The 71644-nt window shown below is 47.1% G+C and overlaps 2 protein-coding genes and 1 non-coding gene across 5 annotated transcripts; all 3 read right to left on the reverse strand.

Moving 5' to 3' along the window:
- Window positions 1-3382: 3382 nt before the first annotated feature.
- Window positions 3383-14794, reverse strand: LOC119976743 (zinc-binding protein A33-like). Its single transcript, XM_038817478.1, has 6 exons — window positions 14224-14794; window positions 14038-14133; window positions 12674-12907; window positions 9187-9209; window positions 8970-9085; window positions 3383-4322 (listed from the first exon to the last, which is right to left on the reverse strand). Exons 1-6 carry the CDS (start codon window positions 14635-14637, stop codon window positions 3775-3777), a joined length of 1431 nt encoding a protein of 476 aa, XP_038673406.1. The 5' UTR covers window positions 14638-14794; the 3' UTR covers window positions 3383-3774.
- Window positions 14795-18215: 3421 nt separating this feature from the next.
- On the reverse strand, window positions 18216-18379 carry LOC119976953. The gene has a single exon (XR_005463106.1). It is a non-coding gene; the product is annotated as a U1 spliceosomal RNA (small nuclear RNA).
- Window positions 18380-26075: 7696 nt separating this feature from the next.
- On the reverse strand, window positions 26076-36215 carry LOC119976151. Of its 3 annotated transcripts, XM_038816367.1 has the most exons (4): window positions 35807-36215; window positions 33223-33328; window positions 31181-31319; window positions 26076-27009 (listed from the first exon to the last, which is right to left on the reverse strand). In XM_038816367.1, exons 1-4 carry the CDS (start codon window positions 36035-36037, stop codon window positions 26991-26993), a joined length of 495 nt encoding a protein of 164 aa, XP_038672295.1. In that variant the 5' UTR covers window positions 36038-36215; the 3' UTR covers window positions 26076-26990. The 3 variants fall into 3 exon arrangements, with proteins under 3 accessions (XP_038672295.1, XP_038672296.1, XP_038672294.1); XM_038816368.1 differs by lacking the exon at window positions 33223-33328; XM_038816366.1 differs by lacking the exons at window positions 26076-27009; window positions 33223-33328 and adding an exon at window positions 29002-31005.
- Between the last annotated feature and the right edge of the window lie 35429 nt (window positions 36216-71644).

Raw genomic sequence — 71644 nt, forward strand, 5'->3', positions numbered from 1 at the left:
GGGGGGGGGGGGGGGGGATCTTATAGAAACATATAAAATTATGAAGGGAATAGATAGGATAGATGCGGGCAGGTTGTTTCCACTGGCGAGTGAAAGCAGAACTAGGGGGAATAGCCTCAAAATAAGGGGAAGTAGATTTAGGATTGAGTTTAGGAGGAACTTCCTCACCCAAAGGATTGCGAATCTATGGAATTCCTTGCCCAGTGAAGCAGTTGAGGCTCCTTCATGAAATGTTTTTAAGATAAAGACAGATAGTGTTTTGGTGTTCAAGCCGGAAAGTGGAGCTGAGTCTACAAAAAATCAGCCATGATCTCATTGAATGGCGGAGCAGGCTCGAGGGGCCTGATGGCCTACTCCTGCTCCTAGTTCTTATGTTCCTTTGCCTCGTCTGTCCCCCACCTTCAGGTGCGTCTTTTGAGGAAGCACAACGTCCGCCTTGAAACCTCTTAAATGCATGAAAATGCAAGGGGAGGAATTCTCCGCAAGGCCCGACACCGTCGTGAAACCCGGAGAGTTTCACGACGGCGTCGGAGGCCGCTCCTTGCCCCCTATTCTCTCCCCCCCCCCCCCCCCCCCCGGGGGGGGGGGGGGGGGGGGGGGGGGCTAGGAGCAGCTGGTCGTAAATGTCGGCCGGCGGGCCTTGTTGCTGGCGTCAAGGCCCGGCGCACCGAGAATGATGCGGCGGCGGCGCCTAATGATGTCAGCCGCGCATGCACAGGTTGGTCGGCACCAACCGGGATCGAACCCTGGTCCTCAGTGTTGTGAGGCAGCAGTGCTAACCACTGTGCCGCCCCTGTTTGAACCCTTCCTGATGGACTCAGCAAAAACACACAAACTGACTCCAGATTTGATTGGAAAGCTTTCTGATTCCTACCCATTGATTGAAACTGCACGACTCATGCTTGTATAGAGCAATTATATCCAACTGTGGATTCCCTCTCCAAACCCGATTTTGGAGAGCCTATCCATCATGTAGGTGTGCAATATTCTACCAAAGGCCTTCTCCTGGTGCAGGCTGATAACTGGGTTATCCACACCACCATCCCGCACATAGGCAATTGTATCTCTGAGTGGTGTGAAATTATCAGCGATCCTCCTGCCAGGTACAGAGTAGTTCTGGTCAGGGTGGATCACTGACTCCATAGCAGACCTGACCCGATTGGCGATGACCTAGGACAAAATGTTATAGTTCACATTTAACAGTGAACTGGGTCTCCAATTTTAATTTCCTCCCCTTCCACTTATAGGGTGACGATGACTTTCCTCATGGATTCTGACATCCTGACAGCCAGGAGCATCCTCTCACAGAGTTCTAGCAGGTCTGGCTTGATCAGTCCCACAGAACCAAATACAACTCAGCCGGTATGCCATCGCCTCTGGCTGGTTTAATCTTCTTGAAGGTCTTTAGTCAACTCATCCAGAGTTAGCGGGTTGCCCAGACTCTCCCACATACTGTCGTCTAAGGCTTTTGTGTTAGAGGATAGGAAAGGCCGTGAGGCCGTGCTGTCTGTTGGTTACACGTCATAGAATCTGGCATAAAAGGATTTGCTGATCCTCAAAATGTCAGATAGCGATGATGTTACCAAGCCATACTCTTTCTGCCTCTGTACACAGGGCTCTCTCTCATCCTGCTCCATGGAGCGGACTCTGGATCAGAAAATGATCATGGAGGCTGCCGCAGCAAAGACTGAGGCTTGCTGGGCTCTTCACCTCTTAGATATCCTCATTGGCATCAACCTTACCCCCCCCCCCCCCCACCAATGGCAGTAGGAGTAGATTCAGCGTATTTTCCTTGATTCGGGACATTTACCTCCTCTCCTCTCTCACCTTTAGAATACATTTGAGCATAAAGAACATTTTGATGTTTGCCTTGAGTGCTTCCCACCAGTGTGCACGAGACTCAATTAGGGGTTTCACTATTCTCCAATGTTTGTAATCTCTTTTGAGTTCCTCTATATTTTCTGGAATCAGCGAACTCACATTCAGTTTCCAAATCCCCCAGCCAACCCTCTGGTCTTCCTGTAAGAGTGTCCTCCTTCACAAGTCAGAATCCAGAATCAAGTCTGGCTTGATCAATACCAACTTTAAACAAATGGAGGAAAGTTACTGCACAAATTCACATTTATCCATTGATGCATGTTTAATACAATGAATAAAATATTTATTAAAACAAGAAAAAGTGAACTATTTTCCATCAAAGAAGTTGGAAAGATCTCAATACAACAAGAAATGGATTAAGGTTCCCATTATTCTTTTGGCCCCGCAATATCTTTACAGACACATAAACCAGTGAAGAGTTACCACTAGCTTGACAAAAAGGCTTCTCACTTGGAACTGGCATAGTTGCAAATGGTTTTTTTCTGATGACTTCCTGAGCTTCCACTTGATGCTTCTCACCCAACTTTAATTTTCATTGTTTTTTCAACTACAGAGCTAACAAATGGTTTCCCTAAACTCAGACTTCCAGTGCACCTCTGCTAAACTGAACACTTTTACTGAGTCCTATAACTGATTATTCAGTTGACTACTGTCCCACGAGCCGTGTAGCTTTTCATCTCAGAGAGCTTAAAAGCCCTGTCTTTTCTCACTGACAAACATTGAACACTCTCTCTCAACTTCTTCCTCTTCTGAGTCCGCGTTACTGGATCACCGTTGCTAAGCAAGAGTAAAGCTGCTCTATGTTATTTCTTCCAGTCACTAAACCCATATCTTCAAATTCAGTGGTTGTAACACCTCATTAAAAATAAATTTAGAGTACCCAATTATTTTTTTTCCAATTCAGGGGCAATTTAGCGTGGCCAATCCACCTAATCTGCGTATCTTTGGGTTGTGGGGGTGAAACAACGCAGACATAGGGAGAATGTGCAAACTCCACACAGACCGGGACTGGGATTGAACCCGGGTCCTCAGCGCCGTAGGCTAACCACTGTGCCACCGTGCCGCCTAAAAATGCATTCAGACAAACAAACCCAAAAGACTGGAAACCTTTTAGTCTCAAGTCTTTCCAGACTCCCTGGCACCAAGGTTCACAAGCAAAACCTAAAAGACACTGAAACCATTTTTACCTTCTTAACACACAAATAAATAGATCAAAATTTTACTTTGAAATATCATGCATTGTTCGTAACCCCTTTTATTCCTCTCATATATTATGTTAAGCTTGCCACATCTCGGTGGCCTCCTTTGTCATTACATAGAAAATAGTAGCAGGAGGAAGCTTTCGGCTCTTCGAACTTGCTCCGCCATTCACCATGATCAAGGCTGATCATCCTGCCTTCCCCTCCTCTTATCAGTCCTTTTGTCTTCTATCTCCTTTCATCTTGACCTTCCAAAGGGGGGGGGGGGGGGGAGACGGGGGGGGGGGGGGGGGGGAGGGGGGGGGGGGGGGCTGTGCTGTATTTATTGGTGCATTTCTGCTTGTATTTCATTGCTCACTGTCATTGTGGCCTGTTGATTATCCATATTCTCCACCCTTTTGAGCTTCATTTTACAGGAGCCTCAAGAACAGTTGTCATGAGGTTTATTGGATTGATTCCAGGGACGAAGGACCTGTCTTATGAAGAGAGATTGAGCAGTTTTGGCCTAAACTCATTGGAGTTGAGAAGAATGAGAAGAGATCTAATTGAGGTATATAAGATGCTGAAGGGGATTGACAGGGTTGACGTAGAGTGGTGTTTCCCCCTGTTGGACATTCTCGAACGAGAGGTCATAGTTTTAGGCTGAGGGGTGGCAGAATCAAAACAGAAATGAGAAAGAATTACTTCACTCATAGAGTCATGAATTAATCCTGCAGATTGTCAGGGGAGCTGAGTTTTTCCCACCATGCTTCTGTCCTGGACAGAAGATGGGGAGGAGTTTCTCAGTGAAAGTGTGAGTGAAAGTGTGGAGGTGGGACATGTTGTCTGCATTGTAAAATGACACCTGTCCACCCTCATAGTCCAGATACACTCCGATCTTATTGATGTTCACTGTTGGGAAGAGCCGGGTCCGTGAGGGCGATGTCCCAGCAACATAGTCGCAATCAGGTAGCAGCCATATAGCCCAGTATCCGGTCTCAGGTCTGAGGCAGATCCCGCCTTTCCTATTGACAGATTCTCGTGCCAATCCAATAAACCACTCTGTCTTCTCGGCCACCTTCACCTCCCAGTAGTGCCTCCCCGATGTGAATCCTGCTGATCCCAGGATGAAGGCAGAGTGATCAAACCTCTCCGGGGTGTTAGTGAGCATTTGCCGTTTGTCTCCGAGTCGCACACTGATCCAGTCCTCAGACACGGTGAGCTGGGGATGAGCTGTGTTCGGATCCAAAGTCAGAGAGGCTGGAACTGCGGACAATTTACAGTAATACAGTGAGTATCACAGAAGAATCATAAAATCCCTACAGTGCAGAATAGGCCATTTGATCCATCAAGTCTGCACTGCCCTCTGAAAGAACACTCTACTTAGGCCCACTCTTCCACCCTATCCCTGTAACCCGACCTAACCTACACATCTTTGGACACAAAAGGAGAGATCTAGGGGATGGGGAGGTGGATTGGGAGCTGCATGATTTTAGGTTCTCGGGCGTGGGTGGGATTGTAAGGATCCTTTCTGTTTGTTCCTGTTTATTCTCTTCATTCCCCTTTCTTTTATTTTTGCTGTTACATTTATGATCCTTGGGTGTTTAATGGATTGTAACTTTCAGGCAAAGCAGCTTGTACCTTTAATGCAGACTGAAAGATCCAGAAGGCTGTGCTGTTTTAGGCTGGTGATTGTGGAGAGGCTGACCTCAGAGATGACTTGGTTTGATTGATTTGGGTGGTGGCCAATGAATTGGCCCAAAGGGCTGTGCTCTGCCCAGTAATAGGTGGTGATTGGGTCTGATCCCGCGGGAATGTTTCAGAGATTCAAGGGTGGAGTTTTGCTTTCAGTTTGGCTCCTGGCTGCTCAGAGGAAGGATCGTTGTCCCCTCCCCTCTCTGTTTCTCTCCAGAAAGACTGGACTGGCAGGAAGCCTGGATGAATTTATATATAAGAAAAAAATTACAGGCTGTACAAGCAGGGGAGAACTGACCAACTCTCTCTGCAGAAAAGGCAGTTGTAAACCAACCATCACTCTCAAGAAAAGGCAGAGGCCTGGAAATACACCACAAACTGAAAGCAGAGTTTAATGTGAAGGGGCCTCTCTGGGAAAAGTTGTGAATTATGCATTTCTAAACTACTGAGAAGATCATTACAGGCTACAAACCAAGCACTTTAGTTTGCAAGCGAGCTGTGAATAAAGGATGCTAAATAACCACGATTGGAAGAAAATACGCTTATCCTTATTATTTTCCCCTCTTCCCCCTCTGTGTTTGTCTCATAGAATCATAGAATTTACAGTGCAGAAGGAGGCCATTTGTCCCATCGAGTCTACACCAGCTCTTGGAAAGAGCACCCTACCTAAGCCCACACTTCCACCCTATCCCCGTAACCCAGTAACCCCACCTAACCTTTTTGGACTCTAAGGGCAATTTTTTATCATGGTCAATCTACCTAACCTGCACATCCTTGGACTCTGGGAGTAACTGGAGGAAACCCACGCACATGGGGAGAATGTGCAGACTCTGCACAGTCAGTGACCCAAGCCGGGAATCGAACCTGGGACCTTGGAGCTGTGAAGCAACTGTGCTAACCACTGTGCTACTGTGCTGCCCATACCGTGCTGTCTGTCTTGTGTTTGTGTGTGTAAAGAGTGGGACAGTAAAATGGGGGTAATAGGTTAGCTTACTTATTACACAGTTGTAATTATTGCATATTTCATCATTATCCTTGTTATAAATGGACAGAAATTGTGTTTCAACATAAAAACCTGGTGACAGTAATTATTGGGAAGCTGAGGACCAGACTTTAGGTATTTTGTAAGATTATTGGTTAATTTACTTGTGTTGTAATTCCAGGATGAATGGGGCTGGGATTGACCGCTCACTTGCCCTATGTGTCATAACACGACACAGATCAGGTCAGCCATAACCTTATTAAGTGGCGGAGCATGTTCAAGGGGTAGAATAGTCCATTTGTTTGTATGTTCGCTCACTCGGGATCTCTTTACATTTCTCTGTGACCTCTTCACAGCTGACATTCCCACCTAGCTCACTATAATCAGCAAACCTAGATACATTGGCCTCCGTCTCCTTGTCTAAACCACTAATATAGGTTGTGAATGGCTGAGGCCCAAGTACATATCCTTGAGACACTCTACTAGTTACAGCCAGCCAAGTGCCCCATTTATCGCCACTCTTCTAGTCACAAAATCACTCATTGACCATTACCCTTCACTACCTACATCTCATAGAACCATAAATGTTTACAGCATGGAAACTGGCCATTCGGCCCAGCTTGTCCATGCCGCCCAGTTTCTGGATCAATCAGTTTCTGAACCAATTTTTGGATCCAACTTGCCCATGAGTCCCATGGCCTTTTACCTTTGTGACCAGTTGATCGTATGGGACTTGTCAAGCCCGGCCAAAAATCTATACAGACTGCATGAAGAACACTCCACTCAACAACCCTCCTTGGTACCTCCTCCCAGTTTCAATATAGTTAGTCAGGCATGACCTTCCTTATGAAATCCATGCTGACTGGTTACAGTGTGGACTTTGTACATTCAGTAGAGTTGGCTGGCAGCTTCCCATGCTTCGTCATAGGAACATAGGACTTAGGAGCAGAAGTTAGCAATTCAGTCCTTTGAACCTCCACTGAACTGCTTCCATTGCCACCCCATTTTCTTCAAATAAGTAGACCAAAACTGGACACAATTCTCCAGTTGTGGTCCCACCAGCATCTTATACCATTGCAACAATACTTCTTTATTTTTAAAGTTCAGTCCTTTTGCAATAAATGCTATAATTTAATTTGCCTTTTTTATTACATAGTGTACCGGAATACCTATTTTCTGTGATTCAAGAACAAAGACATTCAGATCCCTCTGCCCAGATGCATTTTGCAATCTGCTTTCCATTCAGATAATAACTTGCTTTTCTATTCTTTTGACCAAAATGAATAACCTCACACTTATCCACATTAAACTCCACCTGCCAAATTTTGGCCCATACTCGTAGCCTATCTATATCCATCTGTAAACTCTTTATCTGCTTTTCACTGCCTGTTTTCCCAACTATTTTAGTATCATCCGCAAATTTTGCTATGTTACACTCTGTCGCTGCCTGCAGATCATTTATATGGATTGTAAACAGTTGAACCCGAGGACTGACCCCTGTGGCACCCGCTAATTATAGTTTGTCAGACTGAGAAGGAACCATTTATCCCAACCCTCTGCTTTCTATCAGTCAGCCAATCCTCAATCCAATCTTACCCCCAGTCCCCTGCGATCACACCTCCTGGATCAATCTTTTATGCGGCACCTTGTCAAACGCCTTCTGGAAGCCTAGATATACCACATACTCAGGTTTTGTATTATCAACCTTGCTAATTACATCCTCATGGAACTCAAGCACATTTGACAAGCATAATTTACCCTTCATAAAACCATGCTGACAATGGTGAATTGAGTGTCTTTCCAAATGTTGAGTCATGTCCTCTTTAATGATTGATTCCAGCAACTTCCCCACCACAGAGATCAAGCTAACCGGTCTATAGTTTCCTACTTTTTGCCTCTCTCCCTTTTTGAATAGGGGTGTCATATTAACATGTTTCCAATCCACCAAGACCTTTCGAGAATCCAGGGAATTTTGAAATTCCATAGCCAATGCATCCACTATCTCTGCTGGCAACTTCTTTAATACCCTAGGGTGCAGGCCATCAGGTCCTGGAAACTTATCTGCATTTAGTCCCAGTAGTTTATTCAACACTTGCTCCCTAGTGATGGTTGTTGCACCAAGTTCCTCTGCATTAACTGCAGTTTTTGGAAATTTGTTATTATCCTCTACCGTGAAGACAGAGGCAAAATATTGGTTCAGTGCCTCCGCCATCGCGGTATTCCCCATTATTACCTCACCAGTGTCATCCTCTAAAGGGCCAACATTTACTGCAGCTATTCTCTTCCTCTTTATATACTTATAGAAGCTCTTGTTTTCAGTGCTTATGTTTTCTGCTAGTTTTCTTTTGCAGTTCATTGATCCAGAGACAGTCACGCGCAAGCAAAGCACTGGACAGAGTAGATTGGTAGAAACTGTCCCCATTTGTGGAAGGATCGAGAATCAGAGGGCTCAGGTTTAAGGTCATTGGCAAGAGGAGCGACATGGGGGGGGGGGGGGGGGGAACCTCACGGTACCTTTGGGGCCTCACGGTAGCATGGTGGTTAGCATCAATGCTTCACAGCTCCAGGGTCCCAGGTTCGATTCCCGGCTGGGTCACTGTCTGTGTGGAGTCTGCACGTCCTCCCCGTGTGTGCGTGGGTTTCCTCCGGGTGCTCCGGTTTCCTCCCACAGTCCAAAGATGTGCGGGTTAGGTGGATTGGCCATGCTAAATTGCCCGTAGTGTAAGGTTAATAGGGGGATTGTTGGGTTACGGGTATACGGGTTACGTGGGTTTAAGTGGGGTGATCATTGTTCGGCACAACATCGAGGGCCGAAGGGCCTGTTCTGTGCTGTACTGTTCTATGTTCTATGTTCTATGAACCTATTCACACAGCGAGTGGTTAGAATTTGGAATGTACAGCCTGAGAATTGGTGGGGACAGGATCAATCGAAGCATTGAAAGAGGAAATTGAATTGTTATCTGAAACGGATGAGTGCGCAGGGCTATGAGGAGAAGACAGGGGAGTGGCATTAGGTGAAATGCTCCTTTAGAGGGCCAGCGCAGACACGATGGACCAAATGGCCTCCTTCCATGCACTAACCATTCTAGGACTCTATGCTGTAGATTCTATGAGATTGGAGAGCCATCCCTGGAGTAACAAATGGCATTGCCCACATTCAATCTGTGGTCAGTAAAATCAGGTTGTGCTCTTCTCATCTGGATTCAAATTCCGCAAAAGGAATCTAAAAGCTATACCGGGGTTAATGGTGTCCATCATTGATCTCCATGCTGCATACTGTAAAGGGCCTTTGAACTTTCCAACTGGCAGGGCCGCATCTGCCACTGACTGTATTTTGAATTTCTCATCGGTTCTGTAAGAATTAAACAGTTGTTGCAAAAATAAATTGACCACAAAAACCTTGCTACCTTGCTTTTAACTTAAAACAGAATTTCAGTAAAATGAATGTCCTACCTCCTCTTCTGACAGGCCTCCTCCTAAAATAAACAAAATACAAAATTGTGTTCAGGGAGACTGACCACCCACGTCCAGATGGCAGACATCAAGCTCACACTGTCACACGTTGCTGGGAATCTACGTACTACTGCTGGGTCAAACAGATGAAAAGACTATCTAACTGTTCCTTTTGAAATGAATCAATGAGTTGTACTTGGGTTTGGGGGGAGGTGGGGGTGAGAGCAATATTAATATTTATTAATACAAAAGCGAGGGAGTTATGTTAAACTTTTATAAAACACTGGCTAGGCCTCAGCTGGTGAGCTGCATTCAATCCTGGGCACAGCTTAGAAAGGCTGCAGGACAGCCTCATGGAGCCGGGGTCCCAGGTTCGATCCCGGCTCTGGGTCACTGTCCGTGTGGGGTTTGCATATTCTCCCCGTGTTTGCGTGGGTTTCGCACCCACAACCCAAAGATGTGCAGGTTAGGTGGATTGGCCACGCTAAATTGCCCCTTAATTGGAAAAAATGAATTGGGTAGTCTAAATTGATTTAAAAAAAAGAAAGGCTGCAGGACACATTTACTAGATGTTGTCACAGATGAGGAACTTCAGATACGTGTCTGTCTCCCTTCAAGGAGGCACGGTAAAATTTAGCATATGTTCAAAATTCTGAGGGGGTTTCACAGAGTAAATGGAATCATCACAAAACAGAGGAGGCTGTTCAACCCTTTGAGTCCATGCTAGCCCTCTGTAGTATAATCCAGTCAGTCCCATTACCCCTCCCGGCAGCCCTGCCAGTTACTTTGTCTTAAGTGCCCATCCAGCGTGACAGAATCTATGCAGTGCAAAAGGAGGCTATTCGGCCCATTGTGTCTGCACTGGCTCTCTGAAACAGCATTCCACCTAATCCCACACCACTGCCTTGTCCCCGTAACCTTGCAAATTCTTTATTTTCAGACAGCAACCTTTTGAATGCCTTGATCGAGTCTGCCTCCACCACCCTCTCAGGGAATTTGTTCCAGACTCTGACTGCTCCCTGTATGAAAAGTTTCTTCCACTCATCACTTCTGCTCCTTTTAAAATATCTTTTTTTAAATTCCCATTAAGGGGCAATTTAGTGTGGCCAATCCACCTACCCTGCACATCTTTGGGTTGTGGGGTAAGACCCACACAGACACAGGGAGAATGTGCAAAATCCACACGGACAGTAACCCGGGGCCGGGATCGAACCTGGGTCCTTGGCGCCGTGAGGCAGCAGTGCCAACCACTACACCACCATGCCACCCCTCTTCTGCTCCTTTTGCCCATTATTTTCAATCTGGGCCCTCTTATTCTTGATGATCCTTTTGAACGGGAATAATTTCTCACTAATTACCCTGACCCTACCCTTCAGGATCTTGAACACCTCCATCAAGTCTGTCCTCAGCCTTCTTGTCTCCCAGGAAAACAGTCAACCTCTCTAATCTATCGTTATAGCTACAGCTTTCTATCCCTGGAATCATTCTTGTCAATCTCTTCTGTACTCTCCACAATGCCTCCACATCCTTTCTCAGGTACTATGCCCAGAACTGGAGGCAGTGGTCCAGATGAGGCCTACAAGTTCAACATGACCTCCTTACTCTTGTACTCAATACCCCTATTAATCAAACTGAGTTTGGCATATGCTGTATTACTTGCTGTCTCAACATGCCCTACCATCTTCAATGACTTCTATACATCGAATTTCCTTTTTAAATTGCTCGCCGAACCAATGTCCACTCTCCTAGTAGTTCCAGATCATTAATACTCAGTGTAAAATTGTTCTTATTATTTCATAGAATTTACAGTGCAGAAGGAGGCCATTCAGCCCATCGAGTCTGCACCGGCTCTTGGAAAGAGCATCCCAAGGTCAACACCTCCACCCTATCCCCATAACCCAGTAACCCCACCCAACACTAAGGGCAATTTTGGACACTAAGGGCAATTTATCGTGGCCAATCCGCCTAACCTGCACATCTTTGGACTGTGGGAGGAAACCGGAGCACCCGGAGGAAACCCACACACACACGCAGACTCCGCACAGACATTGACCCAAGCCGGAATTGAACCTGGGACCCTGGAGCTGTGAAGCGATTGTGCTATCCACAATGCTACCGTGCTGCCCCTAACTCGCCCTGCATCTCTTGCCCACAACGTTATTTATGTAATTAAAGAGAGGACTGCTTCCACTGGCCTGACCAGAAAGTATAGATCTATGGCAACTAGCAAGGAAAAGAGGGAAGAATTTATTTAGTAGTGAGTTGTGATGATGTGGAATGCACTACCCAAAGAGTGGCAAAAGCAGATTCACTTGTACATTTTAAAAAAGAATTTGGATGAGTTCAAAATGAAAAAAATGCGCGGGCTTTGGGAAAAGAGTGGGGGTTCAAGAAGGGGTATAGCATGGGACTAATTGAAAAGCCAGGAAAAGTTCATAGACTGTTTTCAGGGTAGTTTTAAAACAGCACGTTCAGGAGCCAACTATAGAGTTAATTTGAGTATAATTATAGTTAATTTTACTATAGAGTAAAATAACCTGGACTCCCACAGTCCAGGTTATACCAGAATTGCTCTTGTGCAACAGGGTAGGATTAATTAAAGACCTGATGATGATGAGCAGCGATCATAATATGATTGAATTTTACATTCAGTTTAAGGGAAAGAAGCGTGGACCCAAGACTTGAGTTTTAAACTTGAATAAGGGAAATTATCAGGGCATGAAAGTGGAGCTAGCTGGTGAACTGGAAAATTAGGTGAAGATATAGGTTAACAGGATGTTGAGCAGAATGTTGCCCCTCCCCATCAGGTGGATGAAAAAGCACCCAAATCCTACATCCGATAGTCCTGGCCTGGATTTAGCTCTCACACTTTGGTTTACAATGGGGAATAACAGTGAGGCTCATTATTATATTTAAAGTCCGAACCTACCTCTTGAGGGAGCAGACAGATTGGTCACCCTGCCCCTATGCTCATATCTGATGTGGGTGGGTTGGAGTTGGGGGGTGGGGAGCGGAATCATGATTCAGCGTTTTTAACAAATTTAGAGTATCCATTTTTTTTTCCAATTAAGGGGCAATTTGACATGGCCAATCTACCTAGCCTTGCACATCTGTGGGGGTGAGACCCATACAGACGCGGGTAGAGTGTGTTTTTTTAACACTCGAGTCTCCAAGCCGACCCAAATTTCCTATGAATTGAATAGCAATCTGGATTGCAAAGGGTTCCGGAGAATATAAATTTTAGGAAATACTGGAGTAATTTCCAAACTGTGTGTCAAGAGCAAGGCAACTGATACTTGGGAGTTTGCAAGTATTCCCCAGAATTTGCAAACAGTATGGGGACCATGAGTTCAGTCATAATCACACATTGACTGGGAATAAGAACAGTTTTGAGTTTTTCAGCAAATGTTGCATTTATTTCAAAGTTACTTCCGATTATTTTGCAATTGCCGCATTTCATGGAAGTAACCTGCATTATATTCCTCACCTTCAGAAACTTCACTCTGTCCCGTTGCTCCATCTGTTTTTGCAACTTGGAAAGCTCCTCCTCAATGGAATATAAATTCTCCTGAATTTTCTGCAGGTTTTTCTCCATTGTGCCCAGAATCCTCTCCTCCTCCTTCCTGAGATCTCTGAGTAAACGCTGCTCTTTCTCAGTGAGAATCAGGCGCATTTTGCTGAACTCGGATGTGATGTGGATCTTCAGACTGCTTGACTGCTCCTGGTCAATGAAATGTGTGGGGGAAAAAAATAATCAATTGAGCGGCAAGGTGGCACAGTGGCTGTGCATGGCACAGTGGCAGTTGTTGGGGGTGGCACAGTGGTTGTGGGTGGCACAGTGGTCGCGGGTGGCATGGTGGTACAGTGCCAGTGACCCAGGTTCAATTCCAGCCTTGGGTGACTTGTCTGTGTGGGGTTTGTACTTTCTCACCGTGTCATAGAACATAGAACATAGAACAGTACAGCACAGAACAGGCCCTTCGGCCCTCGATGTTGTGCCGAGCAATGATCACTTTACCCAAACCCACGTATCCACCCTATACCCGTAACCCAACAACTCCCCCCCTTAACCTTACTATTAGGACACTACGGGCAATTTAGCATGGCCAATCCACCTAACCCGCACATCTTTGGACTGTGGGAGGAAACCGGAGCACCCGGAGGAAACCCACGCACACACGGGGAGGACGTGCAGACTCCACACAGACAGTGACCCAGCCGGGAATCGAACCTGGGACCCTGGAGCTGTGAAGCATTTATGCTAAATACCATGCTACTGTGCTGCCGTGTCTGCGTTGTTTTCCTCCGGGTGCTCCAGTTTTCTCCCACAGTCCAAAGAATTGCCCTTAGTGTTGGGTGGGGTTAGTGTTATGGGGATAGGGTGATGGTGTGGGCTTGGGTAGGGTGCTCTTTCCAAGAGCCGGTGCAGACTCGATGTGCCGAATGTCCTCCTTCTGCACTGCAAATTCTATGATACTCTATAATACTATGTGCAGGTGAGATGGCCATGCTAAATTGCCCTTAATGTTCAAAAATGTAGGTGGGGTTGCGGGGATGGGGTGGGGGGAGTGCCTGGGGGTATGCTTCTTCAGAGGGTCGGTGCAGACTCAATGGGCCGAATGGCCTCCTGCGTTGTAGGGATTCTATGATTCTATGTCCCACATTGGAGGGAAACAAAACTCACCCAGATTCACCTGAGGAAGGAGCAGTTATCCGAAAGCTAGTGTTTGAAACAGACATGTTGGACTTTAACCTGGTGTTGTAAGACTTCTTACTGTGCTCACCCCAGTCCAACACCGGATCTCCACATCATGGCTACCAGAAAACGGGAGCAGTTGCACCCAAACTTACCCTAACTTCAGAAATCTTCCCTATCTGTTTCATTTCCGTATTCAGAAACATCGATTTCTTCTCTGAGAGAGATTCTAAAGCTGATTTCAGCTGATCCTGGGATAGGGAAAAGAGATACAGGATGAAAGGGTCAGACTATGATAACGCGATCAAATAATCTGGTAATAAAACCTGTCACCAAATTACCTTGTAGATTTCGACCGCTTCTTTAATGGGCATGAAGTTGTGCGCTTTGTGTTCCCGCGCATCCCTGCAAATCAAACAGATCAATTTCTTGTCGGTTTCACAGAACAGTTTCAGTTCTTCCTGATGTTCCTCGCAATGAAATTTACTGCCCCCCTCTCCTGGATTCAGGTTTAAATTCCGAGCTTTCTCCGCCAGACTGGCTAAATTCCTGTTGACGGTCAGCTTTCTGTCGGGAAACTCCTGCCTGCACTCCGGGCAGAGATTCCTCTGCCTCTGTTCCCAGCAGCCTGTGATACAGGAACGGCAGAAGTTGTGTCCGCACTCCAGGGAAACCGGATTGGTGAAGACATCCAGACAAATGGAGCAATTTATATCTTCGATCCAACTCTCGGGCTGCTGCTGTCTGCAGGCCATGTTCACCAGCAAGCGCCACTTCCTGATTTTAATCCCGGTTTCGGTTTCGGCGTCCCGATTTCCAGGTCAAATCAAGTGCAATATTCACGGAGTCCCACTTCCTCCTTCAAACCGAGTTCCACGCCCTCTTTCAAACCAGACCGCCAGGAGTCGCTGCTGCCGCGGGATATTTCTCAAGCAAACGTTTGTTAAAGATTGTTTTTCCTGAAAGGAAAGGAAACGCTCTTTGTAGCATTTGAAATCATTTATTTTCATCACAAAAGTTTTTTCAAGTGACCATGACCTAATTATCCTGGATTTCGTCATTTTTTAAAAATTGCTCCATCCTACGAATATCATACGGTCGATTAACTTAATGCAACGATTTGAAGCGCAAAATCCAGAAAGCGCACGGTGGGAGGCAGAAATATTTGCGTGTGGACGTTGCGGTACATTATGGGGCCAGTACTGCGGCACACATGGACACAGACACATCAAACGCAGACAGACACGCGCGCGGATAGACACATACAATTTATATTAATATAGGACCTTTAACCTTACACTGTGCTTAATTAATTGCGAAAAAAACAGACACAGAGATACAGATGCACACACATAGGACACACAGCACTGTGCGATCAGGATGTACATTTATATAGATAAAAGCAAATTACTGCGGATGCTGGAATCTGAAACAAAACAGAAAATACTGGGCAATGTCAGCAAGTCTGTCAGCATCTGTGGAGAGAGATGGGAGCTAAAGCTTCGAGTCTGGATGAGTCTTTGCCAAAGGTTAATGCCATTCACACTGACATCACAATGCAAAGATGCCTGGGCCGCAGGGTGGCACTGCTGATTCAGCGCCAGGAATCCGGGTGACTGTGTGGAGTTTGCACTTTCTCCCAGTGTCTGCGTGGGTTTCTTCCGAGTTTTCCGGTTTCCTCCCACAGTCCTAAATTGTGCAGGTTAGGTGAGGTTACGGGGATAGGGCAGGAGGCTGGTCCTAGCTAGGGTTCTCTTTCCGAGGATCGGTGCAGACTGGATGAGCTGAATGGCCTCTTTCTGCACAGTAGGAATTCTATGTGTCTGTGAGACGGCCACACTCAGACGCACAGAAATAATTCATACCGATATCTCTAAAAATCCACAAGCAAGATGAATCTCAGTAAGAAACCACATACTCTGCCCAGTCCTGTGATGGGGTTTGTGCTCTATATTTCAAACTGCATGGAAATTCCTGACAAGCGCAATGTTTAAAATGACCTCTCCCTAAAAGAAAAGCAGGAATTATTTAATAAGAATGAAAAAGTTGTCCTCCAGTCCCGGGACTAACGTCCCAATGGACAAGCCTCCAAGGGATCAGGTTGAGAGGGGCTTTCTAAAATGGGAGATCATAATCTTACAATAAGAGGAAGAAAATTTAAGACAGAGTTGAGGAAAAACTATTTCTCCCAAAGGGTTGTGAATCTGTGGAATTTGCTACCCCAGAGTGCGGTGGATGCAGGCACAGTGAGTAAATTTAAGGTGGAGATTTCTACACTGATTTCTATTTGGTAATGGGTTGAAGGGTTATGGAGAATGGGCAGGTCGGTGGAGTTGAGGCCAGGATGGCATCAGCCATGATCACATTGAGGGTGTTAGGCTCGGGAGGCTAAATTGCCTACTCCTGCTCCTAGATTATGTGTTTTAGGGAGGAGATGCTCTGGCTGGTTTCGCTAACCAGCACTTGGCCTGTAACATTGTAGGTAGCAGATGAGGAACATACCAGCCATGGTCGAATGGCGGAGCAGACTCGATGGACCAAATGGCCTAATTCTGCTCCTATATTTTATAAGAGACATCCCAATATGTCAGAGATTCAGGGTTGGAACCTGCAAACTGTTCATTCAGGATAGACCTGGCTGGGAACCCAATCCCAAAACCGTCTCCAGGGAGGGGACCTAATCCCCACTCTGGTTCAATGTGTGTGTTCCTTCTGTCTCAATCTGGTTTATAATAACTCTGGCTTGTTTGTATTTGGATGTTGCTGGGATTTTGTCCAACTGAACGTGAATCATTGACTTGTGTGTTATTCTGTTTAAAAATGTTCTTGTTTTCTTCTTTAATCAAATTTATTCTCTCTTCCACAAGGAATATTAAAACCTCCAATGTGAAGATCCAAAGATGGAGAGTTTGGGATCAGGACTCCTGACCAGAGGGGACAGTTCGGAGGGGTTAGTGGGTTACGGGCATAGGGTGGAAGTGAGGGCTTAAGTGCAGACTCAATGGGCCGAATGGCATCCTTCTGCACTGCATGTTCTATGTTCTCCAAGTCTGCACCCAATGGGCCCACTTGAGTTTGTGTCTGTTTCTTACCCCGAGATTTAATTTCCTCTCTGGGACCCGGTGTTTTGCTGGTTCTGGTGAATGCTGGACCGAGAGTCTGGAGTTTTAAACAGGTTTAAACCCTGGGGTTGAATTAGCTGGGCCTTGAAAATTATAACAAGCATGTTCAAACCCCCCTCCCCCCCCCCCCCCCCCTTCCCCCCCCCCCCCCCCCCCTCCCCACCTCCCTCCCCTCCCCCCAGGTAAGTGACAAACAGGATGAAATTAACAGTGTAAATGTGAAACTGTCTGAAGTTTTGTTATGATCCAGGAAGAATTCATGTGTTTCCGGTTGTGCGACCAATCTGAGGGTTAAATGAAATTCTCCACGGCCATTTCAATTTCCTGATGTCAGCCTTTTAATTTCCTGAGGTCTGGATTTCTCTTTCCAGCTTTCGCTCTTTTTATTTCTGGCCAAGTTCTGCACACATGAGTACGGCCTCAACCGGGACCTTGGATTCATGCCGCATTACAGTCACCCCCCACCAACTGTCCTAGTTTGAGACAATTCACACCTTTTTAACCCGCTCCCTCTGGACCAGTAAAGATTTAATTACCTGCAAAGGCTCGCATTCAAAGTATCGTCTTGCATTTTTGAGTTTGTCCATATATGTGTTTCTGGAACCGACCTCTTCATTCGCCTGAGGAAGGAGCAGTGCTCCGAAAGCTAGTGCTTCATAACAAACCTGTTGGACTTTAACCTGGTGTTGTAAGACTTCTCACTTTATTTCTGGAGACTGCTCTCCCCTTTTCTGTTCAATAAATAACCACAAGTGAATTAAAAGATTGTTCCTGAGACAGATCCACACCAGGGGAAGCGATTTACACAAGGGGCAGTAAAGGACATACACATGTGGGAGGGGACAGGAGCTTCAGAGGACATGAATTAGACAATCGGCTGTTTACTGGGAGGTTATGATGAGATGGGCTGTTCGCTTCGGACAGGGAATTGAAAGGGGGTGTTCACATGGGGACAGGTTGTTGTTTCAAACAGTGAGGGGCCGCTGCTGTATGTTTGCAAAGATGAATGTATATTATTTAATAGCTGGCTGGTGATGTGATTTTGCATTGATATAGAAAGATATAGTTGCGTTAAGAAGGAGTCCGTAGAATTTGCCAACCACAAAATATATACTGTAGTAAATATAAAGCAGGCAGGATGGCATAAGCAATGTAGAACTCTACAGTGGACAAGTACTTATGGAAGCATATTCTATTTTTGATTTGTAAATCAGGGGAGAGCGCGAACGCAGTCCCCCACTACCACAAATTTTGCAGTCGAGTATCCCGCATTTGGGGACATCGCAGGCGTCAGCACACCCGAAGTGCAATGGGCTAGCCTCGTCCTGGGCGAACCACCTTCTTGATCATGGTTTCACCCCTGCCAGGTAAGTATGCTTGAAAACTCTCACATCCTCCCAGCCCACATCAGCTACTACCCTTCACAGTCACACTAACTCCGTTATCAAACTCAGAACCTCGCCTTGTTCACAATCTATTTCCAATCTACAGGGCGTTTCTTTCTCATGTATTACGCTAAATACTTGAATATTCCTCTAACTGAAGAACAAAAGCTGTTTGCTTAAGAGAGTCTTTAGTCTTATTTACATATTACCCTTAAAAAGTAAGGAACCGCCCTCATGGACGGTTGTTCGCAATTCGAATAATCGCCAGCTGGTGGAGCTGTTCTCCTCGCTCTCACGCTAACTCACTCAACTGACAAGGCAAACGGGGGCGTCACGATGCATCTGCCAAGACTTTCTTGAATTAAAACAAATACCTTCACGGTTGGTTGCCGAGGCTATCATTTATTGCGCTTCCTTGACTAGCCCTTCGAGCAGCAAGTACTGTTGAGCAGTCCTCTTGAACTGCTGCTCTCCATGTGGCGTAGGTACACCCACTGTGCTGTCAGGGAGGAAGTTCCAGGATTCTTCAGTGTGAGACAGAGAAGGCTCAGGGCCTCGCCCTGTTCAGAACTTGCTGCTGTGGTAATTCCCAATAATTTTTTTAATGTACCTTCCTGAAAAATGCTGCTCTGATCAACGGTCCCCCATCATCATCTGCATATTTCCCTTCAAAGGAAACGAGCCCAGCCACTCCTCTTCAAACTGCAAACTGTTTTCCTGGACAGAATTAGCTGTGAAACACCCTTTAGAATTTAATTTGTTTGAAAAAATGGACTTTGCAAGTTTTGTACATGGAAGCCTAGCCTCATTTAATATTTCACCAATTTCCCCAGAAATTATTCCATCAGCACATTTAAGCTTTTAACGTGACTTCCTTTTTAAAAAAATATTTTTATTAAGATATTTGCAAGTTTTTATAATAATAACGATGACATAAACATGGTTATAATAAATATTTCCATCCCCATCCCAATCTTCACACACCCCAACCATACAACAATCAGGCCCTCCCCCCCCCCCCCCCCCGCTCTCACCCCCCACCCGGTCCCCCCCCCGCTCCCGCTCCCCACCCCATGCTCCCCCCACCCCCCCCCCGCTCCCCCTACCCCCCCCGCTCCCCCCCCGCTCCCCCCTCCCCCCCCGCTCCCCCCCCCACCCCCCCGCTCCCCCCCGCTCCCCGGAATACTACATCCGCTTACATTTAAATTTTCCCGAGAAAGGCGACGAGCGGCTGCCACCTCTGGGTGAACCCTACTATTGACCCTCTTAAGGCAAACTTTATCTTCTCGAGACTGAGAAACCCAGCCATGTTATTAATTCAGGCCTCTACACTCAGGGGCTTCGAGTCCCTCCACATTAATAAGATCTGTCTCCGGGCTACCAGGGAGGCAAAGGCCAAGACATCAGCCTCTTTCGCCCCCTGAACTCCCAGTTCTTCCGACACCCAGAATTCGCCACCTCTGGACTCGGCACCACCCGTGTTTTTAGCACCGTGGACATTGCCTGAGCAAAACCCTGCCAATACCCTCGAAGTTTCGGGCATGCCCAAAACATGTGGACATGATTTGCTGGACTTCCCGTGCACACCTGTCCTCTACCCCGAAAAACCTGTTCATCCTAGCCACTGCCATAAATCAGGGTCCAAACCAATGCTCCCTCCAGTCTCTTATACCTCCTCCACTGCCCCCAGATTCTCAGAGCCGTCACCACCACCGGACTTGTGGAGATCGGGCCGGCGAGAATGGAAGAGGTGCCGTTGTCAGTGCTCCCAAACTTGTGTCTTTTCATGACGCCGCCTCCATCCGCTCTCACACTGACCCCTCCCCCACTATCCACTTCTTAATCATGGCTATATTAGCCGCCCAGTAGTAATTGCAGAAGTTCGGCAGCGCCAACCAAACCTGCCCGACTGCGCTCCAGCAACACTTTCTTCACTCGTGGGGTTTTATTCGCCCACACAAAGTCCGAAACAACCTTATTCACCCGCTTGAAAAAGGCCCTTAGGATGAAGATGGGGAGGTACTGAAAGGCAAACAGAAATCTGGGGAGGACCGTCATTTTCACGGTCTGTACCCTCCCCACCAGTGATAGCGGGAGCATATCCCATCTCTTAAAGTCCCCTTTTTTAACATGGCCTCTGAAGAGAACTCACTGGAGGAAGGCTAGCTGAGAATGATGGAAATAATTATTTCATGCACAAATGTTGGACGGGGATAGGGCGGGTGAGTGGGCCTAGGTTGTGTGCCCTTTCGGAGGAGCAATGCAGACTCAATGGGCCGAATGTCCTCCTTCTGCACTCTTGCAATGCTATGGATTTAAGAAATCTGGGGCGTGTGCCTCAGCACGTCAGGAAACCTAACTTCCTCCATCTTGGTTGACTGTCCCAGCGAAGCTTTCTTGTGTTGAGTTTGAATCACCCCACATTGGTTCTGTCTGAAGACTCGCACATCCAGACGTAGGAACAGCTTCTTCCCCACAGCTACAAGACTCCTCAACGACTTCCCATCGGACTGATCTGTTCCCTGTAAGAACACTATTCACGATGCCCTATGCTGTTCTTGCTCCTGTATTTGCTTTGCTTGGCCCCTTGTTCCGCACTGTAACCAATCACTGTTTGTCGATGTACCATTTGTCAATGTTCTCTGTTGATTATTCTTTTGTCTACTATGTACGTACTGTGTATGTTCCCTCGGCCGCAAAAAAATACTTTTCACTCTATTTCGGTACATGTGACAATAAATCAAAACAATCAATCAATCAATCACCTTAACTCATCATAGAATTCCTACCATGTGGTAAGAGGCCAATTGGCCCATCAAGCCTGGACTAACCCTCCAAAAGAGCCACCCATCCAGGTCCATGCTCCCACCGTAATCCTGTAGCCCCACCTAACCTTTTAATAATAATAATCTTTATTGTCACAAGTATGCTTCTGTTAACACAGCAATGAAGTTACCATGAAAAGCCCCTAGTCGCCACAGTCAGTAAGGGGTAATTTAACATGGCAAATCCACCTAACCTGCACATCTTTGGACTGAGGGAGGAAACCAGAGCACCCGGAAGAAACCCATTCGGACACACGGAGAATGATCAAACGCCACATAGCCAGCCACCCAAGGCCAGAATCGAACTCGGGTCCCTGGCTCTGTGAAGCAGCAGTGCTAACCACTGTGCCGGCCTTAAATTAAAATAAGGTCCCTTGGGACAGGAAATACCTTGTCCAAACCCTGACGTTTTCATTTGAAAATAATCACATGGCCTCCAATAAATAAACAACTAACGAAGTAACAGTGTTGGCTCTGTTGCTCCTCTTTACCTCTCTGGTGCTTGAGGTGCACATCAAGTCCAGTTCACCCATCGCCCGTGTGCTCACTGACTTACCTTGTCTCGGTTGAGCAGCCCTGTGACTTTACATGTTCATCCTTGTTTTAAAATTCCTCCATGGCATCACTCCTCTCTATTGCAAAATCTATCTCACTCCTCAATGCAATGGGCCAAATGGCCTTTTCTGTGCTGAAAACCTCCATTACTGTGCCCTTCCAATTCTGGTCTCTTGCATCACTGATGTTCCACACTCCATCCCTTGCGGCTGAGCCTCATGCCAGATGAGTAATTGGCGTGATGTGATTTTCATCTGGAGGCCTTTGAAGGTGACAAGATAGGTAGTTGGTGCTCCCTCCTTACTTTTATAGTGGCCTACTGTATAAAGCCAAGAAAGCTCTGGTACACCTTCAAATCACAAAGTTAGGCTCCTGTTTGTTTATAATTTGTTAAACTTGGGGTGTAATTAGAACTTCGACAGTGATGTAAATGTGTTCCAGAATGCATGTATAGTAAATGCCATTGGTACAGTATGAGGTGAATATGATTTAAAGTCAGTGGCCTATAGCCCGTAATGATTTTCTTTGCAGTTCAGCAGTATATCTTACTCACAGCTTTTCCAGGAGAGCCCTCAGGCTTCACAACCGCCCTTTCTTTGTGTGATCAGATTCCGGTCTCTGCTTGCATCGCCTTTTCTGGAGAGAATTTTCAGATTCTGAATTTCTCAGAATGAACAGATCCAATCACTGCATGTTACCGTGCAGCGCACAGCCTTCTGGCCCGTTCATTGGCTGCCAGCCAAGTCAATCAAAGCGAGTCATTACTGGTGCTTTCCAGATTCTTCCTGCTTGAATTAAAGGGACATTGCTCCTACTTGATTTTTTTTTCTATATTTAAATTTTTTTCCCCATTGAGGGGCAATTTAGCGTGGCCAATTCACCTACCCTGCATATCTTTGGGTTATGGGGGTGATATCCATGCAGGCACGGGGTGAATGTGCAAACTTCACACAGTGATCAGGGGCGGGGATTGAACCCAGGTCCTCGGCCTTGTAAAGCAGTAGTGCTAACCACTGCACGACCGTACCACCCCAGCTTCTGCTTGAGTTGAAGATACAGGCTGCATTAAAAGTCACAACCCCATTAATTATCCATGGATCAAATGGTAATAGTAAAAATAAAAGAAAGGGGAAATCAGGGGAAAAACGGGGTTTAAACAAGTAACTGTAAGGAGGACCCTTACAGTTGCTTTACAAACTTTACAGACATAGGTATGCTCATCCAGAGGCCATATGGCAGAGAATTAACAGTGACTCGCCCAGCTTTTATATACCCCCAGGTCTTTCACTGAAACACTCCACTCCTCCCAAATTGTAGCTCATCTAACCAGCTCTCAGATACCACCTACTGGAATCCACCTTCCCAAGGTATGGGACATACCAAGATTAATGTTTGTGCCATTGCGGGAGAAATGTCCAGTCATGTCCCCCTCCTCCCTCTGTCTCGCTCCCTCATGTCTCTCCCTCTTATCATAGACGTCACTGACAATGAAATGCAGAAAAGCTGCAATTTCAAAACTTCAGCAGCCGGTTGCCTGCAATCCCTGGGGGACAGCTAGGTTTGCATCAGGATTATTATTTCGGCAGCTGGACTAAGTAAAGCAGGCCACACTGAGAGCTCGAGTGATCAGCTTAAATTGGTTTTCAGTGTAATTCTTAGCACAATAAGGATTGCTTAGCAAGTGCTGTCCACTTGCACCATGGCTCACTTACGCATGCCAGGAGTTACAGCTATCCACACACACAGCTCCCTCCTTTGCAGACAGAAGGAGCATGCCCACGCATTGTGCCTTTTACATAAGGTTTGGAGTAGAGTTAGACCATTCGACCCATCGAGTATGGTCCGCCATTCAATCATGGCTGATATGTTTCTCATCCCCATTCACCTGCGTTCTCCTCATAACCCCTGATCCCCTTATTAATCAAGAACCTATCTACTGCTGACTAAAAACACTTGAGTGAATTGGCCTGCATAGCCTTCTGCAGCAAAGAGTTCCACAAGTTCACCACCCTCTGGCTGAAGAAATTCCTCCTCATCTCTGTTTTCTTTTTTTTTTATAAATTTAGATTACCCAATTATTTTTTCTATTAAGGGGCAATTTAGCATGGCCAATCCACCTACTCTGCACATTTTTGGGTTGTGGGGGCGAAACCCACGCAGACACAGGGAGAATGTGCAAACTCCACACGGACAGTGACCCAGAGCCGGGATTGAACCTGGGACCTCAGCGCCGTGAGGCGGTTGTGCTAACCACTAGGCCACCGTGCTGCCCTACTCCTCATCTCTGTTTTAAAGGATCGTCCCTTCAATCCGAGGCTGTGCCCTCAGGTTCTAGTTTCTCCTACTCGTGGAAACATCCTCTCCAAGTCAACTCTATCCAGACCTTTCAGTATTTTATAAGTTTCAATGAGATCTCCCCCCCCACATTCTTCTAAACTCCATTGAGTACTGACCCAGAGTCTTCAACCGCTCCTCGTATGACAAGCTCTTCATTCCAGGGATCATTCTTGTGAGCCACTTCTGGACCCCCCTTCAAGACCAGCACATCCTTCCTTAGATGCAGGGCCCAAAACTGCTCACAATATTCCAAATGGGGTCTGACCAGAGCCTTGTACAGCCTCAGAAGCACAACCCTGCTCTTGTATACTAGCCCTCTCGACATGAATCCTAACATTGTATTTGCCTTCCTTACTGTCAACTGAACCTGCACGTTAACCGTTAGAGAATTCTGAACTAGAACTCCCAAGTCCCTTTATGCTTCAGATTTCCGAAGCCGTTCCCATTTAGAAAATAGGCCTCGGTTCATCCTACCAAGGTGCAAAACTTCACACTTTTCCACACTGTACTCCATCTGGCACTTCATTGCCCACTCTCCTAGCCTGTACAAGTCCTTCTGCAGCCTGCCTGCTTCCTCAACACTAACTGTCCCTCTACCTATTTTTGTATCATCTGCAAACTTAGCAACAATTCCCTCAGTTCCTTCATCCCGATCGTTAATGTATATCGTGAATAGTTGTGGTCCCAACACTGACCCCTACGGAACACCACTCATCACAGTTGCCATCCTCAAAAAGATCCCTTTATCCCCACTCTCAGCCTTCTGCCTGTCCGCTATTCATGTCAGTACCTTATGCCCAACAGCTTGGGCTCTTTTAGTATTTAGTAGCCTCCTGTACGGCACCCTCTCAAAGGCCTTCTGGAAATCCACATAGATTGCATCAACTCTCCTTTGTCTAACTTTCATTGCCTCTTTAAAGAATTCTAACAAATTTGTCAGACATGACCTCCCCTTGATGAAGCCGTGCTGATTCAGCCTTATTTCACCATGCATTTCAAATAAACAAAAGCTTGGGAGCAAGCCATTCCCTGGTACATTCCCCATGGCAAAGCCTTGACCAGTGTGGACCTGCCTAATTTAAATTTGAACAAAGGCTTGGAAGTGAACAGTTCACTGGTGCATTCTCTATGGCAATGGCACTACCAGAGTCCACTTGCCTGCCAATTAGCACTCTCTTCTCATAATACAGTATAAATTGTTGTTCCCTTTACTGTTAGCATCCTTGCAAAACGTCCTGATGAGTGTAAGATGAAAAGTTTCAACGGCGAGTCTCTTTTTGTTTTACATAGATTTACATAGAATTTACAGTGCAGAAGGAGGCCATTCGGCCCATCGAGTCTGCACCGGCTCCTGGAAAGAGCACCCTACCCAAGGTTAACACCTCCACCCTATCCCCATAACCCAGTAACCCTACCCAACATTAAGGGCAATTTTGGACACTAAGGGCAATTTATCATGGCCAATCCACCTAACCCGCACATCTTTGGACTGTGGGAGGAAACCGGAGCACCCGGAGGAAACCCACGCACACACGGGGAGGATGAGCAGACTCCGCACATACAGTGACCCAAGCCGGAATCGAACCTGGGACCCTGGAGCTGTGAAGCGATTGTGCTATCCACAATGCTACCGTGCTGCCCCTTTTTGTTTCAGCAACACTCAGATTTCTGTGCTACCAAATTACTATTTTACAAATATTTAGGGCGGGATTCTCCGCCTGCACCCATCCAGCTTTTGGAAACTCCCACTGGAGGTCAAGGGACATTTACATGGTCCACGTCCCACCCACGGCGATCTTGCGGCGGGTGGGGCGGAAGAATCCAGCCCCTATATAGAGTGTTCATTCCAGAAACGAGGAACATACCGGTGGCTCAATATAACAGGCAGCCCGACTCTATGGGCTTGGTCAGACAGGATTTGAGGAGGCTTCTGTCAGATGGGGAGATAGTTGAAGACGAGTAATTTTTGTAATTTCCCAAAAATATACTTTATTCATAAAAAAAACATAGAAGTACAGAACATGATTGTTCAAAGTTGACATTACATCAGAAGAAGAAAACGGTTCAGTTTCCTCCAATACTCACTACATTACAGTTAATATTAAACATGACAAATCTTTGTCTACCCGAGCGGACTAACTCCATGGCCAAAATTCCACAGCTCCTCCGTTCTGATGGTATGTTACGGTCCTGCCAAATTAAATGGAGATTTAAATGGCTCGCCTTACCAGCTGGGGGTAGACACACCGCAGCAGTTAAAACCTGATTGATCCCCCATAGAGTCATAAAGGTTTACAGCACAGAAAGAGGCCCTTCGGCCCATCGCGCCATGGCAGTGACAATACTAGTCCGCATCCCAATCATGGTGCTCACAGGAACGACGCTCAGCTTTATAAATGACTGGGTGTGTTCCCTTAAAATCGGTCGTTGTTTCGATGCATCAGCCCAGTAGCTTCTCAAAACTCTTCCCTCTGTGATTCTCTCACTTTAAAGCCTTGGCCTTTCCATGGCCTTCAGCATTAAATAGCATCTCTGGATGACCAGTCCAGTGATGTTACAGCTACACCACTTGTCTTTTGTACATTTTCATCAACCTAGACCATTAAAAAAAAAAATTTAGAGTACCCAATTATTTTGTTACTATTAAGGGGCAATTAATCGTGACCAATCCACCTATCTGCCCATCTTTGGGTTGTGGAGACCCACTAGATAAAGGGGAGAATGTGCAAACTCCGCATGAACAGTGACCCGAGACCGGGATCGAACCCGGGTTCTCAACACTGTAGTGCTAACCACTGCGCGGCCCCTACCTGGACCATTTTAATATCAGCAAAATACTGCGGAATGCTGGCAGTCTGGAACAAAAACAGAATGCTGGATAAACTCAGCAGGTCTGGCAGCATCTGTAGGGAGAGAAAACAAGGGTTAACGTTTGGAGTCCGTTTGACTCTTCATCAGAACTAAAAGAGAGGGAGAATCTTAAACTGGAGCTGGGAGAGATTGCAATAAAGATGTAGCAAAGTTACAAACAAGGGAGACAGAATGGCCTTCCCTGGTGGGGAAGGGAGGGTTTTTGCATCGAGGCAAAAAAATGTATGGGATATTAAAATAAAAAAAGGTTTTAAGATGGAGGAGAAAGGTCACAGAAGTTGTTGAAGTCAATGTTGAGTCCAGAGGGAGTAACCTGCCTAATTGGAAGATGAGGTGCTGCTCCTCTAGTTTGTGCTGGGCTTCACTGCAGCAGGCCAAGGACAGACATGTGGCATGAGAGCAAGTTACTCAGTTAAAATGGTAAGTGACACAAATGCTTGGAGGCCATGCTTGCGGATTGAACAAAGGTGTTCCTCAAAGCGGTCACCCAGCCTGTGCTTAGTCCCCCTGAAGTAGAGGCGGCAATGAACACATTAGAACAAAATGAAACGCTGCTTCACCTGAAAGAGGTGTTTGGGGCCTTGGACAGTGAGGGAAGAAAAGGGGCTGGTGTTACACCCTCTGCGATTGCATGGGAAGGTGCTGAGGGAAGGGGGTGAAGGGTTGGGGGTGATGGAGGAACAGACTAGAGTGTCATGGAGGGAGCGGTCCCTGTGGAATGCTGAAAGGGGGTGAGGGAAGCTGTGTTCGTGGTGGCATCAGGCTGGATTTGGTGGAGGAAGATCCTTTTTAATGCGGAGGTTGGTGGGAGACACTTTCACGTTGCAGCGCTTTGCAAAGTAACTAATTAACACAGATTGTGCTCAAAGTCTCTCACCTTTCTGCTGAGACAAACTATCACTTGTTTAAACAGATAATTTTTCTCTGGTTGAATGAATTGAGAAGGGGTCAGATCGTCTCTCCCTCCTGCCCTTACCTTGAGTTTGTGATTAAAGTGATGCAACACCACCCTCTGCTGGCGGATTTATGCTACTACATACACTGAAGTGAATTCAATCAGGGATTCAATAGGGGAAGAGCAAAAACGGACAGACAATGACACAGCCACAAATTCAGCATGGACGTGGATGTGAACTGCACTTAATGGAAATACTCTTGGAAACAAAAATTGTAAACGGATTCTTCTGGTTTCCTTCAAAGGGTATCATGATGGCACAGTGGTTAGCACTGCTGCCTCATAGTGCCATGGACCCGGGTTTGATTGCAACCTTGAGTGACTGTGTGGAGTTTTCACTTTCTCCACTGTGTCTGCGTGGATTTCTTCCTGGTGCTTCGGATTCGTCCCACAGTCCAAAGATGTGCAGGTTAGGTGGATTGGCCATGTCCAAAGATGTGCAGGTTAGGTGGATTGGCCATTTCCAAAGATGTGCAGGTTAGGTGGATTGGCCATGTCCAAAGATGTGCAGGTTAGGTGGGGTTATGGGGCTGCGGAGATAGGGTTGGGGAGTGGGCCGACGTAGGGAGTTCTTTCAGAGGGTTGGTGCAGACTCGATGGGCCAAATGACCCCCTTCTGCACTGTAGAGATTCTATGATATTTCAATAAGGTCACCTCACATTCTTCTGGACTCCAATGGATATAGCCCAACCTTTCTTCAAACGGTAAGCCCTTCATCCCAGGAATGAGCCGAGCAAAGCTTCTCTGAAATGCTTCCAACGCAATTTTGTTTTTTCAAATTGGGAGGGCGAAACTGTAGACAGTACTCCAGATGTAGTTTCACCAAAGCCCTGTACAGCTGCAGTTAAATTTCCCTACTTTCATATTCCACTCCCCTTGGAATAAACAACATTCCATTTGCCTTCTTAATCACTTATAATAATTATCTTTATTGTCACAAGTAGGCTTACATTAACACTGCAATGAAGTTACTGTGAAAAGCCCCAGTTGCCACATTCCGGCGCCTGTTCGGGTGCACAGAGGGAGAATTCAGAATGTCCAATTCACCTAACTGCACATTTTCCGGGACTTGTGGGAGGAAACCGGAGCACCTGGAGGAAACCCACGCAGGGGAACAGGCAGACTCCACACGTGACCCAAGCCGGGAATCAAACCCGAGACCCTGTGCTACCCACTGTGCTACCTTGCTGTGCCTGCAGACTAACCTTTTGAGATTCATGTACCAGGACATCCACATCTCTCTGCACTGCAGAGTTCTGCAGCCCCTCTTCCATTTAAATAATATACTGCTTTTCTCTTCTTTCAGCCGAAGTGCACAAGTTCTCATTCTCAAAGTCCATCTGCAAATATTTGCCCACTCACTTCACCTGTCTCCATGCCTCTGCAGACTCTATCTCCTCTTGTCAACTTACTTTCTTACCTATCTTGGCGAATTTAGCTACCATAATTCGGTTCTTTCATCCAAGTCACTGATGTGTAGTTGAGGCCCCAGAATTGATCCCTGTGGTATTCCACTTGTTACAGTTTGCCAACCCAAAATAAAGACCCACTTAGTTAGCTAACCATTATCCATGTTAATATGTTACCACCCGCCCCCACACCATACACCACTCTTACCTTGTGTATCAACCTTGGACATGTTATTTTATCGAATCCAAGTACACTATACCTACAGATTCCCCTTTGCTGGACAAAGTAGCATTTTTTCAATGGTTATCCCATTCAGTCTGAAGGACAGGGGACTGTCATCATCAATCACACACAGACACTGCTTCACCTTCAGTTCCCTTGGTATCCTGTCCAAGATACCTCAACCAAAATCACGAAAACCTATTACCTGCTCATTTGCACATGGTTATATGTGGGAGCTTGCTGTGCGGCAATCGATTGCTGCTTTTGCTCCATTACGGCAGCGGCTTCACTTCAGAAAGTGTTTCATTGGCTGGTGAGATTTAGGGGACACCCGAAGGTCAGGAAGGGTGCAATAGAAATGCAAGTCTTTCCTCAGTTCTTTTGGTACATCGACCTTTAGTGTTACAAAGTGTGTATGTCAGAAGGTTAATATGTGAAAGGCTTGCACAAGTACCAGAAGCCATCATTCTGCACAAGATATGAACACTCTTTGCGACCTTAATGCTTTTCCTGGTTTCTACAGGAGTGTGGAGTCTGCAGCCATCAATTGGGTTTGAAGAGATGTTCATGGTCTGCGATCTCTCAGAGCTCGAGTTTGAAGAGACTTGGTTGGAGGCTGCACTATCATTGCAGTCGTCACCGCAGACCGGTCTTCCTCTCTTCCTGGCCGTGGGGTAGTTACTGGTTGAGGAATGGCCTTGGGGATCAATGTGCCGTCACCCTGTGAAAGGGCAGAATCTGCCACACTCGCAGTGCCGACCCTATGGCGTGCCTGTGTCTGGGAACCAGCCAGCGGCAGAGTGGACTGCAGGAGATGGGCGACACGGCCAAATCCCCTGTCAATATGCACCCCCAGCATTTCCAAGCCAGAGGTGACACTGCAGGCTAGAGCCTGAATGGCGCCGGTCTGAGCCTCGATCAAAGACGCCAGCGCCGGTGTTGCCGGCTCCCGGCTGGAGTTTGTCGCGGCAGCGTTGGCCGAGCTGACTGCGCGCTCCATGGTGGTCTGCAGAGTGCCAAGGCCTTGCGGCAGGAGGTCACCCAGGGTGGCGACGGACTCCTCCATCCTCTCAGATAGAGTGAGGCAGCTCCGGGACAGGCTGTCCAGTGCTTCGAGCAGCTGGTGATGCACGTGGAAGATCTTCCTCTTGAAGGCTGGCCCACTGAACGCCACCTCCTCGGTGCCCCCGTCCGCGGTGCTCGAGTCCGAGCTGCCCCTCCGACTGCCCATTCCCACCGCCGTCCTTCCGAGCATGCTCGGCTTCTGGTTACTATCCCCGAATGGATTGTCCTGGGTGTACCCTGTCGATTGGCCATCCCGCCCGCCACTGAATCCCCCATCGGCGTACTGGAAAGCTCCAGCGGGGGACAATGCATTTCCCGCGAGGTGGGGGGCGCCTTCCATCTCTTGCATGCTGGAGCCCAAGTAGTGGTACAAACCTGGAACAGAGAGATGGGGGAAGAGGAGGCAAGTGTCAGTGCGCAACGGGCAGGTTAGGCAGGTCGCGAGAACGAGCAGCAGCACAACGTGACAGTAAGGCTGCCGCCACGCCGTGTGCAATTGCTTTTCGGGAAGATAGAGAGAGGGGAGAGATGGAGAGAAATAGATCCGCACCCTGTGCCAATGGCCCTCCAGCGATGCCGATCTGCATCCTTCTCCTGTTGCCTGTCCACATGATCTCCAGCGCTTCCTGCTCCATCTGGGTGAGGTCTTGAATGCAGCTCTTCTTTCTTGGTTTGTGGGCGAGTTTGTCCTGAAGGAACAAGGGAGGAGAGAAGGACGAGGGAGTTAGTGACCTGGTTTATGGAGATGGCATAAAGAAAGAGGTGAACTGTGCAGACAGGACTTTACGTTTTCCCCACCGCGAGCTGGTTTGCAGGCAGGGTGGGGTGGTGGGTGGGAGCGGCCGTGAAGTTCTCTGGGCGGTGCTGCAGGTCGCGAAGAAGGCAAATGGTATGTTGGCCTTCAAAGCAAGAGGATTTGAGTACAGGAGTAGGGATGACTGGCTGCAATTATACAGGGCCTTGGTGAGACCACACCTGGAATATTGAATACAGTTTTAGTCTCCTTATCTGTGGAAGGATGTCTTTACTCTCGAGGGAGTGCAGAGAGGATGTACCAGACCAATTCCTGGGATGGTGGGGCTGATGTATGAGGAGAGATTGTGTCAGTTAGGGTTGTATTCGCTGAAGTTCAGAAGAATGAGGGGGGATCTCATGGAAATCTATAATGTTCTAACAGGACTCGACAGGGTAGATGCAGGAAGGATGTTTCCGATGATGGGAGGAGTCCAGAACCAGGGATCATAGTCTGAGGATACGGGGATCTAGGGCAGAGAGGAGGAGAAATCTCTTCACCCAGAGAGTGGTCGGCCTGTGGCATTCGCCACCACAGAAAGAAGTCGAGGCCAAATCATTTGAAGAATGGATGGTTGAACAGTTTTGAAGGGCCGAATGGCCTCCGTCAGCTCCTATTTTCTATGTTTTCCACCCATCCCTCAACTTTAGGGCAGAGCGGGCGGCACGGTGGCACAGTGGTTAGCATTGCTGCCTACGGCGCTGAGGACCTGGGTTCGAATCCCGGCCCTGGGTCACTGTCCGTGAGGAGTTTGCACATTCTCCCCGTGTCTGCGTGGGTTTCACCCCCACAACCCAAAGATGTGCAGGATAGGTGGATTGGCTACGCTAAATTGCCCCTTAATTGGAAAAAATAATTGGGTACGCTAAATTAAAAAAAAAAAAACTTTAGGGCAGAGCAGTCGAGACCTGGACCTCCCCACGAATTGAGACCCTGGTGGGCAATTCATGAGCATGAGAGCTGTTTACAGACAAGGGGCAGGATTAGGCTATTTGTTTCTCCCCTGGCCTCGATTTTCAGCCTGGTGGGGGGGGATTAGAGGCAGGTGTGGTATGGGGGAGGGGCAGGAGCAAGGAAACTCTTTGGCTCAGGCTTTGGGGGCGAAAGGGGAGAAGATGCCTCTAGCAACAGACTTCTTTCAACATCGGGCACCCATGCCCCACTCGCCATCGTGCTCAGCCTCTCACCAATGCTCCCCCCCACTGCACCTCTCCCCACCCAGCCTCTTCTGGACCCCCCTACCCTTCAAGGTCTGAGAACCCTCCCACTTACCTGCCTGGTGATTTGGACCAGGGGGACTGTCGTCCCAGCAGCAGCCACGAGTGGCTGTTTCTTCACTCAGAGGGCGGTCACCCTGTGGAATTCTCTACCACAGAAGGCTGTGGAGGCCAAGTCACTGAATGTATTTCAGAAGGAAACATAGATTTCTGGACTCTGAAGGCATCAAGGGGGTATGGCTTTGAGATAGCGGATCAGCAACGATCACATTGAATGGCGGTGAACAGTCTCGAAGGGCCGAATGGCCTCCTAATTTCTATGGTGCCGCTGACACTTCAGAGCCTCTGGCCACTCAGCTCTTTGAGGTGGGACTTCCTCCTGAGTGAGGGGCCTGCAGCCAATTAACTCACCACCCCATGAAAAATGGTTGCGGGGAGGGATTGGTTACCCATGGACTCTTTTGCTGGTGGGACAGGAAACCCTGCAATCTGAAAAAACCGGGCCCACATAAAAGGAGGACAAACCCCCACTTCTACAGCAACACCGATATATCTCAAAGCACTCGCCAATCCATCACATACTTTGGAAGTCAGTTTCCTGTGTAGGAAAGAGGGAAGACAATTTAGGAACACCAAGGTCCCAGGTTGAGATCGATGAGCAGGTGACCTGTTTCGAGGGGCGTTTGCTCTGGGGGGAAAAAAAAGCATCAGTCCAGTAGGTGTCAAGGATTTCCAAGTAGCACAACGACATATATTGCACCAATATGGTGTAACATCTCATCCAGTAAAAGTGTTGCATTGGATTGTGGCCTCGAATCTCTGCGGGGGTTGGGGAGGAACTTCAATTGACAAATTTCTGACTAAAAAATGGCCCTGTGGCTGCATTATATAGGAACTTCCACGGCCACAGGACATTTCAGAGTGCGCTTGAAACATTGTGGGTTCCATAGAATCCCGACAACAGAGGAGGTCATTCGGCCCATCGAGTCTGCACCAACCCCTGAAAGAGCACACTACCTAGGCCCACTTCCCGCCCTATCCCTATAACCCCGCACATTGATAATGGCCAATCCACAGTGACACAGTGATTAGCACTACTGCCTCACAGCCCCAGGTCAATTCCGGCCTCGGATGACTGTCTGTGTGGAGTTTGCACTTTCTACCCGTATCTGTGTGGGTTTCCTCTGGGCACTCCGATTTCCTCCCACAGTCCAAAGGTGTGCAGGTTAGATGGACTGGCCATGATAAATTGCCCCTTAGTATCCAAACATTTAGGGGGGGACAGGGTGGAGTTGTGGGCTAAATGTAGGGTGCACTGTCCAAGGGCCGGTGCAGACTCGATGGGCCAAATGGCCTCCTTCTGCACTGCAGGGATTCTATGAATCCCCCAACCTTCACAACTTTGGACCATGGGAGGAAACCGCAGCTCCCGGAGGAAACCCACGCAGACACGAGAAGAACGTGCAAACTCCACACAGTCACCCAAGGTCGCAATCGACCTGGCTCCAAGGCGGTGTTCAGGAGGGCAGAGTCTGCGGCCCATCCTGGGAAGAGTACTTCACTGGCAAGGAGCTGTGAGTTCATGTTCTGACTCTCTTACTGAGTAACGCCCTTGATGGAAACGCCGGCTGCAGGCAAATCAGTCCCAGCATCAACATGTAGACGCCATAACGGAGAGCCCAGGGGTCGTTGACCCCAATTGAAGAACCCAGCTTGGGAGGGGTGGGGGGGGGGGGGGGGGGGGAGGGGGGGGGGGGGAGGGGGGGGGGAGGGGGGGGGGGGGAAAGCAGGACAAAGTCTCATGATAAGCATTTGATTGCTTAGTATTGAGACTAGGAGAACATTTTCCACTCAAAGAGTTGTGAATCGTTAGAAGTCTCTTCCTTCATTGGGGTGTGCGTACTCTGGTATAAGCAAGACCGGGGTAACTGAACTCAGTGTTTCAAGGGAGATGGGTGGGAAAGTGAACTTGAGGCAGAAGGTCTTTCGTGATCACATCAAATGGTGGGCTAAGCTTGAGGGGCCGAATGGTCTACTCCTGCTCCCTTAATACCGTACCCGAGCCTCAAACTAGTTTATTGTTCTCAGGTCCTGCAGTGGAACCCGAATCCACTGCCTCTTGACTCAGAGGCCATTGGGACATTGGAGTATGCCATTCAGCCCCTTAAGCCTGTTCTGCCATTCAACTAGATCATGGCCGATCTGCTACCTCCCTGCCACTTTCGCACCCTATCCCCTTGATATTTACCGGCTATTCAGAAATCTGCCATTCCCTGGCTGGAACATACCCGATGACTGGGCCTCCAGAGCCCTCTGGAGTGGGAAATATCTAACGTTTCTCTGCCCTCCTGTGAAAAAATTCCTCTTCCTCGGGTCAAGAGTGCTACCAACCGACGATTTTGGGATGGGGAGGGAGGAGCAGGAGGTTCTGGGGATGCGGGCAGGGAGATTGAGTAGGATGGATCGAGGTCAGAAAGACTCCATTCGAGAGGCTGGGGAAGCTGTGGATTCTCTTCCACGGGGCAGAAAAGGATGAGTGGAGGTTTAATAGTGGTGTTCAAAATTAGACATGCGCTTGTCCAAGCTCCTCTTCAAAAGCAGTTGGGCGGGGGGGGGGGGTCGCTGCTGTTCATAACGCCCAGGTGACTTAATGGTTTGTCTGGAAGATGCACTTCAGATCGTGTCGCACGTCCCTCGGTGGGGAATATTTTTTTGATTAATTAACTCAGGAAATGTGAGCATCACTGGTTATGCCCAACTCTGCCCGTGACACAGGCACACCCACACAGTGCTGTTAGGGAAGAGCTTCTGGGATTTCGACCCAGCCACGGTGAAGGAAAGGCTTCCCAAGGGCAAAAGTGGGGGTGGGGGGGGGGGGGGGGGGGGGAGGGTTTTCCGGTCCCGCCCGCAGCGAATTCCGCGGCGACAGGTTATTTAAAATGCCCATTGACTTTGGGAAGAGGGGAAATATCGGATTGCGGGGCAGGACCCGAAGACCTGGCGGTCCATTGGTTGACCTTGGGAAGAGGGGACATTTCCGATCGCGGGGCGGGACTGGAAAACCGAGCGGGCCATTTAAACCCCCCGTTGACCTTGGGAAGAGGGGAAATTTGCTATCTCACGGCGGGACCGGAAAATGCTGCCCATACAGCGAGGTCCCACTTACCCTCGCTGTCCTGGTCAGGTCGTTGAACTTCTTGCGGCACTGCAACCCAGTCCTGATGATTTCGGTGCGGGCATTCACGCTGAGGGCCACCTCCTCCCAGGCCTGGCGGAGGGTCTGCCGGGGCATCCTCCTGCCGTCCGAGGGGTAGAAGATCTCCTGCCGGGACCGGACCTGCTGCACCAGGATCTCCACCGCCTCGTCGCTGAATCTGGGCGCTTTGACCTCGGACATTGCCAATTCCCTGCGGGGGGGGGGGAGGGAGGATGCTGGACACAAGTCGCCTTCTGGTGAAAGGAGGGAGACAGAGAAAGTGGTTTAAAGAGCGCCTCGGCCGAACGGAAATCCCACCGCCGCCGGAAATTCCCAGCCACAGAGCCGGGCGAGAGGCGACCCGCCCGCCAATGTGCCGCCCGCGCCCCGCCCAATCCGGCCCGCGCCCCGCGCCCCGCCCAATCCGGCCCGCGCCCCGCCCGCCACTCAATCCCGTCCCGGCCAATGGGACTGGGGAAGGGCTGAGCTGGGAAGCACCCCCCCAGCACCAGCTTGCAAAACAAAAATGGGAAAGAAAGACCCCCCCCCCCCCCCTCCTCCCGCCCAGGTTTCACTGAAACGCTCCACACCAGCGCTAATGTGAAAAATGCACCCACATAAAACCTCTGATTGAAACATTTCAATTCCTGTGTTGGAACATTTTTTTTGCAGAGTCCGCGGGCAAACTGCTGAATCCAAACTGATGGATCGATTCCTTGTGGGAACAGCAGTTAAAATCCACCATGCAGAAATTCTTCAGTACCACATATTGTATTGTTCCTCTCTCATACTTGTGTGGGTGTGAGGTTAGTTCTGTGTCTCAATCTCTGGCTGAGTGGGTGTGAGCGAATGTGGGTGTGTGAGGGTCGTAGATAGATGTATACAGCATAGAAACAGGACCTTCGCCCAGCTTGCCCATGCCGCCCAGTTTCTATCACTAAACTAGTCCCACTTGCCCACATTTGGCTCATAATCCCTCTATACCCACCCTGCCCATGTAACTGACTGCTTTTTAAAAGACAAATTTGTACCCGCCTCTATCACTGCCTCTGACAGCTCGTTCAAAATGTTCACCACCCTCTATGTGAAGAAATTTTCCCTCTGGTCTTTTGATCTCTCTCCTCTCACCTTAAACCTATGCCCTCTAGTGCTAGATTCCTCTACCTTTGGGAAAATATGTCAACTATCTACCTTATCTATGCCCCTCATTATTTTGTACAGCGTGTGGGTATGTGAGGTTGTGAGAGAGTGGGTGTGTACGTGGGTGAGAAAGTGGATGGATGTGGGGGTGGGTGAGTGTGGGTGTGAGAATGTGGATGTATGTATTGGGGGTGAGCGTGAGGGAATTGTGTATCTGTCAGTCTTGCACTGTTTGAGTGTGGGAGTTACTCTGTATCTGACAGTTCCTGGTACTGTGTGAGTGCATGCTTTATTCTGGATCTGTCAGTCTCTGGCCTTGTGTGTGTGTGTGTGAAATTATTCTGGCCCTCTTAAAGTGGTGGGAATAATCCTGTACCTGGGTTGGATTGTATGTTTTGTGTATCTATCCGTGGTACCACCCATAACTGAGAGATTATTTCAGCCTGAGTACATTGAGGGGCCAGAAACTGGCTTTAAAGTAGAAGATGAGCTTGGTTTGAGTGGTGAAATGGCCTACGCCTGTTCCTAAACTGTGTAGAAGCCTTTCTCATGACTGTGTGCTGGACATTGAATGTGCATTGTGACTATTAAGATAATTGAAATAGTATTGAGGCTCCTTGGAGAGGGACGGAGAAAAAATTAATTTTATTGCACTTTCTGTAATATTCAGTTTGGAATGTACTTTTCCAACTTTTAGGAATAAAATATATTTTGGGGAATAGGAGTCGTGGAGTCTTCCAGCACAAATGAGGCAGCACAGTGGAGCTGTGGTTCGCACTGCTGCCTCACGATGCTGGGGCATCATTGATTCCCAGGTCACTGACCGTGTGGAGTTTGCAAATTCTCCCCGTGTCTGCGGGGTCTCATTCCCACAACCCAGAAAGATGTACAGGATAGGTGGATAGGCCACGCTAAATTGCCCCTTAATTCCAGACAGCGTGAAGACAGAAGATCATTGTAGCTGGCCACAGGATATGATGCCGCAGTCATCCGATGAGGACAGTGGTGAAACAGATGATGAGCCAGAAGAGGCAGACTATGAAGGTCTATCTACTTTATTTGCAACTAGTGGCAAAGTGATCACAAGGAGCGTGCAAGCTGTGCAGGAGTACGGCAAGACTGACAGTTCTCAGCTGGACTGTACAGAGGCTGACAATGGGAGTGCAACAGTGAACAAATCAGTTTAGAGCACATCAATTGTGAATAGCCAACAGGGGAATGAATACATCTTGGCTAAGTTGACTCCAAATAAGAAGCACAAAGAGATCAAAAATACATCAGAAGATCCAAAGAGAACTAATGTTAAAAAGATCAAAGGTAAGTCAGATCATCCAAAGGGAACTGATAGGAAAAAGTTCAAAAATGAATTGGATAAGCCAAAAGGAACTGATCTTGAGAACACAAAGTAACTACAAGCGACTTTGAAACCAAAGAACAACTAACCAACACATTGCAATTTAATGACAACAAAGTGTTTGAACAAAGTGCACACTTGGCAAACCACAGTATGGAAAGCAATCCAGATAGCAAACTAACAAGGGACTGCAGGACATTTTTTTAGAAAAAGCACTATTCCAACAAAATGGAAGAGTTATTACTTGCTCCCAAACCAGAAAGCAAACCGTTTTTTGGACAAAGGAGATAGGAAATCAAAACCACAAGCACAAAAAAAGACCACATCAGGCAACAAAGTTAGTTCAACCAGTCGAACACCTGATCAATTGAACTGGCGACCTGTTGGTTATGTACCAAACTGCAACAGTGAATTTTGAGTACAGAGTCAATCCATGAACTGTTGAAAGTTAATAACTGCATTGTTAACCTGCCACTCTATAATTGTAATTATGAAATTTGATATGGCATTGTACAGGTTATGTATAAACGCATTCTTGTCAACGTAGGTATCAAAATGTTTGAAAGTATTTCAAACATTGTTCTCAAAGAAAGGGGGATGTGACATTATGTAAAATGTTCAGAATACAATGGGTTGTCATATCATAATTAACCACTAAATGGAGCTAGATGCAGCACTATATAACTGACTCACAGGCTTCTGGGAGAGTGCAGAAGGGAGGTCTAGAGAGCGTAGAGCACAGTTATAGATAGAGTGTAGAGACTAATGTTAGTAGAGTGTAGATTAATAGATTATTGCTTGCTGTAGGAGTAAGTGGTCAAGCTTTAATAAGTAGTGCAATAAATGTTAGCTTTGTTATTGAACTTAGCTTCTGTGGTCTTTATGCCTACATTGCGTCCCTTTGAACACGGTCCATGTCTGATCCCAGATGAAGCGGAAAATGGTTTGGGCGATTGTCACAGCACAGGAGTGATGAATGGACCAAACCTACGCCACGTACAGCAACACCAAGAGTGCCTCGCACCTGATGACCAGGTTCTTACCCACAGTGGAGCGGAGCGTCACTCGCACATTCCTAGTTTTTCCTTTGAACATAGCGACTTGTTCCTTCTAGTTTTCGGCACAGATCCAAACCGCATCCCCAGCACCTTCAGGCAGTTTGACCTGACAGTGAAGGAGACAAAGGGTCAGTTGGCTCAGAGGACGTGACCCACTCTTGCTGCGATTTACTTTGGCTCCCGATGCCGATTCAAACTGTTTAAACTCAAACTCATTAGTCTGCGCATCAACAGAGGATCCAAGCAGAAGGCGATGACATTGTCCATGGAGGAAGAGGCTTGAGTTCGCGGTCATGGTCACACATTCACCACACGATCAGGCACCACTGACCCTTATCGGTCTTCACTTCTTTTGAAGTCTTCAGCCTTCTCCTAACTCTTGTCGCAGGAACTTACATTCTCCACTTAATCAGGAGTAACATCAAGTCAAAACCAAATCAGAAACATAGCAAAAGCATAAATTAGACCTGGGGTGTTTGCACCATGGCTTTGCATTCATTTCCTGCACACAATGCTATGACATTTCAAGTGCTCATCCACATACTTTTTAAAGGTTGTGAGGTTTCCTGTGGAATCCATTTCCACATTTGCATTAAAAAAAGATGAGGAATTTACTTAAATAATTCACCCATTTCATAGGAAATAGAAGTAGGGGTAGGCCACTGGGCCCACTCGACCCTGTTCTGCCCTTTAATGGAATGATGGCTGGTCACCTGCATCAATTCCACTTTCCTGCCCATTCCCTACATGCTTCAGTGCTCCCAATCTCTGCCTTGAATATATTCAATGATAGAACATTCCTGGCTCACTGGGCTAGAGAATTCAAATCCCTTTTTAAAAATGAAGTATTCCGCAACAGTTTTTCTTCCCCATCCCCTAATTTCCCGCGAGAAGGTGGTGGTGAGTTCCCTTCTTCAACCACCGAAGTCCATCTGGTGTAGCTACACCCAGAGTACTGTTTGGGAGCAAATTCCAGGATTTTGACTCAGCCACAGTAAACTTCTCATCACCATCCAAAATGGTCCAACCCTTATGCAAAAACTATGGCCCCGTTGTTTCTGACTCCTCAATAATTACCTCTCAGCATCGATCCCATTAAGCTCTCTTAAGAATTGTATACATGGAATAATTGTTTAAGGGCCTGCATTTGGGGAGATGAAGAGTGTTCATGGCAGAGGATTCTGAGCTAACTTATGAATGAAGTAGAACACCGGTCCTTCTCTTTTCCCCCAATCATATATCTTTTTTTCAAAAAAAATCACATTCATAAAATTCATCGAAAAACAATACATAATGAAAATGAAATGAAAATTGCTTATTGTCACGAGTAGGCTTCAAATGAAGTTACTGTGAAAAGTCCCTAGTCGCCACATTCTGGCGCCTGTTCAGGGAGGCTGGTACGGGAATTGAACTGTGCTGCTGGCCTGCCTTGGTTTGCTTTCAAAGCCAGCGATTTAGCCCTGTGCTCAACAGTCCCTTCCAATTTAACATTACACAGAGATTCAATGTTCTGGGGTTTCGTTCCTTAAGCTGTAAGACCATAAGAAATAGGAACAGGAGTTGGCCGTTCAGCCCTTCCTGCTTCCCCATTCAATAGGATCATGCCTGATCTGACATTCCTCACAACTACTTTCCTGCCCTTTCCCAGTTACCCTTGATTCCCTTACTGATCAAGAATCTACCTATTTAGCCTTAAATATAAACGAGGACTCGGCCCCACAGCTCCCTGTGGTAAGGAGTTCCAATGTCTCACAACCCTTTGAGAAGAAATTCCTCCTCATCTCAGTCTTAAATTGGCACCCCTTTATTCTGAGACTATGCTCTCTGGTCATAGACTCTCCCCTGAGGGGAAACATCCTCTCAGCTTTTACCCTGTTAAGCCCGTTAAGAATTCTATATGCTTCAATTAGATCACCTCACATTCTTTTAAATTCCAGTGAGTAGAGTCCTAATCTGTTTAACTATTTGCTCAGAGGTCAATCACTCCATACCGGGGATAATCCCAGTGAACCTTCTCTGAGCCGCCTCCAATGAAATAATATCTTTCCTTAAATAAGGGAACAAAAACTGCTCACAGTGCTCCAGATGTGGTCTCGCCAGTACCTTGTACAGCTGCAGCAAGACTTCCTGACTCTTATACTCCAACCCCCTTGAATCAGGGCCAACATTCCATTAGCCTTCCTGATTCCCAGCTGCACCTGTGTGCTCGCTTTCTGTGTTTTGTGCACAAGTACCCACAAGTCCCTTCGTGTTGCAGATTTCTGCAGTTTTTCTCCATTTAATTAATACTCTGTTCTTTTGCTCTCCCTTCCAAAATGAACAACTTCACATTTTCCCACATTATACTCCATTTGTCAACTTTTTGCCCACTTAGTTAACCTATCTACATCTCTTTGTAAACTGTTTGTATCCCCCTTACAACTTGCCATTCCACCTATTTTTGTGTCATCTGCAAATTTGGCTGCAGTACATTCGCTGCCTTGCTCCAAATCTTTAATATATTGTTGACATCTTGTGCTAGTGCGCGATCAATTCCAGTCCCACAGGCCCCGGAGGCACAACACAAGTGAATGAACCAATAATTCTTATGAAAGTACATGAGGTCTTTGGCTCTTGGCTTTCCAATAATTACAGTCACTAGGTTTGCAAGTTTAAACACAATTACTGTTTATTTATAACTAGAACAAATATAGAATATGCAATAAAACAACTAGTTAACGGTGGGCCAATACCTGACTCACCCTTTAATTGCCCCACCCTCGACCCACACACACAAGACAGACAAACACAGACGGGGGAGCAGAAACTAATGATGAAGGTCAAATATTAATCATCTTTGCTTCTGATGCTGAGTTCTTTGCAGCAGGCTTTCCTTATAGCATGCTGGTTGTTCAAAGCTTCTGGTTTACAGCTGCCGATGGTCTTCTTGGCAGAGTCATTCATTCAGTTTGGTGCTTACAGGCAGCAGGCTTTCTTCTGGAGAGACACTTTAGTTTTTGTTAAACTCTTGCCTTCAATTCAAAGATTCACATTCAGACATATTTCCTTCTTGAGACACTTTGTCTCTCGTCAAACCCTGCTTCCAGCCTGTGGTTTGGCATCAAGCCTTTGCAGTCTTGAGAGAATAGCACCCAGACTTACCGGAGAGAGTAAGTGGCCTTTTGGAGAGAGTTTATCTGTGTCTTTTGGGAGTTGACATCCTCCACCCAGACCGCAGAACCAAAAGTGAAATGAAAAAACCTGCAGTTTCCTACCCATTAGCCAATTCTCTATCCATGTCAACACCTCCAACACCATGGGTTCTTATCTTGTGACTTAAACACAGTTGTTTCCAACCCGATTCACACTCTCAAACTGAAAATTAAATTCTATCATGTTGTGATCGCTACTTCCCAGAGAATCTTTAACACTGAGGCCATTGATTAAATCTGCCTCATTACCCATTACCCGATCCAAGATAGCCTTTCCCTGTTTGGCTCCATGACATATTACTCAAGGAAACTATCCTGCATGCAGTACAGTACAGCAGAGATACAGTACATGAAGTATCTCATTACACTTGCGAATTCAGGTTTGATTTTTGCTGCCCACTTACACCAGGTCGAACATTCTCTGGTGCACACACCCCGAGGAGCTTGTGCCAATTTCCTGCCCCTTGGTGAGCAATGGCAGATGGCCGGGTGGCATGTGGCGCACACTGGGACAGCGGCGCTGAAGACCCAGGTTTGAATCCCGGCCCTGGGTCACTGTCCATGTGGAGTTTGCACATTCTCCCCATATCTGTGTGGGTTTCATCTCCACAATCCAAAGATGTGCAGCTTAGGTGGAGTAGCCACACTAAATTTCCCCTTAATTGGAAAAATAATTGGGTAAGGACTGTGGTCTTTGCCTAATTGAGACTTTACGGTGGCTGCCCCAAGTTTTAGTGGGTCCCAGAATTAGGAATAAACATCAAACAAACATTTAGTCACCAACAGCTCTCTCTGTACTGGGAGACCAGCAGATTTCAAGCAGACCAAAGAGCAATCTGTCATTCACCGAGTTTTTTAAAATAAATATTTTTATTCTCCATTTTCACATTTTCCTCCAGAATTTACATCCCACCCACAAACAGTAAACGGTAACAAATACAAAATCAATCCCCTTAACAATAGCAACAATCCCATCCTCCCACCACCCCAAACAACACCCCACCTGTCAATATATGCATCCAATAAAACAAACCCTCCCACGGTGGAAACAAAAAACAAAGGAAAAAAGGAGTCCAGGACCGCCCATGGTCGCCATAGAGTCCATTCCCCCCCCCCCCCCCCCAACACCGTCCAACCTTTGAAAGAGTGCCGTACGTGATACCCAAGAGTTTGTAAACCCCCCCCCCCCCCCCCCCACTACCTCATGTAAAACTCCTCCCCCCAACCTCGGTTCCTTCCCCCCAACTTTCCACCCCAGCTAGACCACTCGGACCCTGTTCTGCCAGGCTCCTATGGCCGCAGCCCCTCCCCCCACCTCACTCCCGTTCACTGGCCGGCATAGACCGGCCAGTGTGGAGGCCCCGCCCGGGTCCCTTTCCCCCTTGCCCGACCCTAGGAAAGCCCAGAAATCCCCTTTTAGCACACAAACATCACATATCCACCTACACCCCAAAGAGCCCTCACTTCGAGTGAAAGTCCCATCACTTCCCTTGTCCAAATATATACAACATCGGCTCATTTAGCCCACACACCCGCATGCAGTGAAACAAAAAAGAAGAAAATACAGTCATGAGGTTACATCGGCACATGGCCATTTCTCAATTTCCCAGTTCTGCCACAGTCCTTCTGCCTTTGCAAACTCCTCCGCTGCTTCCGCCGTTCCAAAATAAAAGTCCATGAGCTTATAAGTCACCCTCAGCTTCGCTGGATATACAATGCCGCACTGCACCTTGCTGATGTACAGTGCCCTCTTCACCCGGTTGAAATCAGCCCGCCTCCTCGCCAGTTCCACCGTAAAGTCCTGGTATACACATTGACCAACTCCAGCCCATTGCATCACCCACTTCTGCTTGGCCCAGCACAGAGCCTTCTCCTTCACACTGTACCTACGGAAGCACAGAGTCACTACCCTTGGCGGCTCACTCCAGCATAGCGGCAAAATACTCAGTCGGCCTCGGCACTTCAACTCCTTCGGGCAGCCCCACAATCCTCAAATTCTGTCACCTGGATCTATTTTGCACGTCTTCCATTTTCCCTCATAGATCCTTGTTAATCTCCAACACCTCCCCCATCTCCTTCTCTATCGAGGTAAGTTGATCACTGTGCTGCAATAATGTCTCCTCCGCTTCCTTCAGCGCCTCACCTTGCGCCAGCGCCTCCGCCACTGCTCTCGCCACCGCCGTCGTCATCGGGGCAATCGCCTGCTCCACCAGCACACTCAAATCCTCCCTCATCTCCTTCCTCATCGCCTCCAAGTTTTTTGTAAACTGCCTTTTGAATTCTGCAGCCATCACCTTGGGTGTCTCTTCAGCCGTAGGCAATGCGGCCTCCCCTGGTGCTCCAGCCTCCTGTTTCCTTGGTGACCCCGTGGTGACCTCTCCACTCCCCGACGGACCCTCAGCTGCCTTTTTAACGGCCGTCTTCTCGCTGATCCTGGACATCCTCTTCTGCTGTGCCTCCTGTGTGGCTTCTGCCTGCTTTTTATGCGTCTGTGGAGCCTGGGAGCGGGCTTAAAGCCCCGAAAATGCCGTTCCCGAGCGGGAGCCCTCCGTTGCGCGGCTGCCTCCCACCCGCCGTCACCGGAAGTCCCTCATTCACCGAGTTGATTGTCCTTCTGCCGCAGTTTCTGCTTATCCCGGGGTCATCCCGGGGTCATCCCTGGGAACAGCCCGCGCAAATATCCTTGCTCTGCAGAGCAGCTCAGGGTGAAGCTCAACAAAAAATAATCCCTCTGTGCCTCCGCCTAGACCTGTTTTTGAAAAGGTGCTTTCCAGAAGGAGGTGGGCAATGGTCCCTTCTCCACGCAGTTGCCACGAAAGCAAACTGCGTTTCTTTTTCAACCGGAAAGAGCCACTGCAGTCATTACAATGAAGAGCTGGTTAAAGTGCTTACAATGAATATTTTGGTGCTAACCTCTGACACCTCGAGCCGTTATGGTAGCTTCGGTTTCAATGTAAAACTATTCAAACGCACTTATATTCAGCATTAAAATATAACTCCCCCCCCCCTCCCCCACACGCTAACACACACTCACTAACTTACACACACTCAAATATACATGCACACACACCCTGACAAACACACACTCATAAACACACTTACACACACTCACACTAACTTACACACACTCAAATATACATGCACACACACCCTAATAAACACACACTCACACTTACACACACCATCACACACACACATACACTCTCACACAATCTCACACACACACTCACACTAACGTACATGCACACACACCCTAACAAACACACTCATAAACACACACTCACTCACTTACACCATCACTCACACAAACTCTCACACTCACACTAACTTACACACACTCAAATATACATGCACACACACCCTAACAGACACACACTCATAAACAAACACTCGCTCACACTTACACACACCATCACACATACTCACACACTCACAAACATACTCACAAACACACACATAGTCACATATACACACACATACACACGCACTCACAGACACACTGCATACACACACTCTCACACAAATACACGTACTCCTACTCACACACATGCACACACACTCACAAAGCCACACTCATACACTCACACATGAACACACGCACTCAGTCACACACACGCACTCAGTCACACACACTCACATACACACACACAAACACACTGACAAACACTCACACACAGACAGACACACACACCCACTCACTCACACACACAGACCCCCGAGAAATAAATGCGACAGTTTAAGTGAGCCAGGGGAGTCATTCTTCCGAATGCAATCATGCATTGATGGAATGCATTCACTCCCTCATTTGCTCCAGTATAACAGCAAGAAAATATGTTTAAAACTATTGCGCACGCTTGACTGATTCTGAGGATAGAAACAATAGGAGGAAGAGGATGTGACACGGCTCTAACTGAACTCCCGTGATGAATTCCCCTGACGGTTCAGCAAGTTCATTCTCTGAACAGCTGAAACTTGTGGCGCGGAGACGTTCACAGCAGGCAAGACTTCTCCGTGACGCAAACTTTTAATTTCTGAGAGTGACGAGGAAAAAGTGGGAAAAATATAGATATTTACAGGAAATGGTGCTGGAACTGAGAGGTGGCAACTAGGAAGGAATTCCTTGCGCGTTTCTCTGTGACCCAGTTGGCAGCACTCTTGTCTCTCGGTCACGAGCTCTCACGGCATTTAAATCCTACTCAGGGGCTCGAACAGAAAAAGAATCAGTGCTGATATATCAATGCAGTGCTGAGGGAGTGCTGTGCTGTCAGAGGTGTTGTCTTTCAGATGAGAAGAGCCCCATCTGTCAGCTTGGTTGGATGGATGTAAAAGAGTTCATGCCACCATTCAAAAGAAGAACAGATGAATTCGCCCCGGTGTCCTGACCCTCAACGAACATCAGAAAAACTGATGATCCTATCGCATAGTTGTCTATGGGAATGGTTGCTGCATTTCCTACACGGTAACAGCGATCACACTTCAAGGGAAAGTATTCCATGGACTGCAAAGGGGTGGCAAGGTGGCACGGTGTTAGCATTGCTGCCTCACAGCGCCAGGGACCCGGGTTCAATCCCCACCTTGGGTGACTGTGTGGAGTTTGCATGTTCTCCCTGCGTCTGCATGGGTTTACTTTGGGTACTCCGGTTTCCTCCCACAGTCCAAAGATATGCAGGTTAGATGGATTGGTCATGCTAAAATTTCCCCTTGGTGTTCAAAGATGTGCAGGTTAGGTGGGTTAGAGGGGATGGGGCGGGGTAGAGGTCTTTCAGGGGGTCGGTGCAGACTAAATGGGATGAATGGCCTCCTTCTGCAATGGATTCTATGGAAAGTGCCTTGAGATGTCCAGCAGAATATAGATGCAAGTCCTTACTTCAATTTTCTCTGGAAAAGAGGTGGCTGACGGATGACCTGATAGTGGCCAGCAACATTGTGAAATGGTTAGCTCGGCCCTTTTCATATCCACAGCCCAGGAGCTCACGGGAGGATAGACCAGTTTGGTTTCGCACCGGGTACCGAACAAATCAGATTCTGGCCGCTCAGATGGGAACTATGGCCAACATCTCAGAAGTCACCCAGCTAAGACAGCAGTTTTTCAAATGGCAGCGTCACCTAATGGTGGTGAAAAATAAACCAGGTCCAAATAATCAGCAAGAGACTGTCGCCTTGGTAGTTTAATAACCATAATTCAAAAGAAAAATACAACCTTTCTGGATGCGTATCTCAAAATATGTTCTCAGTAGCACAAAGCAACACGGTTCTAATGAATAACCACAGAGTAACAATGCAGATTTAAAAGCAAATCATAAACAGGTTAATCATTTTATCGAACACTCTATTCCACTGAGATTGTAATGAAACACCTTTAAATTATTTATCCCGAATGTTTACATTTTTCTGCCTTCCCCGCTGTTATGCAAGTTTGCTGTGGAGATCTTTAATCTGCTTAAAAGAAGGGAAAATGTGTCACAACGAGATGACAATTAAACAACTATATCGCTACAAAGACATCCTCTTACACTCAGCAGCAATAACACAGGCCTTAAAATCAATAATAGTTTTGGCGTCAGGCTGATGGATTTTTTTCATTCATTTGTAAGATGGGGGCGTCACTGGCTAGTCCAGCATTATGTTACCCAATCCAACTTGCCCTTGAGAGGGTTGTGGTGAGCTGCCTTCTTATATCGCTGCAGTCCATGTGGTGTAGGTACACCCACAGTGCTGTTAAGGAGGGAGTTCCAGGATTTTGACTCAGTGACAGTGAAGGAACGGCTGATATATTTCCAAGTCAGGATGGTGTGGGGCATGGAGGGGAACTTACAGGTGGTGGTGTTCCCATGTGTCTGCTGCCCTTGTCCTTTGACCCAAAGTGCCTTTGTCCTTCTAGGTCAGTGTTCTTCGAACTTTTTTTCCGGGGACCCATTTTTACCAACCGGCCAAACTTCAGGACCCAACCCGGCCGACCTTCGTGTCCCACGCCGGCCGACCTGCATTTTCTCTCACCTTGTTTGCTGCTGACAAAAATGGAGGAAATGGTTTTGGGTCCCTTTGGCCCTCGTACACGCTCCTCCAATGGAACCTGTTGGATGAAGGTGAAGCCTTCTGGTGTCGGAAAGTATGGAGTCTCCATCTGTCCAAAGTTCTGAATTTTTTTTCCTGTAAAATTTTATCAAATGAACCCCCCCCCCCTAACTTGTAAAAAAAAATAAGTAAAATAAATGAAAAAAATGAATAAAACCACCCCAAACTTGTAAAAAAAAATCAATAAAATAAATGAAAAAAATGAATAAACCCCCCCGAACTTGTAAAATAAAAATGAAAAAAAATTAAAATTAAATGAATAAAATAAATGAATAAATGAATAAAAACCACGACAGAACTTGTAGAACAAAAAGCTGCAACCGTTTTTTAAAAGCGGCCGCACTGCGCATGCGTGCCCGATTATCGGTGCGCCTGCGCATCTGCGCAAGCGCGGCGATCATTGTGCGCGCATGCGCAATGCGGCCAATTTTTTTAACATGTTTGTAGCCGTTTGCAGTCGCCATTATGAAAAGCCGGCTACTGCGAGGGGATTTGCGCACCGCAGACAATGGCTCCGCGACCCTCCCGACACCCACCCGCGACCCACCTTCGGGTCGCGCCCCCGACTTTGAAGAACATTGTTCTAGGTGGTAGTGGTCCTGGGTTTGGCAGATGCTGTCGAAGTACTGGAGAGGATGGACGTCTACGTGTCAGCAAAGCATGTGTCATCAGGGACAGCAAAGCATGTGTCTTTTGGCATGATAACATTGTTCAGGAAGCAATAAAGTTCCTTTTTGTGTGCACAAACAATGTGCAGACACTAATGGAAGAGTTAGACATGGAGGTAGAATTTTAATTTTGAACTTTTCAATTGGCACACACAAATCATGCTCAGTACATCACTTGTTGGCCTATTTCCTGTCAACTCTTCTTCAGGTAAAGCTGAGAACTGCATGTTTTACTTTGACCTGAAGGTTTTCAAGCGCTCACATATGCTTTCGCTGTCCAGATGTAAAGGCTTTTTGCTTTTAAAGAATTCTCCGACATAGAGAATGGACTGTATTCACAAACAGAAACCCTGGGCAGTTGCCTGATAAGCCACTTCTCCTGCCAATCATGCAAGTCCTTTTCTCTGCACCACTGAGCCAATCAGAAGCTATTTGCCATTTGATCTGGAAAGGAGCATTTGGTTTATTATTGGGCAAACAGCAATCTCAACACCATTCATCGTACATCCCATCCCCCCATCCCCCCCCCCCCCCCCCCCCCCCCCCCCCCCAATGACATTAAATAATTATTGACTATTGAAACAACACCACCACTGATGGCGGCACAGTGGCACAGTGGTTAGCACTGCTGACTCACAGCACCAGGGACTGGGTTCAATTCCAGCCTTGGGTGACTGCCTGTGTGGAGTTTGCATGTTCTCCCCGTGTCTGCACGGGTTTGGTCCGGGTGCTCCGGTATTCTCCCACAGTCCAAAGATATGCAAGTTAGGTGTATTGGCCATGCTAAATTTCCCCCTTAGTGCCCAAGGATCTGTAGGTTAGGAGGGGTTATAGGAATAGGGCGGGGGAGTGGGCCTAGGTGGGGTGATCTTTCAGAGGGTCGGTGCAGACTTGATAGGCCGAATGGCCTCCAACTGCACTGTCGCTATTCTATTGATCCAAGTCGATTGGTGAAGCTGTAACCAAAACAAGGACATTTTTTTCTCAAGATAATTAATTGACTCGCTTAGTCTCAGTGCTCTTTTCCACACAGCCAGTGTCCCCCCTATTTATAAGCGTCAAAGTAAATTAATACCACCACCCCTATCTCGTAACCATAACAATGTAATTGACATCAACAATCCTTAACAGTCTAATAAACGAGACATTCATAAAGATGACAACAGGTTGGGATAGCTAGATAGAATCATCACACAGTGCAGAACAGGCCCTTTGGTCCTGTGTGGAGTTTGCATGTTCTCCCCGTGTCTGCACGGGTTTGGTCCGGGTGCTCCGGTTTTCTCCCACAGTCCAAAGATATGCAAGTTAGGTGTATTGGCCGTGCTAAATTTCCCCCTTAGTGCCCAAGGATCTGTAGGTTAGGAGGGGTTATAGGAATAGGGTGGGGGAGTGGGCCTAGGTGGGGTGATACATGAAAAACACCTCACCCACCCAGCTAATCCCATTTACCAGCACTTAGGTTGAAGCAGTCATTTGTTTCACTGTGATCTGACAGCTTGCCTGTATTTGACCACATATTTTACCACTCGTGGTGGCATCTGAATTGATGGGGCTAATTTTGGCTTCTATCGATCATTGTAAAACGGATAGTATTAGATAAACTGCTTGAATTGAAGTCAATGAAGATTAAAACTGAGAAAGATATATAACTGCGATATAACCTAATTTTGTCCATTTTACACCAGAGACCAAAATTTGATTACCCACACATTCTGTCTGGATTGTTCATCCCATACCATATACATTACACTGCGATGTAAATCTTTTCTATATCTCCATAAACTATATATATATATATATATATATACATATTATATGTATTCACACTTTGGTGTGAAAAACAGAAAGGAAGAGTTTTATTTAAATATTGGGAAGTGTGGATATACAAGGGGATCTGGGTGCCCCTGTACACTAGTCAGTGAAAATGGAGAGGTAGGTGCAGCAAACAATTGGGAAGGTAAATGGTATGTTGGCCTTCATTGCTAGAATTTGAGTTGAGAAGTGGGGATGTCTTACTGCAGTTATACAGGGCTTTGGCGAGACCACGCCTGCAGTATTGCGTGCAGTTTTAGTCTCCTACCTAAGAAAGGATATACTTGCCACAGAGGGAGTGCAGCGGATGTTCACGAGGCTGATAACTGGGGTTGGCGGGACTGTCCTCTGAGGAGAGATTGATTCGACTAGGCCTAGAGCTTAGAAGGACGAGAAGAGAACTGATTGAAATATATAAAATTCCAACAGAGCTGAACAGACTAGATGCAGGGAAGATGTTTTTCCCAGGTTTGGAGTCTAGAACCAGGTGGCACAGTCTCAGGATATGGAGTAAACCATCCAGGACTGAGGCGAGGAAGAATTCCTTCACTCGGAGGGTGGAACCTGTGGAATTCTCTACCACAGAAGGCTATGATGGCCAAGTCACTGAATATATTCAGGAACGAGTTTTTTTTTAAGATTTAATGGCATTGAGCGGTGTGGGGAGAAAGTGGGAATATGGCATTGAGGATCAGAATACTGCAAAGGCTATGGGCCCCGACAATATCCCAGCAATAATACTGAAGACTTGTGCTCCAGAACTTGTCACACCCCTAGCCAAGCTGTTCCAGTATAGCTACAATACTAGCATCTACCCGGCAATGTGAAAATTGCCCAGGTGTGTCCTGTACACAAGAAACAGGACAAATCCAACCCAGCCAATGACCTCCTGATCAGTCTACTTTCCATCATCAGCAAAGTGATGGAAGAAGTCATCAACAATGCTATCAAGCGACACTTACTCAGCAATAACCTGCTCATGGATGCTCAGTTTGGGTTCCGAGAAGGTCACTCAGCTCCTGACCTCATTACAGCCTTGAGTCAAACATGGACAAAAGTGCTGAATGCCAGAGGTGAGGTGAGAGTGACTGCCCTTGACATCAAGGCAGCATTGGACGAGTAGGGTATCAAGGAGCCCAAGCTCAACTGGACCCAATGGGAATCAGGCGGAAAACGCTCCATTGGTTGGAGTCATACCTGGCACAAAGGAAGATGATTGTGGTGGTTGGAGGTCAATCATCTCAGCTCCAGGACATCACTGCAGGAGTTCCTCAGGGCAGTGCCCCAGGCCCAACCATCTTCGTCAATGGCTCCCTTTCATAATTTTTTCTTTAAATTTAGGGTGCCCAATTCATTTTTTCCAATTAAGAGGAAATTTAGCGTGGCCAATCCACCTACCCTACACATCTTTGGGTTGTGGGGGCGAAGCCCACACCAACACGGGGAGAATGTGAAAACTCCACACAGACAGTGACCCAGAGCCAGGATCGAACTTGGACCGTGGCGCCATGAGACTGCAGTGCTAACCACTGCGCTGCCTTGCTGCCCTGCTCCCTTCCATCATAAGGTCAGAAGGGGGATGTTTGCAGATAACTGCACAACATTCAGCACTATCTATGACTCCTCAGATAATGAAGCAGTCTATGTCTAAATGCAGCAAGACCTGGACCATATCCAAGCTTGGGTTGACAAGTGGCAAGTTACATTTGTGCCAGGCAATGACCACCTTCTACAAAAGAGGATCTAACCACTGCTCCTTGACATTCAATTGCATCACCATCACTGAATCTCCCACAATCAACATCCTGGGGGTTACCATGATCAGAAACTGAACTGGACTAGCCACATTAATACTGTGGCTACCAGGGCAAGTCAAAGACTAGGAATCCTACGGTGAGTAACTCACCTCCTGACCACTAAAATCCTGTCCACCATCTACAAGGCACGTCAGGAGTGTAATGGAATACTCTCCACTTGATGAATACAGTTCCAACAACACTCAAGAAGCTCGACACCATCAAGGACAAAGCAGCCCACTTGATTGCTCCCCCTTCCACAAACATTCAAACCCTCCACCACCAATGAACAGTGGCAGCCATGTATATAATCTGCAAGACGCACTACAGTAACTCATCAAGGTTCCTCAGACAGCACCTTCCGAACCCACAGCCATTGCCATCTAGAAGGACAAGAGCAGCAGATACCTGGGAACCCCACCACCCGGAGGCTCCCCTCCAAGTTACTCACCACCCTGACTTGGAAATATAATCGCTGCTCCTAACAGCACAGTGGGTGTACCTACACCTCAAGGAGGTTCAAGGTGGCAACTCACCACCATCTTCTGAAGGGCAACTAGGGGTGGGCAATAAATGCTGGCCTAACCAGCGACGCCCACATCCAGTAAATTAATTTTTTTTAAACTTGAAGGGCCGAAGGGTGTATTCCTGCCCTGAGTTTCTATGTATCATTTTATTCTGCACTTTTACTGTTTGTTTGATGCTTTGTGATTGCTTAAAACAAATGCACACATTGATTATGATACAGTAGAAATGTCTAGTACCTTCTAAGTCAGTTTATGACAGTCGTCCTTGTAACCTGTAATAAATCAGACAAAAGGGTCAGCTGAGGGATAATTAATGGCATTGAGACGCAAAGTGCAGAAGAAACATCCATAATTTACTGTGCAACTGCAGCATTATACAATCATGGAATCCATAGGTGCAGAAGGAGGCCATTTGGCCCATTGGGTCTGCACTCACCCTCCGAATGAGCATCCCACCTGGGCCCACTTCCCCGCAATATCACTGTAAGCCCATCCACACCTATACATCTTGACACTAAGGGGCAATTTATCATAGCCAATCCACCTAACCTGCACATCTTTGGACTGTGGGAGAAAATCAGAACATCCGGAGGAAACCCGCACAGACACGGGAGAAAGTGCAAACTCCACACAGACAGTCACTCAATGCCGGAATTGAATCTGTGTCCCTGTGCTGTGGGGCAGCAGAGCTAACCATTGTGCCACCGTGCTGCCCCAAACTTAATAACTCACCCTCGAACCAAAATTCTTCCCATTTTAACCAGGAATGATATTTCAAGTGATTATTTATTACTGACTCACGGTAGAATTAATTCTACCATTCATACTTAAGTCCAGAAGTCATTTCACCCATTCAGGGTATCTGTTACTTCTGAAACATTGATGGCCTCCTCCTGTCCTGTTTGTTGCTATTGATCAGTCGTGAAAGGTGTTTGCGCATTGACTTCCCACCCTCCCTCCTCTCTGTCCGGAATTAGAACATAGAACATAGAACAGTACAGCACAGAACAGGCCCTTCGGCCCTCGATGTTGTGCCGAGCAATGATCACCCTACTCAAACCCACGTATCCACCCTATACCCAACAGCCCCCCCCCCCTTAACCTTACTTTTTTTTTAGGACACTAAGGGCAATTTAGCATGGCCAATCCACCTAACCCGCACATCTTTGGACTGTGGGAGGAAACCGGAGCACCCGGAGGAAACCCACGCACACACGGGGAGGACGTGCAGACTCCACACAGACAGTGACCCAGCCCGGAATCGAACCTGGGACCCTGGAGCTGTGAAGCATTTATGCTAACCACCATGCTACCGTGCTGCCCAATTCTCCGACTGTTGGGATTCAGAGGTACACACAGTGCACAGAGGGTAGCACTGTTGCTTCACAGCTCCAGGGTCCCAGTTTCGATTCCTGGCTTGAGTCACTGTCTGTGCGGAGTCTGATTGTTCTCCCCAAGCGGAAATCAAACCTAGGACCCTGCCGCTGTGAAGCAACAGTGCTAACCACTGTGCTACTGTGGAGACATGGTGGGTTCTTGCAGTGCAAGGCGGCACGGTAGCACAATGGTTAGCACCGTTGCTTCACAGCGCCAGGGACCCGGGTCTGGACCCGGGTTCGATTCCCGGCTTGGGTTACTATCTGTATTGAGTCTGCATGTTCTCCCTATGCCGGCGTGGGTTTCCTCCAGGTGCTCTAGTTTCCTTCCACAGTCCAAAGATGTGCAGGTTAGGTGGATTGCTAAATTGCTGCGTAGTGTCCAATTGTTAAATGGGCTTGCTGGGTTACGGGGATAGGGTGGAGTTGTCGGCTTAGGGGGGGTCTTCTTTCAGGGGATGGTGTAGATTTGTGGGCTGAATGGCCTCCTTCTGCACTATAAATTCTATAGTAGATGGTATACACGGCGGTCACTGTTCATGATGGAGGGAGCGAATGCTAGTGGAAGGGATGCCAATCATTTGGGCTACTTTGTTCCGGATGGTGTCGAGCTTTTTGAGTGTTGGGGAAACTGCACTCATCCAGGGAAGTGGAGAGTATTCCACCATATTCCTGACTTGTGCATTGCTTTGGGGAGTCAGGAGGTGCATTACTCACCACAGAATACCTAGCCTCTGACCTGCTTTTGTAGCCACAGTATTTATATGGCTGGTCCAGTTCAGTTTCTGGTCTATGGTAACCACCCAGGATGTTTTTTTGTTTATAAATTTAGGGTACCCAATTAATTTTTTCCAATTAAGGGGCAATTTAGCGTGGCCCGTCCACCTACCCTGCACATCTTTGGGTTGTGGAGGCGAAACCCACGCAGACACGGGAAGAATGTGTAAACTCCACACGAACAGTGACCCAGAACTGTGATCGAACCTGGAACCTCGGCGTTGTAAGGCTAACCACTGCGCCCCTGTGCTGCCCCCTCTCCCAGGATGATGGTGGGAAATTTAGCTATGGTAATGTCTTGGAATGTCGAGGAGAATAGTTAGATTTTCTCATGTTGGAGATGGCACTTGTGCGTGGTTACTTTCCACTTGTCAGCTCAAGCCTGGATATTGTCCAGGTCCTTCTGCTTTTGGCCATTGACTGCTTTAGTATCTGAGGAGTCATGAATGATGCTGAACATTGTCTAATCATCAGTAAACATCTTCACTTCTGACCTGATGACAGAAGGAAAGTCATTGATGAAGCAGCTGAAGATGGTTGGGCCGAGGTTACTACCCTGAGGAACTCCTGCAGTGATGTCCCGGTATTGCAGAACAGATATACCGCTTTGGATATTATTGCGGGAATGGCCTCTCAGGAGAAAACAGCAACAGCCAAACATGTGGCACCACGGTTGGATCTCTTGCAGAGGAGAGGGGGGATAAGTGTGACAGTGCAATAGTTAGAGGGGATTCAATTGTAAGGGGAATAGACAGGCATTTCTGTGGCCGCAAATGAGACTCCAGGATGGTATGTTGCCTCCCTGGTGCTAAGGTCAAGGATGTCTCGGAGCGGGTACAGGACATTCTAGAGGGGGAGGGTGAACAGCCAGTGGTCGTGGTACACATCGGTACAAACAACATAGGTGAAAAAAAGGGATGAGGTCCTAAAAGCAGGTACAGGGAGCTAAGAAGGAAGTTAAGAAATCGGACCTCGAAGGTAGTGATCTCAGGATTACTACCGGTGCCACGTGCTAGTCAGAGTAGAAATTAAAGGATATATAGGATGAATACGTGGCTGAAGGGATGGTGACAGGGGGAGGGTTTCAGATTCCTGGGGCATTGGGACCGGTTCTGGGGAGGTGGGACCTATACAAACTGGACGGGTTACACCTGGGCAGGACTGGAACTGATGTCCTTGGGGGGGGGGGGGGGGGGGGGGGGCCTATTTGCTAGAGCGGTTGGGGACTTTTAAACTAATGTGGCATGGGGATGGGAACCGATGCAGGAAGTTGGAAGGTAGTAAAACAGGGACAGAAACAAAAGGCAGTAAGGGGGAAAGTGTAAGGCAGAGAAGCCATAGTCAAAAATCGAAAAGGGCGACAGTACAAGGTACAGTGACTAAGGAGAGCTCAGTAAATAGGCCCAGTAATACTAAAAGGAATAAAACGGGAAGTAAAAACGCAGCAGGTTGTTACATGAAAATATGAGTTCAACGACAAGGAAAATTAGGAGAAAAGTTAAGAGGAAAAATAACTTAGGAAAGGTTACTGATCAAGGTGTTAAGATTCAAAACAGAGGTATAAAAGCCAACATAAGTGTACTTTACCTGAATGCTCGTAGTATTCGGAATAAAGTAAATGAGTTGATGCCGCAAATCATCATAGATGACTATGATTTAGTGGCCATTACTGAAACATGGTTAAAGGATGGTCACGCCTGGAAGTTAAATATCCAAGGGTATCAAACTATTCGGAAGGACAGTGGATGGTGAGGTGTAGCTCTGTTATTTAAGGATGACATCCGGGCAATAGTAAGGGATGACATCGGTGCTATGAAGCATAGGGTTGAATCCATTTGGGTGGAAATCAGGAATAGTAAGGCAAAAAAGTCACTGATAGGAGTAGTCTATAGGCCATCAAATAGTAACACTATGGTGGGGCAGGCAATAAACAAAGAAATAACCGATGCATGTAGAAATGGTACAGCAGTTATCATGGGGGATTTTAATCTACATGTCGATTGGTTTAACCAGGTCGTTCAAGGCAGCCTTGAGGAGGAGTTTTTAGAATATATCCGCAATAGTTTCCTAGAATAGTATGTAATGGAACCTATGAGAGAACAAGCGGTTCTAGATCTGGTCCTGTCTAATGAGACAGGATTGATTAATGATCTCAGAGTTAGGGATCCTCTCGGAAGGAGCAATCACAATATGGTGGAATTTAAAATGCAGGTGGAGGGTGAGAAGGTAAAATTAAACACTAGTGTTTTGTGTTCAAATAAAGGAGATTACAATGGGATTGATGTGTTGGGTAAGCTGGGTCTGCGAGGACTGCATTTACCATAGCAGTGAGAGATACAGGTTACCAACACTTGTAGAAGTACAACTCTATTTTATTTAACTGTGAGCTGTTAAACATACTTGCACTGTGGGTTGACACTATGTTGAGTTGACTGGATACCTGAGGCTAACCTGACCAGACTATCCTGCTAGCACATGGTAGATGTTCGTGTTGCTGATCACGTGCTCTGGCTGTCTCAGAGGCTGCATTCCAAGAGAGCGGGAAAACTAGTGCCCTCTGGCTTTATAGTGGCCGTGTCCTGTCTGGTGATTGGCTGCTGTGTTCTGTGTGTTGATTGGTCAGCTAAGGTAGACTGAGAGCAAAGACTTTATGGTGAAACAGTTGAGGAACAGTGGAGAACCTTCCAAGCGATTTTTCACACTGCTCAGCAAAGGTTTATACCAACAAAAAGAAGGACGGTAGAAAGAGGGAAAATCGACCGTGGATATCTAAGGAAATAAGGGAGAGTATCAAATTGAAGGAAAAAGCATACAAAGTGGCAAAGATTAGTGGGAGACTAGAGGACTGGGAAATCTTTAGGGGGGCAACAGAAAGCTACTAAAAAAGCTATAAAGAAGAGTAAGATAGATTATGAGAGTAAGCTTGCTCAGAATATAAAAACAGATAATAAAAGTTTCCACAACTATATAAAACAAAAAAGAGTGGCTAAGGTAAATATTGGTCCTTTAGAGGATGAGAGGGTAGATTTAATCATGGGAGATGAGGAAATGGCTGAGGAACTGAACAGGTTTTTTGGGTCGGTCTTCACAGTGGAAGACACAATTAACATGCCAGTGTGATGGAAATTAGGCTAAGACAGGTGAGGACCTTGATATGATTGTTATCACTAAGGAGGTAGTGATGGGCAAGCTAATGGGGCTAAAGGTACACAAGTCTCCTGGCCCTGATGGAATGCATCCTAGAGTGCTAAAAGAGATGGCTAGGGAAATTGCAAATTCACTAGTGATGATTTACCTAAATTCACTAGACTCTGGGGTGGTCTCGGCGGATTGGAAATTAGCAAACGTGACACCACTGTTTTAAAAAGGAGGTAGGCAGAAAGCGCATAATTATAGGCCAGTTAGCTTAACTTCGGTAGTAGGGAAAATTAAGGAATCTAACATCAAGGAAGAAATAGCGAGGCATCTGGATGGAAATTGTCCCATTGGGCAGACGCAGCATGGGTTCATAAAGGGCACGTCATGCCTAACTAATTTAGTGGAATTTTTTGAGGATATTACCAGTGCAGTAGATAACAGGGAGCCAATGGATGTGGTATATCTGGATTGCCAGAAAGCTTTTGACAAGGTGCCACACAAAAGGTTGCTGCATCAGATAAAGATGCATGGCATTAAGGGTAAAGTAGTAGCATGAGTAGAGGATTGGTTAATTAATATAAAGCAAAGAGTGAGGATTAATGGGTGTTTCTCTGGTTGGCAATCAGTAGCTAGTGGTGTCCCTCAGGTACCAGTGTTGGGCCCACAATTGTTCACAATTTACATAGATGATTTGGAGTTGGGGGCCAAGTGCAATGTGTCCAAGTTTGCAGACTACACTAAGATGAGTGGTAAAGCAAAAAGTGCAGAAGATACTGGAAGTCTGCAGAGGGATTTAGATAGGTTAAGTGAATGGGCTAGGGTCTGGCAGATGGAATACAATGTTGAAAAATGTGAAGTTATCCATTTTGGTAGGAATAACAGCAAAAGGGATTATTATTTAAATGATAAAATATTAAAACATGCTGCTGTGCCGAGCGACCTGGGTGTGCTAGTGCGTGAGTCGCAAAAAGTTGGTTTACAGGTGCAACAGGTGATTAAGAAGGCAAATGGAGTTTTGTCCTTCATTGCTAGAGAGATGGAGTTTAAGACTAGGGAGGTTTTGCTGCAATTGTATAAAGTGTTAGTGAGGCCACACCTGGAGTATTGTTTTCAGTTTTGGTCTCCTTACCTGAGAAAGGGTGTACTGGCGCTGGAGGGTGTGCAGAGGAGATTCACTAGGTTAATCCCAGAGATGAAGGGGTTGCTTTATGAGGAGAGGTTGAGTAGACTGGGACTGTACTCATTGGAATTTAGAAGGATGCGGGGGGAATCTTATAGAAACATATAAAATTATGAAGGGAATAGATATGATAGATGCGGGCAGGTTGTTTCCACTGGTGGGTGAAAGTAGAACTAGGGGGCATAGCCTCAAAATAAGGGGAAGTAGATTTAGGACTGAGCTTTGGAGGAACTTCTTCACCCAAAGGGTTGTGAATCTATGGAATTCCTTGCCCAGTGAAGCAGTTGAGGCTCCTTCATGGAATGTTTTTAAGGTAAAGATAGATACCTGCAAAGATGGAACACACTCCCGCTCTCCCTCGCGGGGAGAGTCCAGACGATCAAAATGAACGTACTGCCCAGGTTCCTCTTCCTGTTTAGATCCATTCCGATCTACATCCCCAAGGCCTTTTTCAAAGTGCTGGACAAGCTTATCATGGCGTTCGTATGGGGGGGGTAAAAATGCTAGGATCCCAAAGAAGGTCCTACAAAAAACAAAAACCGGGGGGGGCTAGCCCTCCCGAATCTACAATTCTACCACTGGGCGGCAACAGCCGAGCGAGTAAGGGGATGGATCCAGGAGCCAGAGGCCGAGTGGGTACGTGCGGAGGAGGCCTCCTGCATGGGAACCACCCTCCGGGCCCTTGCCACGGCAGAACTCCCATCCCCACCCAAAAAACACTCCAGCAGCCCAGTGGTGACAGCCACCCTCCAATCCTGGAACCAACTGCGGCAGCAATTTGGCCTGTACAAAATGTCGGACAAGGCTCCCATCTGCAACAACCATAGGTTCAAACCAGCACTGACTGACGCCACCTTCAAAAGGTGGAGACAGGACGGGGGGGACACCGACAGTCAGGGACCTATACACGGACGACAGGATCGCAACACTGGACGAACTGACAGAGAAATTTCAGCTAGCTGGGGGGAACGAGCTACGGTACCTGCAGCTCAAAAACTTCCTACGAAAGGAGACAAGGACGTACCCACAACCGCCACGACAGACACTACTGGAAGACCTACTGGACGCAAGTATCCTAGAGAAAGGGAATTGTAGTGACATGTATGGCCGACTGGTAGATAGGGACGACACCGTACTGGACGCAACAAGAAGGAAATGGGAGGACGACCTGGGGATGGAGATAGGGTGGGGACTCTGGAGCGAAGCACTGCATAGGGTCAACTCCACCTCCACGTGCGCAAGGCTCAGCCTGACGCAACTAAAAGTGGTACATAGAGCCCACTTAACGAGAAACCGTATAAGTAGGTTCTTCCCGGAGGTGGAGGACAGATGTGAGCGGTGCCAAAGGGGCCCGGCCAACCACGCCCACATGTTCTGGTCTTGCCCCAGACTTGTGGAGTACTGGACAGCCTTCTTCGAGGCTATGTCCAAAGTGGTGGGGGTGAGGGTGGAGCCATGCCCGATAGTGGCGGTCTTCGGAGTTTCAGACCAGCCAGATCTATTCCTGGGGAGGAGGGCGGACGCCCTTCCCTTTGCCTCCCTGATTGCCCGCCGTAGAATCCTGTTTGGCTGGCGGTCAGCAGCACCGCCCAGAGCTGCAGACTGGCTGTCCGACCTCTCGGAATCTCTCCAAATGGAGAAAATCAAATTCGCCATCCGAGGGTCGGACGACGGCTTCCACAGAACGTGGGAGCCATTCATGCAACTGTTCCGGGACCTGTTTGTGGCCAACGTACAAGAGGAAGAATAGTCGGGTGGCCAAGAATCGGGAAAATGGATGGGAATCGGGGGAATGTAGCCGGGGGGGTTACGGGCTCGTTATGGGGGTTTGATGGCAAGCCAAGGCCCAAAACCAAACTATAAATGAATGCCTATAAACATGTGCCTCGGCAATACTGGGGAATGTAAAATATGTATGCTGGCTAAAGGGGGCGGCCACAATTGTTGTTATGAAGATGCTTACCTGTAAATATTCATGTTAAATTTTTGTGTTTTTTTTTTTCCTCTCTAATAATTTGTAATCTGTCATATATAAAATATGAAAACTCAATAAAAAACATTAAAAAAAAAGATAAAGATAGATAATTTTTTGAAGAATAAAGGGATTGAGGGTTATGGTGTTCGGGCCGGAAAGTGGAGCTGAGTACACAAAAGATCAGCCATGATCTCACTGAATGGCAGAGCAGGCTCGAGGGGCCAGATGGCCTACTCCTGCTCCTAGTTCTTATGTTCTTATGTTGTTCTTATGACTGAGATGTTTGACCTCCAACCATCACAACCTTTGTGCCAGGTATGACTCCAACCAGCGGAGAGTTTTCTCCCCCAATTTCCATTGACTTCAGTTTTGCTGGTGCTCCTTGATGCCATACTCGGTCAAATGGAACGATGATGTGAAGGGGAGTCACGCTCACCTCACCTCTGCCATTCAGCTCTTTTGTCCATGTTTGAACCAAGGCTGTAATGAAATCAGGAGCTGATTGACCCTTCCTGAGCCAAACTGAGCATCAGTGAGCAGATTATAATCTTGCACGTGATAATGCTGTTGATGACCACTTCCATCACTTTACTGAGGATTAGGGGTAAACTAATGGGGTGGTAATTGGCTTGGTTGGGTTTTTCCAATTTTTGTGTACAGGACATACCTGGGCAATTTTCCACGTTGCTGGGTAGATACCAGTATTGTAATTGTACTGGAACAGCTTCCCTAGGGAAAGTACTGGAGCACAAGTCTTCAGTGCTGTTGGTGCAATATTGTCAGGGCTCATACCCTGTGCAGTATCCAGTGCCTTCAGCCATTGCATGATATCACACTGAACATGTCATCAATAACATCCCCACTTTTGACCTTATGATGGTGTACGGTCATTGGTGAAGCGGCTGAAGATGATTCGGCCGTTGGCACTAACCTGACAAACCCATTGAGTGATGTCCTGGGACTAAGATAGTGATGGTGGACTTTCAATAGCCACAACAATCTTCCTCTCTGTTAGTTCTAGCCTTGATTATTTGTTTTTTAAATTCAAATTTAAAGAGGGAGAGACTAGGGCAGAGAGAGAGGGAAAGAAAGAGAGGGGGCAGTGAGAAAATGAGGAAGAAAGTGAGGGATGCGATGAGGTGACAAAGTGAGAAAGAGAGAGCGAGGGAAAGAGACAAGAGTGAGAATGGAACTGAGGACAAAGAGGCAGGAAGATTCAGGGAGTCAGGGAGAGAGAGACAGAGGTTGAGACAGTGAGGGAGATCGAGAGAGATAAAGGGGCAGAGAAACACACAGACATAGCACGAAAGCAAAACAGGATAGATGGTGGAAGTCGGAAATAGAAACTGAAGATGCTGAAAATACCCAGCAGGACAGGCAGCATCTGTGGAGAGAGGAACAGATGCGACCATTCACAGTGTGACTTTTCAACAAGTCAGTGCCGATTAAAGGTCACACTGCCGGAGAGACTGATGTTATTAATTCACTCATCTGCTGGACTTCACCATGGCTGCAATGCCCTTTCTGTCAGACTCCCAAATTCCTTTCAAGTGAAAGATGATTATGGACTGAACTCACCTCTCTGTTTTCTCCTTGTTGCAAAACTGTAAAACAAAACACCAGCTTATGAGACAGTCATAGAATTGGTGAAACATCTTGTAAACATTCATGGGCCATGTTGGTTGTTGGTAAATATCTGGGATGAGAAGTCATAGTGTTGGATTTTTTAAAAGAAAAGCGAAGGTAGGGTGGCACAGTGGTTAGCACTGCTGCTTAAGGTGCTGAGGACCCGGGTTTGATCCCGGTCCTGGATCACTGTCCGTGTGGAGTTTTCACATTCTCCCCATGTTTGCGTGGGTTTCATCCCCACAACCCAAAGATGTGCAAGGTAGATGGATTGGCCACGCAGAATTGCCCCTTAATTGGAAACAAATAATGGGTACTCTAAATTTATTAAACGAAAGAAAAGTGAAGTCGGCATGGTGGTATAGTGGTTAGCACAGATGGATCACAGCGCCAGGGACCCGGGTTCAATTCCGCCCTCGGATGACTGTGTGAAGTTTGCATATTCTCCCTGTGGCTGCATGGGTTTCCTCCGGGTGCTCCTGTTTCCTCCCAAAGCCAAAAGATGTGCAGGTTAGGTGGATTGGCCACGCAAACATTGTCCCTTAGTGTCCAAAGATGCACAGATTAAGTGGGGTTACAGGGTTGCGGGGATCGGGTAAGTGGGTGAACCTGGGTATGGTGCTCTTGCAGAGGGTCAGTACTGAATCAATGGACCAAATGGCCTCCTTCTGCACTGTAGAGATTCTATGGATTCTCGGCAATAAGAGTAGGCCCGTGTGAAAATGGAAAAAACATACTTGCAAATATTTACCTCTAGTTCTTCTAAAAATTAAAATCGCCATGATGATTGCCAACGACGTTAGCACTGCGGTCACTATGACGATAATACCAGCCATTCCCAAGTCACTCTGAGGTCCGGCTACAAATCAGAAAACATCTGAGATTTTAAAACCGATTTCAAAATTGTGCCATGTCGGGCATAGCTGGCGAGTGATTGGATCTTTCCTCTCCACTGTGAAGAGGTGCACGCAGGGTCCATTCCTCACATTACAGAATTGGGAACCTCCACATGACCTGGTTACCAATTGTTTTCTCTTTTCCCATGAAGAGGGCTGTCCCCTGATTTGGCTTCTACAAAGGCTCTGCTCCTCCCGTACCTCGTCCATCCTTCAGTCCGGAGACCGGCTGTTTAGCCTATTTCTCGGAAAGTGGAAACATCCAACCTGTCAAGTCCCCTCAGGAACTTATGCATTTCAATAAGATCACTCCTCACTCTTCCAATGGATAGAGGAGGGGGTCTTTAAAGTCAGTAAATATCTGGGAGAAGAGGTCATTGCTGTCGGGAAAGACTGAAAAGGTTTGGCTTCTTTGAACAGAAGCGAAGGCCGAGTGGTGGCTATATAGTGCCCTTTGAAATAATGAGGGTGGTGGCCGACGGTAAATATAAGATGGTGGCGGGGTTGGGTGATGGCTGTGCTAGGGGACCAGGGAACCATATGCGTAGGCTCTGGTCCTGCCCTAAACTTACAAGCTTCTGAGTCTCCTTTTTCAGCACCATTTGGGGGATTCTGGGGATTCAGCTAAGCCCATGCCCGTTGGTGGCTAATTTTAGTGCATCGGACTCGCCGGTGCTGTAGACGGGGGTGAAGGCAGACATCCTAGCATTCCAAATGGCCTCCTTCTGTACAGTAGGGAGTCGGTGCTGTCCCTTTCACAACTGCAATGATTCAGGTAAGTGGCTCCCCCCCCCCCCCCCCACCCCCCCCCCCCCCCCCCCCCCCCCCCCCCCCCCCCCCCCCCCCCCCCCCCCCCCCCCCCCCCCCCCCCCCCCCCCTCCACCTTCTCATGAGCAAGTAGAGATGGGCAGTAAAGATTGCCCTTGTTAATGGCACCCACACCTCAATGAATGATGTTTTAAAAAAAAAAGCAGAACATAATGTTGAAGGTACAAATGTCACATCAACTCTGCTCTAGCTTTCAGGATGAACTTTTTTTTAAGCTCCATCTTGACTCAATCAACAATTGACCATAGAAGCCACCACATGGTGTGTTGACCAGACCTTCTGACACTAACCTTGCTTGGAAGTGTCACTGAGCGTTGCGTTCATCATTGAGGTGCTTGAGAAGGTTGGTTGTGAAGTATTCATTTCTGTCATCGTTAAATCTGTAAATCAGTAGCATTTGGAATAATACAATCCTGCTACACAAAAACATGCCATTCGACCCATCATCCCTTTACCAGCTCTTTGAAGGAGTTCACCAATTAGCCCCGCTTCCCTTGCTCTGACCATAGCCCTGCAGTATTTTTGAATGTTATGACTGAATCTTCAGCAGTGTGGACCATCAACAATTTAAGGGCAGCAGGGTAGCATGGTGGTTAGCATAAATGCTTCACAGCTCCAGGGTCCCAGGTTCGATTCCCGGCTGGGTCACTGTCTGTGTGGAGTCTGCACGTCCTCCCCCTGTGTGCGTGGGTTTCCTCCGGGTGCTCCGGTTTCCTCCCACAGTCCAAAGATGTGCGGGTTAGGTGGATTGGCCATGCTAAATTGCCCGTAGTGTCCTTACAAGTAAGGTTAAGGGGGGGGGTTGTTGGGTTACGGGTATAGGGTGGATTCGTGGGTTTGAGTAGGGTGATCATGGCTCGGCACAACATTGAGGGCCGAAGGGCCTGTTCTGTGCTGTACTGTTCTATGTTCTATGTTCTATGTTCTATGTTCTATGCCCTGCAGCAACTCAGTAACGTTCATTTGACAGCACCTTCCAACCTCCAAGACCTCTCCCACCTGCATTGGGACAAGGCAGCAGATGCCTGGGAACACCGCTGCCTGCAAGTTACCTTCCAAGCCACATACCATCCTGACTTGGAACTTTTACGCTGTTCCTTCACTGTGACTGGGTCAAAATCCTGGATCTCCCTTCCTTTTTTAAAAATAAATTTAGATTACCCAATTTATTTTCCAATTAAGCGGCAATTTAGCGTGGCCAATCCACCAACCCTGCACATCTTTGGGTCGTGGGGGTGAAACCCACGCAGACACGGGGAGAATGTGCAAACTCCACACGGACAGTGATCCAGGGTCGGGATTCGAACCCGGGTCCTCAGCGCCGTAGACAGCAATGCTAACCACTGTGCCATTGAGCTGCCCGAATCTCCCTTCCTAACAGCACTGTGGGTGTACCTACACCACATGGGCTGCCCTGTTTCAGGAAGGCCGCTCACCACCACCTTACCAAGGGCAATTAGGATGAGCAATAAAAGCTGGGTCTCGCCAGCGACACCCACATCCCGTGAAAGAATTGAAAAGAAATGTTTCACACATTGTATTGCAGATGACAACACGTTGAGTGAAATCAGGTTTCCTCATGTTGCCTCTGGATTTTTGGGCAATCTCACTCAACCTATATCTTTCATTACTGACCTTTCAACAGTATCACTTATTCACTCTACCAAAAATCATTTGTGATTTTGATCAAAGTTTCTCTGAACCCTCGCCACGTTGCTATAGCAACTTTCACTACCAGGCGATGTTTCCATGCGATTTACAAAGTAGTCTTCAAGTGTTGTCACTGTGGTAATATCAGAAACAGGACAGCCAATTTGTGCACAGGATGCTCCCACAAACAGCACTGCATTAATGGTCAGGTAATCTGTGTCTTTTGGCAGTCCTCACTGAGGAATAGAACCATAGAACTACAGTGCAGAAGGAGGTCAATCGGCCCATTGAGTCTGTACCAACCCTGTGAAAGAGCACCATTCCCACCCTACCCCCATAACCTCACATCTGTGGACACTAAGGGGCAATTTAGCAATCCAATTTAGCTCAATCCACCTAACCTGAACATCTTTGTACTAAATAGAGTCTAATATAAAGGATAACAGGCCACTTAGAAAATATCAATGGGATTAGACAAAATCAACCTGGATTTCTGAAAGAAAAATCACATTTGACTCTGGAGTTTTTTGAGGAAGGTGTGGTAAAATGACAGCAGATAACATTACATATACTCAGCAGTGTGGCCTCCCACCAGCAGGTGGCGTTAGACATCAGTCAGATGACATCTGGCTACCAGCAGAAGGTTGTAAGGCGTACATAAGGACAGTCGCAGCTAAGGGTAGTTCCAGGAGAGTTTAATGCAACTCTATGATAACTTGGTCTGTATAAGATTCTGATCGTTACCTTACTGCATGTACATTAATAAATCATCATTCTAGCTAAGTCACCAGCAGTTCTGTAGAATCATTGCAAGACAAGATCAGGGAATACAACAGACAGGACTAGTAGAATAGATAAGGGAGAACCAGCGGATGTGGTGTATTTGGATAAAGTCCCATATAAAAGGTTAGAATGCAAAATTAAAGTACATGGGATTGGGGGTAATATAGTTTGCAGACAAGAAACTAGTGCCCCCTGGTTTTGGACAAACCCACTATCAGGAACAAACTTCCTGCATCTTCCCTGTCCAGTCCTGTTAGAATTTTATATGTTTCTATGAGAACCCCCCATTCTGAATTCCAGCGAATACAATCCTAACCGATTCAATCTCTCTTTGTACGTCAGTCCTGCCATCCAAGGAATAGGTCTGGTAAACCTTTGCTGCACTCTTTCTATAGCTCGAACTCAGTTAAGGAGACCAAAACTGCACACAACATTCCAGGAGTCGCCTAACCAATGCCCTGTGTAATCGCAGCTAAACATCCCTGTTCCTGTACTCGAATCCTCTCGCCATGAAGGCCAGCATACCATTTGCATCCTTTACCGCCTGCTGAGCCTTCATGCTTACCTTCAGTGACTGGTGTACGAGGACATACAGGTCCCGTTGCATGTTACCCTCTCCTAATTTATGGCCATTCAGATAATAGTCTGCCTTCTTGTTTTTGCTACCAAAGTGGATAACCTCACATTTATCCAAATTATACTGCATTTGCTATTCATTTGCCCACTCACTCAACGTGTCCAAATCACACGGAAGGATCTCTGCATCGTCCTCACAGCTCACCCTCCCACCCAACTCGGTGTCATCGGCAAATTTGGAGATGTGGGGCTGGATCCTCCATTCTGGAGACTACGTGCTGATGCCAGCGTAGTAGGCCTGGATATTCACGACAGGAAATTCAGCAACAACCTCTCACCAGTGAGGGGCTAGCACCGACGGCGAGTGAAAGTCATGCGGATCACGCCAAAAATGGTCGCAGAATGGCCAATTCCTGGGCTGTGCATGTGCACGGCTGATGACCTGCACTGGTCGCATCGTGCAACATGGTGCCAGCTGTGCACAAACCCAACCTGCCGACCATGGCCCCACAGCCCACCCCCTGGCCACCACCCACTAGTCTCCCCCCAGCCTTTGTAGAAGCCCGGATCCCGGCTGAGTGTGGCAGCGCTGGACACTGTTCGCAGCCAGCATGCCGGGTTTTCGCATGATCAGGACCACATGTGTCCTGCGCCATGGGGCACTCGGCCCATCGGGGGTGGAGCATCGCAGGTGGGCCGGCCGATGACATGCCGACGGCACGTGGTCATTATAACGCCATTTTGGAGGAGCGGTGCATGCGAACCGGTGTCAAACCGGCGCTGGACCTGATTTCGAAGTGAGAATTCCTGCTCCGCCTGATCATCAATCAATCATGATTTTGGGGTCAGGCTGCAAAGTATCCGCCCAAGTATTTTGTTCCCTCATCTAAATCATTAATCTGTATTATAAATAGCTGGGTTCCTAGCACCGATCCCTGCGGTACCCCACTAGTCACTGCCTGCCAATTTGATAAAGGCCCGTTAATTGTTTCCTGCCTGCCAACCAGTTTTCTATCCATCTCAATATGCAACCCCAAATCCCACGCGCTTTAATTTTACATGTTAATCTTTTATGCGGGACATTGTCAAAAGCCTTCTGAAAGTCCAAATGCACCACATCCACAGGCTCCCCTTCATCAATTCTTTTTTTTAAAATTTAGAGTACCCAATTCATTTTTTCCAATTAAGGGACAATTTAGCGTGACCAATCCACCTACCCTGCACACCTTTGGGTTGTGGGGGCAAGAAGGTGCAAACTCCACGGGAAGGATGTGCAAACTCCACATGGACAGTGACCCAGAGCTGGGATCGAACCTGGGACCTTGGCGCGTGAGGCAGCAGCGCTAACCACTGTGCCACCGTGCTTCCTTTCCCTTCCTCAATTCTACTAGTTACATCCTTGAAGAATTCCAATAGATTTGTCAAGCATGATTTCCCTTTCATAAATCCATACTGACTCTGCCACTGTTTTTCTAAGTGCTCTGCCATAAAATCTTTGATAATGGATTTGAGAGTTTTCCCCACTAATGACGTCAGGTTTACTGGTCTATAATTTCCTGCTTTCTCTCTACCTACTTTTTAAATAGTGGAGTTACATTAGCCACCCTCCAATCTGCAGGAACTGTTCCACAGACTATAGAACCCTGGAAGATGACCACCAATGCATCCACTATTTCTAGAGCCACTTCCTTCGGTACCCTGGGATTTAGAATATCAGGATCTGGGGATATATCAGCCTTCAATCCCATCAATTTCCCCAACACCATTCCTCTACTGATATTGATCACCTTCAGTTCCTCCATCTCATTAAACCCTGCATTCCCTAACATTTCTGGTATCTTATTTGTGTCTTCATTTGTGAAGACAGAACAAAGAATGTATTTAGTTGCTCAGCCATTTTTTTGTCCCCTATTATACATTCCCCTTTTTCTGACTGTAAGGGACCTACAGTTGTCTTCATCAATCCTTTTCCCTTCACGTACTCTATTTTCCCCTTCTTAATCAATCCCTTGGTCCCTCTTTGCTGAATTCTAAACAGCTCCCAATCCTCAGACCTGTTGTTTTTCTTGGCCAATTTGTATGCTACTTCCTTGGATCAAATACTATCCCTAATTTCCCTTGTAAGGCAAGGATTGGCCATCTTTCCCATTTTACGTTTGTGCCAGACAGGAATAGAAAATTGTTGCAGTTTTTCCATGCACTCTTTGAATGTTCACCATTGCCTATCCACTGTCATCCCTTTAAGTAACAGTCCTGAGTCTATATATGACACCAACAACGTATTTTACCCCTTGCTGTTTCTCAGCTCTACCCATACAGATTCTGCATTTTCAGAGCGAATATCCTCCCTCACTCGTGTGTTCATTTCCTCCTTGACTAGCAACCCCACTGCCTTTTCCTTTTTGTCACTGTCTTTTCTAAATACTGAATACCCCTGGACATTCAGTTCACATCCTTGGTCACCCTGCAGCCATGTCTCCATAATCTGACTATAATCATACCTGTTCATGTCTATTTATGCAATTAGTTCATCCACTTTATTGCGAATGTTCCGCGAGTTAAGGCACAAAGCTGGGTGGAATTGTGAGTGGTGAGGAGGTGGTGAGGAAGCAATGAGGCTCCCACTTAATTAATTATGCAACTGGGTATTTTGTGCCGTATTCTGTGGTGGGCAAGACTAATGGTGTGCAGTCTGCTGTCTCCTCCAGGCGCCATATTAAAGGGTGCCGGCCGGGGCTTGGGAGAATTCCACCCAGTATAACATGGATATGTGTGGTTATCCCCTTGAGCTTGAGAAACAGAATGGCAGAGTGTGATCTAAATGGCGATAGATTAGGGAATGTTGATGTACAGACGCACCTGAGTGTTCTTGTAGACCAGTCATTGAAAGTGAGCATGCAGCAAGCAGTTAGGCAGGCAAATGGCATGTTGGCCTTCATTGCAAGAGGACTTGGTACAGGAACAATCTTGATGAGACCACACCTAGAGTATTAAACAAGGAGTCATGGTCACAGGTTACGGAGTGGGCCATTCAGGACCGGGATGAGGGGAAACCTCTTCAGAGGGTGGTGAACCTGTGGAATTCTCTACAACAGAAGGCTCCGGAGGCCAAATCACTGAATATATTTAAGAAAGAAATAGGTAGATTCCTAGATTCTAAAGGGTATGGGGAGAGTGTGCGAGTGCGGCATTGAGATAGAGGATCAGCCATGGTCACATTGAATGGCGGAGTAGGCTCAAAGGGCCGAATAGCCTACTCCTAGTCCTATTTTCTATGTTTCACAGTGGACACACAAGGAGCACCTTAGTGTCATGAAATAGTAAATCAGAATTCCTTATTTGGTACAATGAGTGCCGCGTTGAACTAATGCAGCAGCTTGGA

The sequence above is a fragment of the Scyliorhinus canicula genome, chromosome 13, assembly GCF_902713615.1.
Source record: "Scyliorhinus canicula chromosome 13, sScyCan1.1, whole genome shotgun sequence".
Classification (NCBI taxonomy): domain Eukaryota; kingdom Metazoa; phylum Chordata; class Chondrichthyes; order Carcharhiniformes; family Scyliorhinidae; genus Scyliorhinus; species Scyliorhinus canicula.

What these genes read in the sequence shown, in the direction of transcription:
- LOC119976743 (XM_038817478.1), bottom strand. Translation starts at nt 14,637, where the DNA reads ATGGCCTGCAGACAGCAGCAGCCCGAGAGTTGGATCGAAGATATAAAT. An exon ending in ACAGAGTGAAGTTTCTGAAG is followed by an intron (nt 9,210 to 12,673) that starts GTGAGGAATATA and finishes TGTTTATTTTAG; the next exon opens with GAGGAGGCCTGTCAGAAGAG. An exon ending in GATGGACACCATTAACCCCG is followed by an intron (nt 4,323 to 8,969) that starts GTATAGCTTTTA and finishes AATTGTCCGCAG; the next exon opens with TTCCAGCCTCTCTGACTTTG.
- LOC119976151 (XM_038816366.1), bottom strand. Translation starts at nt 36,037, where the DNA reads ATGTCCGAGGTCAAAGCGCCCAGATTCAGCGACGAGGCGGTGGAGATC. An exon ending in ACCTGACCAGGACAGCGAGG is followed by an intron (nt 31,320 to 35,806) that starts GTAAGTGGGACC and finishes TTGTTCCTTCAG; the next exon opens with GACAAACTCGCCCACAAACC. An exon ending in TGGAGGGCCATTGGCACAGG is followed by an intron (nt 31,006 to 31,180) that starts GTGCGGATCTAT and finishes TCTCTGTTCCAG; the next exon opens with GTTTGTACCACTACTTGGGC.